At 34.1% G+C, this 72,089-nt stretch overlaps 4 protein-coding genes across 4 annotated transcripts; 1 reads left to right on the top strand and 3 right to left on the bottom strand.

Annotated features, from left to right (window-relative positions):
- The first annotated feature begins 31,310 nt into the window (after positions 1-31,310).
- On the top strand, positions 31,311-34,657 carry LOC115719041 (CRIB domain-containing protein RIC4). Its single transcript, XM_030647925.2, has 3 exons — positions 31,311-31,841; positions 32,008-32,184; positions 32,382-34,657. Exons 1-3 carry the CDS (start codon positions 31,703-31,705, stop codon positions 32,666-32,668), a joined length of 603 nt encoding a protein of 200 aa, XP_030503785.2. The 5' UTR covers positions 31,311-31,702; the 3' UTR covers positions 32,669-34,657.
- On the bottom strand, positions 33,238-34,867 carry LOC115719040 (photosystem I reaction center subunit XI, chloroplastic). The gene is made up of 2 exons (XM_030647924.2): positions 34,472-34,867; positions 33,238-33,836 (listed from the first exon to the last, which is right to left on the bottom strand). The coding sequence occupies exons 1-2, from the start codon at positions 34,625-34,627 to the stop codon at positions 33,345-33,347; spliced, it is 648 nt and encodes a 215-aa protein (XP_030503784.2). The 5' UTR covers positions 34,628-34,867; the 3' UTR covers positions 33,238-33,344.
- Positions 34,868-39,725: 4,858 nt separating this feature from the next.
- Positions 39,726-42,444, bottom strand: LOC115721353 (tyrosine-protein phosphatase DSP3). Its single transcript, XM_030650633.2, has 5 exons — positions 41,928-42,444; positions 41,459-41,552; positions 40,772-40,829; positions 40,623-40,666; positions 39,726-40,269 (listed from the first exon to the last, which is right to left on the bottom strand). The coding sequence occupies exons 1-5, from the start codon at positions 42,077-42,079 to the stop codon at positions 40,012-40,014; spliced, it is 606 nt and encodes a 201-aa protein (XP_030506493.2). The 5' UTR covers positions 42,080-42,444; the 3' UTR covers positions 39,726-40,011.
- A 769-nt stretch (positions 42,445-43,213) lies between these two features.
- Positions 43,214-44,116, bottom strand: LOC133034186 (uncharacterized). Its single transcript, XM_061109226.1, has 3 exons — positions 43,749-44,116; positions 43,389-43,675; positions 43,214-43,332 (listed from the first exon to the last, which is right to left on the bottom strand). Exons 1-3 carry the CDS (start codon positions 44,114-44,116, stop codon positions 43,214-43,216), a joined length of 774 nt encoding a protein of 257 aa, XP_060965209.1.
- Positions 44,117-72,089: the final 27,973 nt, after the last annotated feature.

Genomic DNA, 72,089 nt, shown 5'->3' with positions numbered 1-72,089 from the left:
GGTGATCTATACCATATAAAACACTTACAAACTACTTATCTTTCGAGATTAAACGGTGCGAAATTGCTAATGAACGTTCCTCCATTAGGGAGGATTACTCACTAAAACAAACGCGATGTAAAACCAACAATAGAGATCGAATATCTTAATAATAATAAAACTCATTCTTTAAAATGTATTTTCTTTATTATTCTAATAAATATATTCATTAAATTCGAATTTAGAATTAAAATTCAAAATAAGAATTTAATACAATATTTATAAAATTATACTTAGATGGTGATTTGAAATAAAATTAATTATTTCCATCTTATTTATAATCTTAAATATAAATATTAAGGAAATTAATTTAAGTTGAATTAAATTAGATTAATTAGCAACTTAAAAATTTCCTTGAGAATATATTTATTGTATTCGAAAAATAAAGTATAATAACTATACAATTTTTCGAAAATAATAAAAATTAGAAAAGAAATACTTCAAGCAAAAATATCACCTATCTAGATTTTCTTTTGACTAGTTAATATAATTTCTAATAATATATATATATTTTAAATTTCTTTTATTTTAAATTAATCAATATATGAAAAAATCATTGATTTAAGTTGGCCCAAGAATTAATTAAAATAAATAATTAATTTACAACTCAATCTATTTTTCAAGATAAAAAATTCAAAAATATTGCATAATTAAAATGCAAATTTTGAAATTGATTAATAAAATAAAGAAAAATATATATTGAAAATTATTTAAATTTAAGTTGAAAAATTAAATTTCAACCTAAAAATAATTTTCTATTTAATTAAGTGTCATGAAAAATAAATATTTAAGTATCATCATGAAAATCAACTTAGATATTTAAATTTTTCAATTTAATTAAATGTATTAAATTCAAGAAATAAATAATTAAGTGTAGAGAAGGCTTAATTATTAATTTCTAGTTTAATACTAGGAAAAAATATACTTAAATAAAATTGTACCAAAATTAATTATTTAAATAATTAATTTCACAATGTATAAAATTTTCCTATTTAAATATTAGAAATAATAAGTAGTCTAGAAATAACTATCTAGAAAATATCTTATTTGACTAAGTATCTTTTCAACAAAAATTTGAAAAATATCTAAAGTTGTATAGAAAATATCTAAAACTTAAATAATTTCAAATTTAGATTTAATTAAATATCAAAAATTGAGTTATAACCACTTAATTTGAAAATATTCCATTTTAAGTTAATATTCGAAAAGATATTAACTTAAAAAATATCTAAAATATTTCATTTTAAGTTAATATTCGAAAAGATATTAACTTAAAAAATATCTAAAATATTCTATTTTAAGTTAATATTCGAAAAGATATTAACTTAAAAAAAATATCTTAAGAATCTTTAATAACTAATGCCTAGGATTCCTCAACTTAATTTAAAATTTAAATAAAATATTCAAATTTAAGTTAGATAAGAAAAATCAGTTGATACAACTAATTTATAACTTAAATAGGAATATTTAATTAAATAAGTTCCAGAAAGAATCTAGTTAGTTAAAATTCTATATTTAATTAAATACAAGAAAAATACAAATAGTTTGTCTAGAAATAATATCTAAAACTAAAAGTGTTTTTCTTAAAATTAACTTTAAAATATTAAAATGAAAATAAATTTCATATATTTTAAAAGTTAATTATGTTGCTAATTCAATTTTATTAGGTCAAACTAATATAATTAACCCAAGATACGATTATTCAAATCAGGCAAATGGGCCTTCACAATTGGGGTAGTTCATGTGAGGGGGTGCTGGGTTCAGTATGTCGTACCCACTTCTATGGCTCCCAACTCTCACACAAGGTCCAAAAGAGAGGAATTTAAACTTAAAATAAATAACTGTTATTAATTGAATAGGTTCAGTAACTAAATGGACCTAAATAAAATCTATCATAATGTGACATTTTATTTAGCAACAACCTATATGCATATATATAATAAAATAAACACATAGGCTCACACAGGTACACACTTGGATGGATCCTATCATGTTGCTAGGTCATACACAGATGAAAGAAGATTGTAAAATTTACCTGTTACAAATTATTAACTTGACCAAGGGAGCCATGAGTTAAAATCAGATCATTGGATCTCTCAACAAGTTAACCATGGCTATTTGCAATCAAGTAATAATAGGTTTTGAAAACTTACACACAAGCTAAAACCACATACTCCTGCAACAAGGTTAGCTGGATAGTTGGAAGTAGGATTTATTTAATTTTAAATAAATTAGTTTCGAAATAAAAAAATATTTAATTTTGAAAAATAAAATAAATAATAATATTAATTTATTTTTCGAAAATAAAAAATAAAAAATAAAAAAATAAAATTTAAATTTCGAAATTATTTTAAAAAAAATATTTAAAATTAAACCTACAATTTTAAAAAATTAGGTTTTAACTAACCTAAATATCATTTCAAAATTTGCAAACTACTTTTAAAAATTAAATGTTATTTTATAAATGAAATTAAATAAAAATTAAAAAAAAATTAAATATCTTTTTCAGATTTTAAATTTAATTTAGATAAATAAAATAACAAAATTTAAAAGTTAGCAAAATATCTTACATCTATTTAAAATTACATGATTATAGTTATCTTATTTTAAATTTAAATAAGGTCAAAATATTTAAAAAAAAATTAATTTAAAAAATTTAATATCTGACCTTAAATTTAAAAAAAGATAAGATATAATCAAATTTAAAAATAAGATAGATAATTAAGCAAAAAGATAGATATTTACTAATTTCAAATTCAAATTACACAAATATCATTAATTAAAATAAAAAAAAAATATTAAAAAAATTAATTATGATAATTAGAATTGAATTAGGAATAATAAATATATAAATACAAAACTACACAAAAAATCGGAACTTAAATCCATGAAAAAGCATGAAAAAACGAAGAAAAACGAAAAATTTGGGAGCTGTACGAACAGTATGCCAAGCATACTGTTCGCGCGCGCAAGATGGGTGCTTGGGCCGAGAAACCTCGGCGGACAGGGGAGCTGGCAGCATTTGCGCGCGCGTAGGGGGGATCAGACAAGTGATCCGCACGCGCATGAGGGATTCAGACAGCAAGCTCGGTCGTTGCTGTCTGAATCCGCGCGCGCGTGAAGGTGCACATCCACCTTATCTTTTTTCGAATCTTCAAAATATCATAACTAATTCAAATTAAATCGAAATTGAGTTCTATAAAAAAGTAACTTGCTTAATTTTTTCCATACTATGCAATAAAAATAATTCTAGAAACAAAATTTCAATTATTTTTCACGAAAATTCACAAATATCAATCAATCATCATATAACACTCAATAAAACATGAAACCATCCAAATAACAAACAATCGTTTTAAAGTCCAAATTTCATGCAAGTAAATCAATTACCATGTCTATGAGACCAGTTGTTGGAATTTATTTTACCAGGATCTTAGATCTACTCACAAGTATGTTGTTAAACACCCTAAATATGAACTTTCTAAAACGATTAATTAAACACATATAAAGTTAAGAAAACCTTACATTGATGCAGCGGAATTAATGTCTCCTTCCACTCAGATCTCTAACCCTTGTATCCTTTCTGTAGCAGAGTATAATCAAGATCTGAGCCCGAATGTCCTTCTTTTTCAAGTTTGATCCTTCGCAGTCTTCCAATCTATGATTGAATTACTGCTTGCTGTGTGTGGGCACTTACTCTTTCACTAGGGTCGAAATTTAGGAAGAGAGAAAAAAGAATAGGGTTTCGGCCAGGTATAGAAACTAGAGAAGGCTCAGTTTTTCTGAAGAGAGAAATTTCTGTCAGAAGATTAATAAAAAGCATATATTTTGACTGAGCCATCACTTTCTATTTATAGGCAACTACTAGGTTTAGGTTAGGAATTATTTGGCATTAAAATAATAAAAAATTAATTTGAAATCCCACAAATAGTGGCCGGCCATGATGTAGTTTATGGGCCCCACTTGATTTTACAGTTTTAACAAATTTTATCTCTATTTTCTCAAAAACGCCAATTTTCCAATTCTAACCTTTAAATGCCAAAACTTATTATTTAATAACTAAAATAGATTATTAAATAATATTATCATTTAATTTAATTATTAACTAGACATATAAAGTCCATTAATAAATAAATAAACCTAGAATCTCTTTTCTTTACAATTTCACCCCTGCTTAGTGAAAATTCATAAAATTAGACATTGTCCAACTTTAGAATTATAATTGATCAATCACGAATCAATTAATGAGTCTTACAAGCAGAATGTTCTCAACTAGAATGGGGACCATGGATCTATATGCTGAGCTTCCAATAACTGAACCAAATTTACCAAGTAAATTCCTACTTATTAATTCTTCGTTGAATCCACTCTTAGAACTTAGAATTGCACTCTCAGACTTATATAGAGCATATTATATGTTCCACGATATCACTATGCTATCTCATTTAACCATTGTTATAATCTTATTGTGATTTAAAGATCCTCTATATAGATGATCTACATCGAGATGGGATTTCTTTACTGTTCTCACCCCTCAATGTATTTTGCTCCTTAAAACACTTAGCTACCTGTAAATGGTGTTTAGTGATCTAATAATTAGTCAGTTAAACAAGAGCTCATCCATTTACTTCTATTTGCTAAGCTCGAAGGGAATCATCACTTGACTTCTATACACCAGTAGAAGCTATAGATTCCATATTTATGTTCAGCAGTCCCACTCAATCATACTATCATGTTCCCAAAATATACGTATCACCCTGACTTAAAAGTAGGCCTAACTAATAAATCAAAGAACATGAATAGTACTCTTGAGTTGAGCCTAAGTGTTGTAGTGAGATTTCTCTCACTTAGAAACTCGAGACCAGACCCCTCTTTAAAGGACACGTGTATTCAGATTTTCAATGAAGGCTGAATGTCCATGAGAGACTTCTCGAAGTTTAGACCTCGCTCAGGATAAAAACAGCGAGATACTGTAAGTGTGACTTCAGTCGCACCGCGTAACCATAATTCTCATCATGCAGGGTAGATCCAACTCGCATATGTCAGAACATGTGCGAGTGTCCCTTCTATATCTCCGCGACAAGTATAGAGACCAATCCCCTATGGTGCAATTTGGTCCCAACGACCTAATAGCCCTGACAGACCAATATAAGTTCGCATGTCCAGAATTTACTAGCTCCAACATGCGACGTCTACAAAGGGCGATTACCTAAAGGACGCAGACGTTCCATACGTACTGGCGATCCTGCGAGCTCAACAAACGGAACATGAACGGTCAACTCGCAGATGCGGAAGACGCATACGTTGATGAATTTAGTAACTGTCACACATTTATTAATGTTAACGTTGTTTGAGTTTAGTTATTGCAATTCAATGTGTAAATAATGGATTAACAATGAATGTGATCCTCATGTAACCGATTGGACACCTACTTTGTATATAAAGGGGTGATCCACCATGAAAATGCACCGACGAATCCCTTGCTACAGTGGACTAAGCAGAACAAAATCTGACTGAACCACTATAATTCATCGTCTTGTTTACTTTTTCCAGCCTTGTTGTTTGTTCTTGCATTCCCAGTCGAGTACTCGCCATTTTAGGTTGAATACTCGCACTTGTCATTTCTCAAATAATTCTCCTTTTTATCAATTAAATTATACTTTTTGGTGTTGCGAAATTTGCTCGACAACATTTGGCGCCGTCTGTGGGAATTCGACTGTAAGATTTTATTCACTTCAAAGAACACCACTCATCATGGCTGGAAATCACGTTAACGGAGCTAACAACGGATCCATTAATATTGGAATGATGAGCGTACCATTGCCTGGAGCTGGAGTGCCACCTGTAGACGTCATCAACGACGGAGTAGGGAGGAGCAACATCAGACCTCTCAACCTATTCCCAGAAACAACTGGCCCTCAAGTCGGAGACACGTCCACACCACCAGCAACCATGCACTTTCCCCCCGTCACCCCGGCGGTAGTGTCCGAAGGAGTGGTCCAGCTCACGACCGATCAATATGCTGCAATCCAGGATCAGCTGCGAGCACTACAAGCCGAGGTAGATGGACAGAGCCGAGCTCGACGCCCTCCTCGAGTTCCTGCCATTCGCAATGAAAACCCTCAGGTAACAGTTTCCAGACGTCAAACTAACCGTGTACGCAGGGAACGAAGAACTGATCCTGAAGTTCTGGATTTAAATCACCCGACGTCAAGAGATCAATCTGCAAGGTTGCCTAACCAGAGCGCACAAATCGACGAGGATCCTGAGCGCCGCAACCCTCGCAGTCGTCCACCTCGAGATAACGACGCAGAGTCGGCCTCTTCATCCTCGCATGGCCGCACTCCGAGCAGGTATACGAGGTCTGGCTCTGTACAGACACAGCAGGGAGGACATTATCGTGTACACCGAGGTGATCTGCGTGATCACCTCAACGCAGTCTTTAGGGCACGCTCCCGCGGCCCGCATAACACTGAGACGCTCCATGATCCCCATACGGGCGATCAGGGTGTCAATACAGTTAACAACCCGCCTATCGCGCCGATCGCGACCACTGGGATTAATATCCCCTCGAACCTCGCCGCAGTGGTTGCGAGCCCCGCAGTCGTAGCGACTCCAACCCCTGCGGCAGGAGGAATCGATCAAAGCATGCTTCTGCAAGCCTTGAAGATGCTCGAGCAGCAGCGTAAGCCCATATACAAGCTGCACGGCACCTCGCCTTTTACCGCAGAAGTGCGGCAGGCCCAACTTCCAAAAGGGTTTCGTTTATCCGAATCCCTCAAATATAAAGGTACTTCTAACCCGTTAGATTACCTAGAAAAGTTTAACACTATAATGGAAGTGGACCAGGTACCGCAACTTGCGAAGTGTCGCATTCTCGCGGCCACACTCGAGGAGAATGCCCATGATTGGTTCACCCAATTACCCGAGGCATCGATATCGACGTGGGAAAACTTCGTCGATTTATTCCTCACACATTTCCAGGCCACGATGACGTATAGGCCACCCTATACGACTTTGGCCAACATCAAACAAGAGCCTGGTGAGTCTTTGCAAAATTATTTCAAGCGTTTTAACGCCGAAGTAACAAAGGTCGAGAAGGCCCCCGAGTCTTCGCTTGTTTGCATGCTAATAACAGGTATCTTGCCAAGAACCGACTTCTGGAAAGAGCTACAGGCCCGAAGGCCAGAATCCTTGGTAGAGTTCTTCGCCATGGCCGAACCTCATAAGAGAATCGAGAATTCCTTGGCAGAGTTAGAGAAGGGCAAGAACAAGCGACGATCACCCATACCGCGGTCGCGGTCTCACAGTCCGCGAGGGAAAAATTCCAGGGGTCGAAGCCCAAGAAGACGCAGTCCGTGCAGACCGCGGAGCCCGAAGTTGGCTAAGTCACCCCCAAAGAAGGAGTCCTCGCCGAAAAGGAAAGGGGGACCTCGCTTCGTCAATTATACCGAACTGGCCGTACCTCGAGACCATATCTATGCGATTGAGGAAAGGAACGGCGTCTTCAAGAAGCCGCCCCCCATCAGGGGAAATCGCGACCGAAGAGATCCCAAAAAGTTTTGTAAGTACCACAAAGACATTGGTCACACTACCCTTGAGTGTTGGGTCTTGCAGGACGAGATAGAGGAACTGATCAGAAGAGGAAAGTTCGACAAGTATAAGAGAAGCGAGGAGGGACATCCCCAAGCGGATGGCAAAGGAGATAGTCAGAACGCGAGTGGCTCGAGAGCGCCTCGCAACATCTTAACTATAATCGGAGGACCGCATATCGCAGGCGACTCTCGTAAGTCACAAGAAAGGTATGCTAGAGAAGCCAAGGAGAGGCCGTTAACCAATGTGAACAATCTTGGTGACCGGCCAGAGAAGCTCTTCAAGAAGGTATGCGAGGACATTGTCTTTATGGAGAGCGATGCGAGATGGGTCCACCACCCGCACTCTGACGCACTCGTGATAGTCGCCAATATCGGTGGAGACAACGTCCATCGCATATTGGTCGACAATGGAAGTTCGGTGAATTTACTGAACTTCCAAGCCTTCAAGCAAATGGGGTTACAAGAAAAGGATTTGCGGCCTATGACATCAAGCATCTATGGCTTCTCGGGAGATGTCATAACAATCAAAGGAATGATCAAACTCCCAATCACTTTGGGGACTGCCCCAATAACTGCCAAGTCGATGGCCGATTTCGCAGTAATCGACCAATACTCAGCATATAACGCCGTGATTGGTCGACCAATTCTGAAGGAGATGAAGATCATAACCTCGATCTATCATCTAACGATGAAGTTCCCCACTCCCTCTGGAGTAGGATCGGTGAGGGGAGTCCAATCTGACTCTCGAGAATGTTACAATGCAGCTGTCAAGCTCGCAGAAAAAAGGACAGTGAATGTTATTCACCTTTTGAATGCACCACCACCTCGCCAGGAGATCCTCAGGATCGAGGAGGTACCGCACATGGACAAACCAGACTTGGATCCAAGAATCCTTGATCACACCGCCGCAGCCCAAGCCGCGGAAGACACAATCGAGGTACCTATAGATCCTATAGATAATAACAAGGTTTTAAAGATTGGTTCTAGATTAAATATACAGTTGCGAGAACACTTGACGACTTTTCTAAAACAAAATCTTGACATTTTTGCCTGGAAACATTCAGATATGGTCGGGATATCTCCACAGGTCATGTGTCATCGCTTGAACATTGACCCAGAAGTGCGAGGTGTCCGACAAAAGCGCCGCAAAATGGACCCCGCGAGGTACCAAGCGCTGAAAGAAGAAGTTGACCGCCTCCTTGCCTGCGGCTTTATACGGGAGTCATTTTACCCCGACTGGTTAGCTAACCCAGTACTCGTGCCAAAGCCCAATGGCTCATGGCGTACATGCGTTGACTTTACAGATCTGAACAAAGCCTGTCCCAAAGACAGCTTTCCTCTTCCTAGCATTGACCAGCTTGTCGATGCCACTGCAGGTCACGCACTTTTAAGCTTCATGGATGCGTACTCGGGATACAATCAAATCCCGATGTATGAACCAGACCAAGAACATACCTCGTTCATTACTGATCGAGGATTATACTGCTACAAAGTAATGCCTTTCGGTTTGATAAACGCAGGTGCGACTTATCAAAGGCTAGTGAATATGATGTTCGCAGATCTTATTGGAAAGACAATGGAGGTATATGTTGACGATATGCTCGTAAAATCGCAACATGCGGAGGATCATATTACGCACTTACAGGCCATGTTCGACATATTGCGACGATACAAGATGCGTCTAAACCCATTAAAATGCGTCTTTGGAGTGGGTTCCGGAAAATTCCTTGGTTTTATGGTAAATCAGCGAGGAATAGAGGCCAATCCTGCGAAGATTAGAGCGTTGGTAGAAATGCCGTCACCGACTAAGCCAAAGGAGGTTCAGAGCCTCACAGGCAAAGTCGCGGCTTTAAACCGCTTCATATCCAGATCCTCTGACAAGTGTAAAGAGTTTTTCCAGACTTTGAAAGGTAACAAAAGGTTTCAATGGGATGAGAAATGCGAGCAGGCTTTTCAAGCGTTAAAAACGCATCTGGGGCAACCTCCAGTTTTATCAAAACCGTTGCCCGGAGAAGTTTTGTTTATTTATTTGAGCGAGTCCTTAGGAATACGCGATTAGTTCAGTACTAGTCCGCGAGGACCAAGGACGTCAACACCCGGTGTACTACGTCAGTAAGCGATTATTAGACGCCGAGACGCGTTATCCTCAAATGGAGAAACTGGCTTTCGCCTTGATAATATCCTCAAGAAAATTGCGACCTTATTTCCAGGCTCACAGCATTGAAGTTTTGACAAACTTCCCCTTAAGGCAGGTTTTGGCAAAGCCAGAAGCATCGGGGAGATTGTTAAAATGGGCGATGGAGTTAAGTCAGTTCGACATCAGGTATAAACCAAGAACTGCGATCAAGGGGCAAGCCTTGGCAGATTTTATACTTGAATTCCCAAGCACCGAGGTGGCAGTTGTAGAGGGTGGAAATGACATTGCCGTGGCAAGCAAAGAAGTATGGACATTGTATGTCGATGGAGCCTCAAATAATGAAGGTTCTGGCAGCGGGATCTTGTTAATCAGTCCCAATAATTTCAAGGTACACGCTGCTCTGCGTTTTGAATTCTCTGCATCTAACAATGAAGCCGAGTATGAGGCTTTAATCGCAGGTCTAAAATTGGCTCTCGAGATGAAAGTCGAGTATCTACAAGCTTTTAGCGACTCTCAAATCGTGGTATGCCAAGTGAGTGGAGAATACCTAGCAAGAGGCGGAAGATTGGTTAAATACTTAGCCATCGTTCGTGAAATAATGCAGAAGTTCAAACATGTAGTTGTGTCTCGAGTACCGCGTACTCAAAATGCCCACGCAGACGCATTGGCCCGACTGGCCTCCACCAGAGAAGCCGAATTACTCGATGTAATTCCGGTAGATGTATTGACTCATCCAACCATAGATCGAGAAACAATTATGGAGATCGATGACGTTCAGGAGATTACCTGGATGACTCCCATCCTCGCATACCTTGACTAGGGGCTCCTGCCTGATGATAAAATAGAAGCAAGGAAATTGCGACAGCGAGCAGCCCGTTATGTGATATATGACCAGAGTTTGTATCGCAGAAGTTTTAGTCAACCACTTCTCAAATGTATCAGTGGAGAAGGCTGCGGTTACATACTGCGTGAAGTGCACGAGGGAATTTGTGGCAATCATACTGGAGGTAATTCCCTTGCCTTAAAAATTATGCGGCAAGGGTATTACTGGCCAACATTGCGACAAGATGCCCTCGCATTTGCAAAAAGGTGTGATAGATGCCAGCGAATAGCCACTTACACACACCAGCCCCCGAGTAACCTCCATTCTATCACGAGTCCCTGGCCCTTTGCAATATGGGGAATTGATTTAATTGGCGAGTTACCCAAGGGAAAAGGCGGAGTCAAATATGCTGTGGTCGCGGTTGACTATTTCACGAAGTGGGCTGAAGCAAAAGCACTCGCAACCATCACTGCAACGAAGTTACGCGAGTTCGTCTACACCTCCATCATTTGTCGTTTTGGCATTCCGCATAAACTCATTTCAGACAATGGAAAACAATTTGACTGTAAAGAGATGCGACAGCTATGCGACGATTTAGGGATTAAAAAAGCTTTTTCCGCAGTCGCTTACCCGCAGAGTAATGGACAGACTGAAGCAGTCAACAAAATAATTAAGCACACCATAAAGGGAAAATTAGAAGATCGCAAAGGGGCATGGCCAGATGAATTATCGCAAGTCCTATGGTCCTATAATACGACCCCTCGATCTACAACTGGCGAAACACCCTTCTCGCTTTCTTACGGGTGCGAGGCCATGTTGCCAGTAGAAGTTGGGGCAGTTTCCCTACGCAGGGATACTTTCAATATCTCGCAGAACAACGAGAATCAGTTGTTTTGCCTTGATCTTTTGGAGGAAAAGCGTGATAAAGCGCAACTACAAAATGCGGCTTATCAACAGCGAACAGCAAGGTACTTTAACTCCAAAGTAAAGGTAAAAACCCTGCGAGTAGGAGACTTGGTCCTTAGAAGAGTAATGCCAAACACCAAAATCCCGTCGCATGGAGTTTTTGGGGATAATTGGGAAGGACCATACGTCATCGCAGATCAAATTGGTGATGCAACTTATCGACTCGCAACACTCGATGGAACCGCGATTCCACGAGCATGGAATAGCGAGAGCTTGAAATTTTATTATCAGTAATATTCGCATTATTCGATTTTGTTAATTCGAATACTTATACTTAGATATTTTTTGTTCAAAAAATCCTAAGTATAGGGGGATATATGCCCGCATGTACTACTGATTGCATGAATAAAATTACTTGCTAAGTTTTTCAAGTGATTTAAATTTAGTTTACCAACTTTGAAAACCTTCCTACTTTATTACACCAAGCTGTAATTAAAATCGCACATGTATATAAAATTGTGATTACACCGAGCTGTAATCAAAGTTAAAAATATATAAAATCGCGAGTACCCGTGTACTGCGTAAATATTAAAGTATAAGCTATCCCCGCGAGAATAGAAATTTGTCCAAAAGATAAAGTAAATTTGTTCAATTACAGAAGTGCGAGTACCCATGTACCGCATATATATAAATGAAATTAAACAACAACATAAATTGGAAGATAATCAAGCGTCTGGAGCAGCAGGAGTAGTCTCATCAGGAGCAGCCTCGTCCGCGACCTTGCTGACGACCTCATTCTCGACTTCTTCAGCCTGTACGCCCTCGACCTCGTCCAGAAGGTGGCCTCCCCCACCTTGAGTCTGGGTAGGCGACATGGCGCGAAAGGCTTCAGCCATCTCAGCAGCTTCAGCTCCAAGAAGCGAGAAGTCGAAGTCGGGGACTTTGGAAAGAGTGGTATAAATATAATCAGACACATCCTGGTCGTACTGTTTCTTCCCATTCTCTTTCTCAGCCTCCAAGTCGCGAGCCATCTCAACAATCGTTGTCCGCGACTTCTTGACCTCGAGCTCCACCTGTTCTTTTGCCCTGCTGAGTTCCTCGAGCTCCTTCTCCTTGGCCTTGTTAAGTTCCTCAATCCTCGCCACTTCCTGCTTCAGCTTCTTTATATTTTCTTGAAAATGGGCGTTCTGCCTCTTCAGCGAGTCGGCTTCCTTCGAAGGAGTAGCCGCGGCTTTTATGAACAAAGCCATGGATTGCGCGGCCAGTTCAGTAGATCGAGCAACGAGATCCTCGTAAGGGATCTCAGTCAGGAATTTTTCCTGCATGGCCAGGAAGTCGCGAGCACGAACTGGAGGGTCGATGACGACTTTCTTCCCCTTATCCTGAGTAGTCTTGGCCAACTTCTTGGAAGAGTCTGCGACAAGCGAAGTCATCACATCGCTCTTCCTCTTCTGGGCGACGACCGGCGAAGTTGCCGGTGTTCCACCCTTTTGCTTGATCTTCAGGACAGGGGCAGACTTCAAAAAAGTCATGTCTACAAGCATAAAGGACAGATAAGTAAAAAAATCACAATCCTACCCGTCAGTTTATAGCAAAAAGACGAGTTACCTGAAATTTGCCGAGGAGTTTGCTTAGAAAGACGCTTGTCTATCCGCTCTTGCTGCTTCTCAGATGGTTCTTTATATACTGGCTCCCGTTGAAGACTCGCGTTCTCGGGAATCAGCTGGTGTTCTCGCAACTTAGCAGTTGTGCACAATAATCGCCAATCGCGATCTTGTACCAGAAGACTCCCGAGAATTTCAGCTGTCTCCTTCCTAGTCGCGTCAAGAGTTGGTCGAGCTGGTCTATCTGCGATGACAACAAAAAGCGAGTTAGCAAAAGATTTCAGAAAGCAAAGTAAAAAATATATCTAAGTCAACAAATACGCGACATACTGGGTCTGCGATTAAAGTCAGTCCTAATCCCAGGAACCTTAAAAACATAAAACCACTTCGACTTCCAGTCACCCATGTTCGATACCATCCCCTCAACACCGTTTATTTCAGAAGTCGCCCATTTACTAAAGCAATAGAAGCCGTTATGGAGACCCACGCTCTTTATGTCGTAGAAGTAACTAAACTCCTCTACTGACGGAGCCCTATGGGCATACTCCATGTACATCGCGTAGAAAGCCAATACGGTGCGATAACTGTTGGGTGTCAGCTGAAAGGGCGATACGTCGTATCGCCTAAGAATGGCAGTGATGAAGGGATGAAAGGGGACCGATACACCGCATCGAAGGATGGGTATTGAGATTACCACATCCTCTGTAGGAATGATCGCAGGGTTGGTGAACGGAAGGTGCGCTCTCTGAGATGGTTTAGGACGTTGAAAAGCGAGTCGCAACAAATTCAACCTCACAAAGGTGGTGAAGTTAGATTTGGCAACCCTCGAGACTAAATCCTCGCATGAGAAGGGCTCGTTCAATTGGGAGTCGTCGACCGAATCCGTCCCACTCCCTTCCGCTTCCTCCTCTTCCCCACCTGACTCGCGAACTGGAGTAGTCCATTCCTCCTCCACCTCCTCGACCTCGATGTCGGGAGCATGCCTCGTATGTATGAGGTAGTCGCGTGCTGACACTGTGGACTCGCTGTCTCGGATATCGATTGCCCCAGGTTCAGCGAGCTCCTGTACCATCCTCTCGATGTCTACGGAAGACATCGGACCTAACTCTATTTCCGCAGCCTCCATTTCGGAGATGTCCGTAGGGAGAAAACTGTCTCTCTCCTGGTCCGACTCTCCGTCAAAGGCGTGGCCTCCTGAGCCGAGCTGCTGGCTATCCGATAGATCGCTCATCTGAAAGATAGAAGATCTTTTCAGCGTGATGGATGTGTGAAAAATAAAAGTAAGTGATCTCACCCGCAGTAGATTGTAAAGTCGCATTCGACAGAAAGGTCAGCCTCCATGCAAAAACTGACCATCCTATCAACATGCGAGAAGAAATATAGCTATCTTTGGGCAAGTAATTCACGCATCCTCGGTTGTGCGATATACCTCCAGAAACGGCTGGGCGTATCCCAGTGACTCAAGAGGTATGCACTTTCGAGCATAACCCTGAAGTTACTGGGAGACCCCCACCGTTTCGAGACTACCTATCAACCAAAGAGTGTGATCATTCGAGCATTAACGCACGTCAACAAATGGCTGGGCGTATCTCAGTATCTCAAGGGGCATATAATCGCATATATGGCCATTAGAATACTGTGACACACCCACCATTTGGAATGGCAATTAATACTCTCACCACTCAGCCCGCGACATGTAAAGATCCTAAAAGGTCTAGCTAACAATTAAGCAGAAATAAAGTCTTGGAAACATGCGATTATTCAAGCTGTTCATCTGAACACCCGCGAACATTCAATTTGTTCATCCGAATATCCGCGAGTATTCAAGACGTGAATCAGTGCCTATGAATTGTGTGCGGTTATGTCAGTTTACAGGTCCTATACTATGAATGTTACCCAGTTTCATTGACCCAAAACACATAAATACCCACTAGCATACATTCCTAAAAAGCCTTCAAGAAAATCCAAACCCAGAAAGTAAAGCACAATTTCTCTAAAAAAAAACGAAAATGCAGAAAACTAACCTTTAATTCTGATTCCTGCGAACTGCTCTCGATCACGTCTGAGATTGGAAATATTGTGGAAACTGGCAGAAAATCTGGGGATGAACTTTTTCTGAAGTGTATGAACTGGAGGGAAGTTAAGAGAAAAGAGGGAAAAATGGGAAATTTGATTCGTATCAAAGCGTTTAAATACCCATATCCCTTATTAATTGGGATTATGACACGTGGCAGCCAGAATGCCTAAGGTCGCCCAATCTAACGGCCAATTATGGCCACGCCTACACGAAAACCGAAGAGTTTTGTGACGTGGCATCCTAGAGATAATAAAAATTAATTATTACAGCCGTCATTTTTCGAAACCCTCGATGGGACAACCAAAAGGTCACCTCCTCGTGACAACCTTTCACCTGTCTCTCGAGTAATAGTTTCCCTCAGTGACCGCTCTTGTCACGTCGCGAAACTAGGGGCATGTGTTGTAGTGAGATTTCTCTCACTTAGAAACTCGAGACCAGACCCCTCTTTAAAGGACACGTGTATTCAGATTTCCAATGAAGGCTGAATGTCCATGAGAGACTTCTCGAAGTTTAGACCTCGCTCAGGATAAAAACAGCGAGATACTGTAAGTGTGACTTCAGTCGCACCGCGTAACCATAATTCTCATCATGCAGGGTAGATCCAACTCACATATGTCAGAACATGTGCGAGTGTCCCCTCTATATCTCCGCGACAAGTATAGAGACCAATCCCCTATGGTGCAGTTTGGTCCCAACGACCCAATAGCCCTGACAGACCAATATAAGTTCGCATGTCCAGACTTTACTAGCTCCAACATGCGACGTCTACAAAGGGCGATTACCTAAAGGACGCAGACGTTCCATACGTACTGGCGATCCTGCGAGCTCAACAAACGGAACATGAACGGTCAACTCGCAGATGCGGAAGACGCATACGTTGATGAATTTAGTAACTGTCACACATTTATTAATGTTAACGTTGTTTGAGTTTAGTTATTGCAATTCAATGTGTAAATAATGGATTAACAATGAATGTGATCCTCATGTAACCGATTGGACACCTACTTTGTATATAAAGGGGTGATCCACCATGAAAATGCACCGACGAATCCCTTGCTACAGTGGACTAAGCAGAACAAAATCTGACTGAACCACTATAATTCATCGTCTTGTTTACTTTTTCCAGCCTTGTTGTTTGTTCTTGCATTCCCAGTCGAGTACTCGCCATTTTAGGTTGAATACTCGCACTTGTCATTTCTCAAATAATTCTCCTTTTTATCAATTAAATTATACTTTTTGGTGTTGCGAAATTTGCTCGACAACACTAAGCATATCAGAATTTAGATTCTTTTAATCTTAAGATCAACTACTGATATTGACTTGGAAAATATATATATAACGGTAAGTTTGTAATATCTTAACTTAGTTGCAATATCGGTCCAGTCTAATGTATACTCCATACATTCGAAACTAGTATACTTTACTAATGTCCTGGAAAGAACATAACACTTACTCCAAGTGTAAGTATACATCATCGCTGATTATCACATTAGTGTAAATCCAATAACACTGATGAAACAGGGACCAAGTCTTTTGATTCATATGATCACAATCACATTCCACTGTGTTGACGATACTGTAATTGTGAATAAACATATGATCTGGATTTAACTGATTCTGTGTATAATAGTAATAAACATATTAAACCATTAGCATGTAAAATTCATGCAAACATCAATCACTTCAAATTTCTTATATTGATAACTAATCAGATTGTAAAGAGTTTTATTTAGGGCATAAAACCCAACATATATATCTGAATATCTTAATTTTTGCATTTAGATTCATTTGGAATTGATTTAGGCTGTTTTGGTCGTCAGAATTGAAAGTTCTGATTGAATTCAAGTTGGGTCCACCGTGACCTGCGTGCAAAAAAAAGGGTCAAAACGACCCGACTAGCTGAAGAAGAAGACCCAAAACGATGTGTTGTTTTTCCATGTGTGAGGCAGCCCTTAAGTTGAAAAAATGACGTGTCATTTTTGCCTCTAGCAAAAAATCACATGCCGTTTCTGGCAGTGTTTGTTCAAAAAAAAACAGAGAAAAAATTCTGAAATTTTTATAAAAAATTTATTTATTTGGAATATTAATTATTTTCCTATTTTGTGTTAATTTAGTCAATAAATTGTATTTATTCAATTTTTTTATTTTTTATTGGGATTTTTTAATAATATATTTAAAATATAAAATATTTACAAAAATACTTTAATAAATCTCAATTACAATAATACATTGCCACGTCATTAAAAAATACCTTAATTTTAAAATAATATGCTTGAAACAAAATTAATCCCAAATTGTGATTTTTTTATTATTTCTTTGGGTTTTCAAAAGTAACATTTTGATTGCTTATGAGGCTGATAAGAAACTAATTAGTTACTTTTACATAAAAAATTTTATTTTTAAATTATATAATTTGGTTGCCTCTAAACCCTTATTTGTAAACATCTAATAATCAATTAGCTATTTTTAAGTTATTTTGTGCTATCTTATTATTTAAAATACATTTGGGTAACTTTAAAGTTTATTTTCGAAACTTATGAGTTGTCATATAATATAATAAACTACTATTTTTATTTACCAATTATTTTATATACTTTTTTGTTACTTTAAAATTTATGTATTTATTTTTAAATTATATTAAATTAATTTGTTATTTTTAAATACTTTGATGTTATTTTTTTAGTTTTCCTTTTGTAAAAATATTTATGTTACTTTCAAGTCTATTTAATAAACTAATAAGTTACAATAAAGTTAAAAAAAAATTCACGTAACTTATTGGTAAAATTGATAAACATTTAAATTGCTAATTAGTTATTTTAAAATTATATTTTTAGTTACTATTTAAGTTGGCAGGTAAAAATCAATAGTTTTCATTTAGGATAACAAATAAGTATAGATACGAAATAATTTTATTTAGTATATACTTTATAGTAATATTTAAATTAATTATGATTTTAATTATATACCAATTGGTTACTTTTCATAAAATAATCCACTTTAAATAAAAATATCTCTTGTAGATAATATTCAATTTTTAAATTAGTTATTTTAAAACTATATATTCATTTTTAGTTTATATTATGTTGATTAAGATGTACTTTTATGTTATATTTTTTTTGTGTAACAATATTTATGTTACCTTCCATACTATTTAAGAATGAATGTTAATTAGGATTTAGTAAAATTATAAGACAATAACTAATCACTATATAAGTAACGAAATAGTTTATTTTCTAGAAATAGCGAAAAAATATATGCTTCTCATATTTTGAAATGTTTACATTAAAGAATAGATTACAATGGTATTTTTTTTAAGGTCTGCTGAATAATAATGTGGCCATTAATTATTTTTAAAAGGAAAAAAAAGATTGAGAAATAGAAAAGAGAGAATATAATGACTTAAAGAGAAGGAAAAAAAAAAATGTCAGGCAATAATATTTGGCCAAGTATTGAAATATGCCTACCTATTAAAAACGTTAATAATACTTAAAGAAAAACTTACATTTAATGTTAACGTTATTTTTTAAATTTAGATATATAATAAGGTGCTACATGTAAAAATTATTTTTTTATTTAATACATATATTTAGAATTCATATGTTATTTAGTATAAATTAAAAGTGTAAATTTTTTAATTTGGTAATTTGTTACATGATTTATTTAAGCATGTAATAATTATGCTAATTTTTATAATTGTGCATTTAATTTTATATTACCAAATTTATGTAATTTATTGTTTAAATTAATAAATTTTTAAAAAATCTACTATTAATTACATATTTAGCAATTTGCATTTAATTAATTATCATACAATGATTGTATCAATTTGTATTTATTTGGTAAATTTATTATTAATACAATTAATTTAGATTTGTATAATTTAAATGTTATACATAAATTCAATATATAGTGCTAGATATATTTAGAAATCTTCAAACATTAAGATAGGTTGAATATTTTATTTAGCACATTAAGTTTCATAAAACTATTCATAAAACAATCCTAAAATGAATAAAACGTAAATAATTTTGTGGTTTGACATAAGAAAATATGAACCTGGGACAAATGCTTATATCTAGAATGATTTTTAAAGATCTTCAAGCGACCACAATAGGAGCACTAATCTCAGTGACTGTCTATTATGTTAATAACGAAATTACTTTTAAGTAGAGCTCAATACTTAATGTCTAAGTGAAAATATAATTTTAAATAATTAGGGAGTAGCCACAACATCTTTAATTATATAAAACTACATATTAATTAAATTTACCTTAATGAACATAACTTGTAATTATATAGGTATAATAATTTTACCCCACAGGAATTTTATTGTATTTATATAATTAATTAGGATAATATATTAAATTAAATTCTCTTAATTTTCCCCACAAGGAATTATAAAGATTTAATTTAATAGTATTACCACAAAATTTGATAAAGATAGATTTTATTCCTCTTTTTCCTAAATTAAATTTTTTTTTTATTAAATCTATCATAAAGTTCATATAATTTTATTAGATTTAAAATTTAGCCCACAAGCAATTTTAGATTTAGTAAAATTTTTATCTTCATCATGTTTATACATTAGTAAAACATGAATTCATTAAAGCCTCAATATTTTTTTAACGTCTGAATTTGTAATCATATTCTTGCAGCTATTTCATCCACCTCTAAATATGCTGAAATCACTAGTGAAGTCCTTGATCTTAGGAGTGACAATTTCAAAATCTGGAAGGAACGAGTTCTTCTCCATCTTGCTTGCACTAACATGGCTATGCAATACGGAAAGACGAACCAACTGCTGTCACTGAAACTAGCATTGCTGTTGAGATTGCATTGCGTGAAAAGTGGGAGCAATCCAATCTTCTCTGCATCATGTCCAAAATTCCTTTGGGAATGCGTGGGTCGGTGGAGCCACCTAAAAGGCTAAAGATTTTATCAAAGTGATGGATGAGCAGTTTGACATTTCAGATAAATCTTTATTCAACAATCCCATCCCAGAGTTCTCGTCCACAAAACTCACCGGTGTTAAAGGAGTTCGAGAACACGTTTCTAAAATGAGGGACATCACTGCTCATTTGAAGAAGCTCGATGTTATCATTCCTGATATCTTCCTGGTTCATTATATCCTTCACAATCTTCCTCCAAAGTACGAGCCTTTCAAAATGTCCTACAACACACATAAGAAAAAATGGAGCATCAATGAATTAATGACCATGTGTGCTCAAGAGGAAGCCAGGCTCCTACAGGAGCAAGGAGAAAGTGCTCACCTGACCACTCAACCCAAGAAACGCAAACCATTCAAGAAGAACAAAAGGAAAAAGCCCATGACTCCCAAGGCTGCCATAAAGAAAGATTCCATCAAATGTTTCTTTTGTAAACAAAAAGGACATGCAAAAAAGGAGTACAACCAGTTCAAGAAATGGATGGACGGCAAAGGTAATCCAATTTCCTTAGTATGTTATGAATCTAATATGGTTAATGTTAATCTTAACACATGGTGGATTAATTCTGGTTTGACAATTCACATAACAAATTTCTTGCAGGATATTCAAAACCTAAGGAAGCCAGTGGCAAGTGAGCAAAGCATCTTATCTGGAAACAAGATAGGCTCAGGAGTGGAAGCTATAGAAACATGCAATTTAGTTTAAAGTAGTGGTTTTATTTTAAAGTTAGAAAAGACTTTCTATGTACCAAGTTTCTCTAGAAACTTGATTTCAGTTTCAAGACTTATACCCTTTTGTTTTTCCTCTATATTTTCAAACAAATATTTCAATTTATATAATAAATCTGAATGTGTTGGAAATGGTATTTTGTATCTTGGTCTTTACTGTATTAATGTACAAAATAATACCACTAATAATGTTATGCATGTTCACGCTGGCACTAAAGGATGTTTTATGAAAGAAGATTCCTGTACATTATGGCACTAGAGATCAGGACATATCTCCATTGATAGAATTAAAAGGTTGGTAAAAGATGGGGTACTCAATACCTTAGATTTTACTGACTTTAATACTTGTGTGGATTGCATCAAGGGAAAGCAAACCTCCAAGTCTGTCAAAACTGGTATCCATAGGAGTTCTGAAATATTAGAAATCATACATACTGATATATGTAGTCCAGACATGGACTCACATGGTCAGAAATACTTCAGCTCATTCATAGATGATTACTCACGCTACATGTATATCTACTCACTTCACAATAAAGTGAAGCATTAGATGTCTTTAAGATATTTAAAGCTGAAGTAGAGAAACAATGCAACAAGCAAATTAAGATAGTGAGATCAAATAGAGGAGGTGAGTATTATGGTAGATACATAGAAGATGGACAAGCACCTGGTCCATTTGTGAAGTTTCTTGAAGAAAATGGGATTGTTGCCTGTTACACCTTGCCCGGTACACCCGAGAAAAATGGTGTTAGCGAAAGGAAAACCCAAACATTAATAGACATGGTGCGGAGCATGCTTGGTAGCAACTCTAATCTTCCTAAATCCTTGTGGAGTAAAGCTTTAAAGACATCTGTGTACATATTAAACCGAGTCCCAACAAAGGAAGTCTCAAAAACTCCTTTTGAATTATGGAAAGGTTGGAAACCAAGTTTAAACCATGTACACATTTGGGGATGTCCATATGAAGTTAGAATATATAATCCACAAGAGAAGAAATTAGACTCGAGGACCATAAGCGGATTCTTTATAAGGTACGCTGAAAAGTCTAAAGGTTACAAGTTTTATTGTCCATCTCATAGCACAAGAATTGTGGAATCAAGGAATGCAAAATTTCTTAAAAATGCCTTGCTCAGTGGGAGTGATCAATTAAAGGACTTAGGTCCCGAGAAAGATCCTTTAGAACCTTCCACCTCAAGAGCGAGATTGATAATGGTCAACACCCCTGTAGTTCAAACAGATGTTGAATAGCCATTACCAATCATTGAATATCCACAAGGTGATAATGATAATATAGTGGATCAAGATGTTCAAGAGTTGCCTGCAACTGTTGAACAACTTGCTGAACATGTTGAACCAGCTGCTCCTCCTCAAGAGCCTGTTGGTGAAGTCTTAATAAGATCTACTAGACTTGTTAAACAAAAGATTTACAAAGGCTATGTTGTGTATTTATTAGAATCCTATATTGGAATTGGAAATGATCCAGAAACATTTTTATAAGCTATGAACAGTAGAGAATCAAAACTGTGGTACAATGCCATGGATGATGAAATGAATTCTATGAAGTGCAACAAAGTCTGGGAACTTGTAAAGTTGCCTAATGGGGCGAGAGCCACTGGATGTAAATGGGTCTATAAAACTAAAAAAGACTCATTAGGTAACACTGAGAGATACAAAGAGAGACTTGTTCCTAAAGGATTCACTCAAGAAGAAGGAATTGACTATACAAAGACCTTTTCTCTTGTATCAAAGAAAGATTCCCTCAGAGTCATCCTTGCATTAGTTGCTCATTTTGATTTAGAGTTGGAGCAGATGGATGTAAAAAGTACTTTTCTGAATGGTAATCTGGAGGAGGAGGTATACATGAAAAAACCAGAAGGATTCTCCTCTAGTGAAGGTCAAGATTTGGTGTGCAAGCTTAAGAAGTCCATCTATTGATTAAAACAAGCATCCCGCCAATAGTATTTAAAATTTCATGATATCATCTCTACCTTTGGATTTGAAGAGAATGTCATGGATCAATGCTTATACCTGAAGGAAAGTGGGAATAAGATTTGTTTTCTTGTTTTATATGTGGATGATATTCTTTTTGCATCCAATGATAAAGGGTTGCTACGTGAAGTAAAACAATTTCTTTCAAAGAACTTTGAGATGAAAGACATGGGTGAAGCATCCTATGTCATAGGCATTAAGATTTATAGAGATAGATACCGAGGTATCTTAGGTTTATCTCAAGAAGCCTACATCAACAGAGTTTTAGAAAGATTTCGAATGAAATGTTGTTCACCGAGCATTGCTCCAATTGTGAAGGGTGATAAATTGAATTTAAGCCAGTGTCCAAAGAATTATTTTGAAAGAGAAGAAATGAAGAACATTCTTTATGCTTCTGCTGTCAGAAGCTTAATGTATGCTCAAGTGTGCACAAGACCTGACATTTCTGTCAGATTGTTAAGAAGATTTCAGAGTAACCTGGGGATAGACCACTGGAAAGCTGCGAAGAAAGTAATGAGGTATCTTTAGGGTACTAAGGATTACAAACTGATGTTCTAACAAACCGACAATCTAAAAGTAGTTGGCTACTCATATTCAGATTTCAAAGATTGTACAAATTCATGTAAATCAACATCTGGTTACGTGTTTGTGTTTGCTGGTGGAGCTGTGTCCTAGAGGAGTAACAAACAAACTTTGACTGCTACTTCTACTATGGAGGTCGAGTTCGTTTCTTGTTTTGAGGCTACATCACATGGTGTATGGCTAAAGAGTTTCGTTTCAGGCCTTAGAGTTTTTGATTCCATAGCAAGGTCGTTAAAAATATTCTGTGACAATTCATGTGCTGTTTTGATGGCTAAGAAAAACAAAAATTGAAGTCGAAGCAAGCACATCGACATTAAGTACTTAGCTATTAGAGAACGTGTTAAAGAAAATAAAGTGTTCATTCAACACATTAGCACTGCATTGATGATTGCCGATCCTATGACAAAAGGCTTGCCACCTCATAAATTCAAGGATCTCGTAGAGAATATGGGACTTGGTTCCCTTATGTAATTTGTACAAAAAAAGTTATTATTTATGAAACTCTTATTTTGATATTTTCTCATATTTATGCGCATCTTAATTTTACATTTGAGAAAATTTTAGAGGACCTGAATAAACATAAGGTTTAAGATTTATTCGCTTAAGTACATTATCTCATAAAGTACATTGTTATATAGTAAATATATTAGAATACATGGAAGATAATACTCGACTCATAATGAGGACATATCGCTATGATTCATATGTTTATTATATAATGAGGAACGTTGGATTTGAATGTTTTAGTCTAAATAATGACTAAGTGGGAGAATATTAGAATATTTATAATTAAGGAATAAAATAAAGAATTGATTTTGTAATAAATAAATATTTATATTCATTGAATCAAGATTAAATTAATTATGTAATATTCTATATATGGTCAGATTTTGATATTCATTACCCGATTTGATTTCCTAAATTATTTGTCAAAATATTCTGATAATTAATGTGGCGTAGATACTGATAGAGTATCTCACTTATAAATATAGAGCCTCGGTCCTCGATCAACAACAATAAAAACAACAATAACAATAATTTATCTCTACTGCTCTTGGTCAAAAACCAATCTCTGTTGCTCTCTTCGTGTAGGCATTCTCTCCGAGAATTAGATTATCTCACCACATTTCGGTTCAATGTGAAAAATATATATTTTTTATAAATACATAAATATTTATATTATAAATACATAGACAACATAGAAAGATGATCGAAGATCTCGTGTGGGATGAAGAAAATGATTGGAGCTCCTCCACATGCGCGACAATGAAGATGACTGGAGCTCCTCCACATGTGCGACAAAGAAGACGACCAGACCTGTAAAAATGCAATGAAACAAAGTTAGTACGAGGCTGCAACTCCCATTGCGAACCATTAACAACATCAAAATACCACTTGTGAGCCCACCCAAACTAAAGTAGAGGAGAAGAAATGGAAGAGAATTGTTGGTGATCTTCTCTGGTTTAAACCATTAATATTTTGTCTTCTCTGGTGATAAAGAGAGAGAGAGAGAGAGAGAGAGAGAGAGAGAGAGAGAGAGAGAGAGAGAGAGAGAGAGAGAGAGAGAATGATGAAGAGGGACGACAGTTGGGCTTTTGTAATATTTACAAATATAATATATATGTAACCCTAAATAATATATATTTGTAATATTTATAAAATAGGCAGTTGGGCTTCTAAATGGGCTTTGTTTTGTTAAATTTGTTTTACCGAAAATTTTAAAGTGTGGGCATTAGTATAGCCAACGATTTTAAACTGTCGGCATACTAAAGTCCATTATTTAAAACTAACGGGTTTAAACTGTCGAGGATACCTTCTTAAAATTCAAAATTGTCAGGGATACCTAATTTTTCCCAACGGTTTTAAATGCTCACATAATGTTTTTAGCAGCGATCCCCCCCCCCCCCCAAAAAAAAATCATTCTTAGGACCGACAAGAATAGTGGTTTTAGTAGTAGTGTGAGTAACCGTAGAGAGACAATCGTAAAGATGATTTGAGCAACAAGCCTTATAAAATAGCGCCTTTGTGATACCAAAGTAACCTTTTTGTGGCATCCCAGTAAACTATAGTGAGAGCATGAATGAATTGACTTAGTTTGTTGATGATATAGGCAATGTTAGGTCTTGTAAGTATGAGATACTATAAGGCTCCAACAATACTTCTATATAAATTGATGTCTTCAAGTGGTTCCCAAGATGACAAACTGAGTTTGTGAGCTGAACTTGTAGGACTAGAGCAGGGTTTGTCTCCTTCTAGATGAAGTTTGAGTAGAAGATCAATTATGTACTTAGTTTAGGAAAGGTACATACATATCTACTTTCTACAAACTTCAATGCCCAAGGAAATAGTGAATGTCACCACGATCTTTTAGGGAGAAATCTGAGTTCAGGTTAGATATTAGTCTTTGAATTAGGTTGGAGTTTTGCCCAGTGATGAGGAAATCGTCAACATAAACTAGAAGCAATATAAGGTTTGTCCCAGTGCCAAAAATAAATATGGATGTATCAGGTTTTGATTGTTGAAAATCCCATTGAAACAATGTGTGCTTGAGGGATCCACAAACCCTATTGTTTGTTGCATGTATACCACTTCATTTAGGATGTCATTGAGAAAGGCATTACTAGCATTTAGTTTCTTTACAACCTAATCATGTGAGATAAAAATGCAAAGAACTATTATGACAATAGAAGGCGCAGGCTTGACTACTGGACTAAATATTTCTGCAAAGTCAATCTTTGGTTTTTGGAGGAACCCCCTAGCAACTAGTCTAGATTCGCACCTATCTAGAGTACCATATTTTGACTTAACCACGTGGACCCATTTATTTGTAATGACTTACATATTAAGTGAGTAGGGTACCAAAGTCCATGTCTTTCTTTTTCAAAGAAGCAAACTCATCCTACATTAACCATACCACCTAGGATCCTTTAAAGCAACCTTTGTAGTGATAGGTTCAATGGGAAGTAGTGCTTCAGGCAATGGATGTTTAGTGGACATATAGACCTTAGTTTTGAAAATTCCTCTTTGTGATAGAGTTGTCATAGAATTAGTTCTAACAACAGTAGTTTTAGTGGGAACAATTAATGTTTATGGTTCATTTGGCACAGGGGAGCACAAATTTGCATCTATAGATTTTGATAGAGGTGAACCAATGTCATGAACTACAGTGGAACAAAGCTCAGTAGTGGAAGGGAGAGGTTGGTCATCTTCCACAGGTGGAGTTGGATTAGTAGCAGTTGAGGTACCAACTGAATTGTTTAAAATTGAGCTTAAGACAAAGCACTGGTGTGTTGGGGAGAATCCTGAACAGGTTGCATAACTGTAGGAAATGAGAATTTTATCTCATTAAAGACCATATTTCGAGCAATATATATTCTGCCATTTTTAATTTGACAAATGTATCCTTTATGATTAAGAGATTAGCCCAAAAATATGTAAGGTTGAGACCTAATATCCAACTTGTGAGAATTACATGGCTTCAAGTGAGGATAGCAAATACAACAAAAGGCTTTAAAGGTGCATAGTCTAGTTGTTTTTCCAAATAAGCATTATAGACTAATATTGTCAAGAATCCTAATTGGAAGTCTGTTTAGGGAGTACATTAAAAAGCATGCTACCAATAAGATAAGTCCAAACTAGAATGTGCAAGAAGTTAAACCAGTTTATGTTATGTGCCTGTATTTTCTATCAGTCCTTCCATTTTCTCATGAGAGTGAGGGAAAGAATGTTGGAACTGAATACCTTGACCTTTCAAAAAATGATCAAACACTATATACTCTCCTCCCCAATCAAATTGCAAAATTTCATAGGTAAAGGAAATTATTTCTCAACTAGGCACTTGAATTTTAAAAACACATAATAAGATTCAAACTTGAGGTGTGAAGGAAAAATCCAAGAGAACATACTAAAGTCATCTACAAAATGAATGTGGTACCTAAAGCCATCTATGGAAGGTGTATGAGAAGGTCCCCACACACTATGTGATGGAGTTTTAAGGGTTGAATAGCATGATCGTTTGAGAGAGGAAAATATTGTTTATGGCTTTTCTCTTTTTGGCAAGTACAACAAAATTTTAATTGCTTTAGAGAACATGGAATAGATAGGGAGGAGAGTGTTTTCTGAAGAATTTGATTCAAGACTGGAAGTAATATCAGACACAACTGGATCACATTTAGATCCAAGTCCATTCAACAGTTGTAATTCCATATCTTGATCACTGATGATACATCTAGCTACAACAAGATTATCACAGAGATATTTTATTTTATCAACATAATTTGAAATGGACACGTTACCTTTTTGGATGTTGGTGAGTTGACTCTTCAATTGAAGAATCCTTGCCTTTGATTGCCTTGCGAATTTTCATTCAAGATCTCTCCAAACATCATAGGAACTAGAATATGCAACAACAGAACCAAGAATTCCTTCAATCATGGATGATCGAAGCTAAGACAAAAGGAGTTGATGATCATAACGTTTCCATTGTGAGAAGAGAGGATTAATCTGACCATTGATTAATTTTTTAAGAGGAGATACTTTGCTAAACAAGATCTCATCGAGATCATGCCCAGTTATAATCAAAACAACTTGGGATTTCTAGGAAGTTTACTCGATCGAGTTCGATAGCTAAAGATTAAGTGAGAGATTTAGAGAAGGGATTCCATAGCTAATTTTTGCTGGTTGTCGGAGGGGCAGGAGCCTCTACTAGAGCTACAGTTGTTGGTGGATTAGAAGAAAACAAGTCCATTGGCATGGTCAAAATGGCTTTGATACCATGAAGAATTATACAGTTTCAAGAAATCTTAAAGAAAACGTCATTGAATTGGTAGTGAAAAACTTGACCAGAATGTGTATCAAGATATTTATTTATAGAGTATGATCGGTATAAAGGTTAATAGAAATTCAAAAATTGAAACTAACTGCTAACCTAACAAACTAAATTAACAAATAAAATAAGTTAACTAACTCAAATAGAAAACTAATCCAAATAGTAGAAAACTAATTAGAACAATTTAACTAACTAGACAAAGTTAGTTATTAACAAATATGTATTACAAATTCTAACAATTTTTTCTTATGAATTAGTGATATTAATGATAATTTTTTTTTTAAAATAAATCAATTACAGTATAGTATTGTAGATAGTAAATAATGATATTGTAAAATATGAAAATTAATAAAATAAATCAAACAAAAATAAGATTGGAAGATCATTAATAATATATTAATTGTACTAAAAAAATTGGTTGTGATCTAATTTTCAGCTATATTATATAAAGTTACAAACTAAAATAAGATTGTGGGGTAATATTATATTCTTGGACTATAAATTACATTAACTCGTTATTAATAGTAGAAATTACACAATATATGGAAAAATTATAAGAGTTTACTTTTTTATGGTATAAATAAATAATACCATGAGGTTATGGGTTTTTTTTTTTTATTTTTCATTTACATTTATATGAGCCTTTTTATGCCATATTTTTGTTAAAAAAAAGATAGAAATCTCATATTTTTAAAGCAATAATTAATGTTATCGAAAAAGTCACCGGCACCAGAAAAACCACTGGAAAAATCGCCGAAAAAATTAGTGTCGTCGAAAAAGTCGTTGTTGCCGGAAAAGTTACCGTTGTCGGGGAAAAGTCACCGGAAAATTCACCAGAAGTAGATGTCTCAGATATAAATGAAAATAGAACTGATTCTATAACATAATGAATAAAAGTAAATAATACAAAATAACTAAAATCAGTTATAATTGAAATATTACCGGTTCTGTAACATAATAAATAAAAATAAATAATACAAAATAACTCAAACTAATTATAATTAAAATAAAATCAATTTTATAACACTGTTATACTGAATAAAAATAAATAACACAAAATAACTCAAGCCGATTATAACTAAAATGGAACTGGTTATATAACATAATGAATGAGTATTTTGGGGTAGATATGGTATGAGTGTAATTATTTGGTGGGTTGGAGCATGTTGAATGGATGTTTTTGTTTGAGTTATTTTATTTAAGTAGTTTTTGTGTGTGAGTTTTTATCTTAGTTGCTTTACGGAACCAATTTTTTGTCTCAAAATTTTAACTAGTTGATAAATATAACCGGTTTCTTTATATCATATTTGAGTTATTGTGTGTTATTATTTATGTTTATTTATTTTATTATGGAAATGGTTCTTTTTATATTTATGTCTCAATATTTTATTTGAAATTGATCTCTATTTTTTTAAAAAATAAATTATAATCAGTTTTATGAGATATTATGTGTTATGAGATATTTTGTTATGAAACTAGTTTTGTTTTTAATTTATGTTTCAGTGTTTTAGGAACTGATTTCCTCTATATTTTTTAATTATAATCGGTTTGACTTATTGCGTGTTACTTGTTTGTATTCATTATGTTATATAACCAGTTCTATTTTAGTTATAACCGGTTTGAGTTATTTCATGTTATTTGTTTTTATTCATTATAACACTGTTATATAGAACGAGTTTATTTTAATTATAACTGATTTGAGTTATTTCGTGTTATTTGTTTTTATTTTATTATGTTACAGAACAAGTTATATTTCAATTATAACTTGTTTGAATTATATGTTTTTATTCATTATATTATAGAATTGGTTCTATTTTTTGTTTATATTTGAGACATTTACTTTTGGTGACTTTTTCAGTGACTTTTTTCGGCGACAATTACTTTTTCAGTGACTTTTTCGACGATGGTGATTTATCCGGTAACTTTCCCGGTGACTTTTCCAGTGACACTAACTTTTTTAGCGATTTTTCTGTCACCGACGACTTTTTCAGCAACTAAAAAAAAATTTCCGAAAATTTTTTTCTGTACCCCACTAACTTTTTATTTATTATTTTTTCCCCATATTTTAAAATATAATTATTTTTTAATCCCATATTTTTTTTGTATTATTTATTTATGCCATATAAAAGTAAGGGAAATTACCTCATACATTATTTTTTATTTTTTTTTCAAATTTACGGTTTGGGTTTCTAAGGTGGTTTCTCCGGTGGTTTATATGTGGGTTTCTATACAGATTTTTGTTGCGATTTAGATTGCTCCATTAGTTGCAATAGGAGTTTCTATGTAGAATTCCGTAAAAATATAAACAAAATTGTTTTGAAGTGTAAAAATGAAAAAACCCCTAAAAATAAACTCTACTACATTTTTCCATATTTATGAAAAAACCCCTAATTATTATTAAGTCACTTATTATGAATTAACCACATAATTTTTTATTTTTATTTTTATTACTAATTTTTTTTTTTTTTTGGAGGTTGTTGGGGATTTGTTCTAATAACACATGAACATATGAAGAGAATATAAGGTAGTGGGGTACCAATATTATTATCCGTTTAATTTATGTGTTTTGGGGGTTATAAATAAATAATATTCGTAGCTAGTGGCAGTGGGTACTATTATTCTACCTGTAATGTAATGTAAGCTATATAGCTGCCTCAACAAAATAATAATAATATATAATTGTACAATCATTTTCTATTCCTTCAACTCATCATCCTCATCATATCCTCTCCTTCTTTGAATTGAAGAAATACCCAATTCAGTCTACAATGCCATGAGAGCTCAAAGTAATTTTAAAACACCCAACAAAATATTTCAAGATAGCTTAGCATATACTTCTTCAATGTTGTTCGTGTGTTGAGTTCAAACTAAGTAAACAAAAAACAACAAAATTTTAAATTAAGAGATATTGGCTTTCTATACAAGAGAAGTAAGTGAAGTAGTGACCCCACCGTATAGAGAAAACTTAAGTGAACTCAAAGTAGCAGTGGATTTTTATTAACTAATTATCATACTTATATTATATTCTTTATGTCATTTTATGTACGTTCAATGTAGACACGTGGGTTTGGAATTTGATGATTGCATGTTAGGTTAAACTTCATTATACAAAGACATGTATATATATATAATATATTCTACGTCCGAACATACCCTTTAGTTAGTTGTGTTTTTGTGTTATCTCTATCTTCCACCTAACTAGCTTGTGTTTGTAGCTTGACTTTTTATACGTAAAATTATTGTAACTTGATATCAAAGCCATATATGAGTTATGTACCTTATATATTATAACAAACCAATTCCCACTTCTGAGTTTGCGTTTCATCAACCAAAACACCGTATATTTTTCTTCTTTCTTTTCTCTTTCTGTCTGAGCCTAACTGATCATCTTCTGATCTGCCTCTTTCTCTTTCATTCTCTTTGATTATATATCTTAGAAAGAACAAAAATGAGAGAGAGAATGGAAAGACTTGTACTTCTTCCATTTTCTATTGGTTGTGTCTCTGAATCAAGCGTGGCTGTTGGTGTACATCAACCAAGAAGATCGTCGTCATCCAAGACTTACACAAACCCTTCTTATCCCATAAGTCTCTCTCTCTCTCTCTCTCTCTCTCTCTCTCTCTCTCTCTCTCTCTCTCTCTCTCTCTCTCTCTCTCTATATATAAATATATATATATATATCTCTGTATTTCTAGGTTGGCTATATTTGACACAAACCCATCTCACATGTTCATGTATGTTATGTTTATTAAGGGCCTAAAGAATTGGATCAAGAATATGATCACAATCATGAGGACGATGAGGATGATGATGAGAGCTTATCATCAGGTGGTGAAAGTACAAAGAGCTCATTTAGGTCTCTAAAGCCAAACATATCAACCGGAATCAATAGGCTGTTCAAGGGTTTCAAGAACATCTCTCAAATATTTGGTAAGCGATTTCGACATAACTAAATTTATCAAGATTGTATGAATATAGGATACGAACTTTGACTAAATTTATCAAGATTCTACTATCATATATTATATATATATATATAGGTTAAAATTATAAATTTAGTCCGAATTTGTGATTGAATGCATTCATATATTGAGATTAAATATTTGATATATGCATGCACGTGACAGTTTACAAGGAAGAAATGGAAGAACTGGAGATGGATATGGAAATAGGAGGACCAACTGATGTAAAGCACGTGACACACATAGGTTGGGACGGTTCTACAACACATAACGACGCCGTTAAAGGTTGGGAGAATCTTATTTCTCCTGATTTGCTCAATAATGACATTGATGTTGTTCCTTGGACATCATCCTTTCAGTTCCCATCCATGGCTACTACACATCCTCATAATAATAATAATAATAATAATAATAATCAACCACCTCTTGTTATTAAGGGCTCTGCCTCTTAATAATAAGAAACATCAATCCATCACCACCATATATTTAAAATTGTATCTAAGATCATTCAGGACTAATACATATACTTAAGTCATATTGAAGTACTCCAAAATTCTCTCTCTTTTCTTTTGTACTATTTTTGGGGTGAATATGTTTGAACCTTTCATTTATATATATGTTGTGAATTGTGATATATATTTGTGATTATTATTATAGTGCCTATGCGTAATTATATAAATTTGTAGATTATTACATCACCTTTCTCTCTATGTATATACATAGATATGTCATATTGTTTGGCATTTTCACTACACAAAGTATAATTGGTTAAAATGTACCTTTCTTTATAATAATTAATGATTAATTCTTTCTAAGATGGAGCTACCTTTTCTATTTAATTTTTTTTTTTTTTTTGAAAAATGATATACAGAAATATATTGTAATTAATTCCAAAAGAAGTTTTAAAAGATGTCTAAGTGTTAGATATATACATCAAACATTTTAGAAAGTGGCGAGTGTGTACTCATATATACAAAGAATTGAAAGAGAAACTTGAAAATTAAAGTAGGGGGCAAAGTAGTAGAAAGTCAAATATACAAATGTTTTTCCATTTCCTTCATTAAAACATTAATACATGATAAAGTGGTCATTTTTTTCAAAGGAAAATAAATACGAAGTAGAGTGTCTCTATTTAAAGTAGTAGGGAAGATCAAGGACATAGAGGAGGAAGAAAGCCCAAGTAACACCCGAAATTCCACCGAAGAAGAATCCACCGGTGAACTTGGCCCATCCCTCGGCTGTTTGGAGCTGATCAGGCTCCTTCTTCCTCCCAGTTAGGGTCAAAGAAGGAGCAATGGATGGCTCACCTTCCTTGAATGAAGCAACTCCATACATTGTCAAGCAAATGCTTAGGATCACAACAAGTCCAGCTGCAGCCAATGACCCAGCTCCACCTGCATAGGGTGTGTTCCTCAAAGGCCCAGCTTTCACAAATGGGCCCACCAGGAGAAACCCATGGGCCAAGCCCACCTCAATTCCCCTCAGAAGTGGGTTCACTGCGGTCCGGTATGCTGGGAGGTTGGATAGGTACCATGCCACCAATGGGCTGGATGTTACTGGAGTCTCTAAGCTTCCAATGAAAGGGTCACCATTGATGGGTTGAATCACTTGGAATGGTGCCTACGAAAACACAACATTATTCATTGTTATTACATATTACCAAATATACTTAATAATATAGTATTTGTCACGAGTTGTTGTGACCAAACCAAACGCTAGCTACTTTAGCCAAATGAATTTCAATCAATTACTCACAACTTATTGGCCGGTTTTCTTATGTTATTTCTAACTTACAAAAATATTTCATTTAAATAATAACATTTGCATAATTTAATCCTAATAAGATATAATCTCAATTTAAATAATAAAAAAAAATCTCTATTATACTATTATATGCTTAAAATTTGGAGCACAGACTAGAGTGTTTTTCGTCTGCAACTAGTCAAGTATCAAAATCAACAAGCTTTTATAAAATATTTGCTTAAAGTTACTTACAAAACAAATCATGAATTAAGAGCGTGATTTAATTTTTTTCTTTTTGTTTTTGTTTTTTTTTAACTTACTTCAAATTATAATTTCACATGCAACAAAATAAATTATTATTTATTTATTTATTTTGAATGTATAAATTAGATTATTTTAGATAAAAAATATAATAAATGGTGACCAAAGCAAACACTATTAGTTACAACAATGGCAAGTGTGTAAACAATTAAGTAACATTATAGTTTATATTTGATAGATGTATGATTTACCTTTTCGGATTGAACAGCTTTTACAGAGAAGGATCTTCTGGTAGGGAAAAGCCTAAGAGGAGAAGAAGAAAGGCCTTTGGGGGATAGGAGAGCTCTTGAGAGTGGGGAAGAAGTGAAGTTGGATTTGAGCATTGGTGAAGAAGTTGCTGAGGCCATGATTATGCCTTTTGCTCCTCTCACTTACACTTTCACTTACACAACCAAAAAAAAAAAATAAGAAAACTGTCCAAGTCTCAATGAGGAGTTGCAGAGACCCTAACATAAAAACACTTTATTTGATTACATAGATCTTCCATGGAAATTGTGGCTCTCTCTCATTCTTGGATTTCATTAGATGATGTGTGGACCAGAAACCTTATCCCCTTATCCAACTCTTCACTCTTTTGCAATTTCATCACTTTGAGATTTCTTGGGCTGGACCTGGATAGCTTATGGACCTACCTACTTTTGCGTCATGTGGATATTTACTCTTTTGGGTCCATCACTCTTCTGGTTTCGACCTAGCCCAAGGTAAAATAGGATAGTACCTAGCCAGCCATGCATAGTAGTAATGGGCTAGTTTGTCTTTTGTATTTTTTGTTTTTTTATATATTTAAAATTAAAAATATAATATTTATTTAAATATATAAACATAAAAAGTAGAAATTTTTTCAATAATACTTGAAATATAAATTATTTATAAAAATACTTTAATAAATCTCAATTACAATAATACCACGTCATTAAAATATACTGTAATTCTAAAATAATATGCCTGAAACGAAATTAATTCAAAACTATATATATTTTTAATTATTTTCCTAATTTTTTAAAAGTAACTTTTTGGTTACTGATAATGCTGATAAGAGACTAATTAGTTATTTTTACGTAAAAAACTTTATTTTTAAATTATATAATTTGAAATATAATTTAGTTACATCTAAAACTAATTTGTAAACATCTTAATAATGTATTAGCTATTTTTAAGATATCATGCTATCATATTATTTAAAATATATTTGAGTAACTTTAAAGTTTATTTTTGAAATTAATGAGTTGTCATATAATATAATAAGCTATTATTTTTATTTACCAATTACTTTATACACTTGTGTTACTTTAAAATTTATGTGTTTATTTTTAAATTATATTGATTAATTTGTTATTTTAAACACTTTTACTTTACCTTTTTTTATTTTGCTTTTATAAAAATATTTATGTTATTTTAAAGTCTATTTAAAAAATTAATAAGTTATAATAAATTTTTTTAAAAAAAAACTTACATAACTTATTGGTAAAATTCATAAGCATTTAAATTGCTAATTAATTATTTCAAAGTTATATATTTAGTCATGTTTAAGTTTACAAGATCTAATTAATTTTCATATAGTATAACATATATGCATAGATGAAATAGTTTTATTTACTACACTTCATAGTAATATTTAAATAAAACTCTATAACATATATTTAATCTATGATATTTTTTATTATATATATTGATTAATATATATAAAACAAAAGTAAAATTTACAAGTTACTTTTAAATCAAACAAATAATACACATTTTTTAAAAAAAAAAATAATAAGATAAAATAAATGTAACTATAAAATTATTTCAATACATAATACAATTTAGTTAACTGAATTTTAAAAATAAACTTAACTTGCTAACTAAATAAAAGAGGAACTTACAAAAATATTGAATTTTGGGATAGTTTTATATTTTATACTGACACATGGAAATTTTTACAAAATTAGTGTCCCCACCTTAATTTTTTTCTTTTATAATATACACATCCCCAAAATACATACGAAGCCTCCATTTTCAACACCTTCGATCCGAACCACCAGAGAAATACCAAAACGGTCAGAAAATAACTATTATTCTAATCAGAACGTAAGTATTTCAGATTCCAATCTTATAACATAACATAAAAAATCAACTAAAATAACTGTAAAACAACAGTAAAACTATAAAATAAAATAACCAAATAAAATCACAAAAGAAAAATACTATACCTCAATAATTCTTTTGCTAGTAGAGACTTTCATAACATCACGAGAATGAATTTTCACCTTGAAAAATTTCTCATTACCCTAAATGCAAATAAAAATAATGCAGAACAACTAAAAAATAACTGTTAAAAAACATAAAAATCAAGATATAATACTGAAAATCGAATAGCACGTACAAACAACAACACATAAAATGTAACAAAATCGGAGAGTGATGAGCAAAATCCCAAATCGATATCTGAGACTGAACATGCATAAACAAAAAATAAAAAAATAAAAACTGAAAAAGAAGCTTAAGAAATTGAAAATTATTTTGAAGATGATGGAGATGAAAAAGCAAAAAAAAGTAATGGTAACCATAATTGAAAAAGCGTGGATCAATCTTTCAAACAAATGAAGAAGAAAAACAACTAAAAAAAAAGCTTGAAAAGAAGATTTTTTTTTTTTTTTTGAAAATGATGGAGATGAGAATATCAATAAATAATGAGTTTGGGGTAACGTATATTCAGTTTTTTTTTTTAAAAAAAAAAAATAACTCAAAAGAAGAAGCCATATAACGACAAAACTGTTAAAAAGCATTAAAAATATGCATATAATAAGAAATAAAAAATACTAAATGCATAATAGCAATAAATAAATTAAAATGAACAAAAGACATAGATCAGAGAACAAAAAACCTAGAACATCTACAGCAAAAAAAGGAAAAAAAAACCTAAAATAACATAAAATCAACATAAATACTTTCGACACTTTGGGTATCTCAAAATTTTTATCATTAAGTTCGAAGTCAGAATCTAAATCTCTTCAATGATCGGTTTCAAACGTTTTAATTTTCTCTTTTCTAGAGAATGAACAAATAATTTTCTTTTCGAAACTATAGAAAATGTAGGGTTATGGAATTTTTCTTTGAATTATTTCTTAAAGAAGAAGAAACTGAAACAAAAATAGAAAATACAAAGAAAAAAAAAGCAAAAACAAACACTAGAAAGAAAGATGTGTGAATTTTTAAACACAAAATATATATATATATAAAAAAAAAAGGAAAAAAAGAAGAAGAAGATGAATAAGAAAAAATAAAAATTTAGAATGAAAAAAAATACTAATATAACCACACATATATAACCCAAAATGTACAAGGGAGGGAAACAACAACTTTAATCATTATTTTTAGAGTAATTTGCAGTATAAATACTAAGTTTAACTCCCAATTGTAAAAAAATACTTAAGTTTAATTTTTTTGTAGTAATAATACTTAAGTTATAATTTTGTAGTTAAATAAATTGCCACGTGACAATTCTTAATTGGTCCAAATCATTAAATTTTTATTATTTAAAAAAATTAGTTCAAATATACCAATAAAAAATTGACATGTGGATATAATGGCTTAACATACAGAGTGACACTTAAACTTAAGTATTTATGCCGCAAAGTACTCTTATTTTTATTAATTATAATAACTAAAAAGAAAATCTATTGTGATATTACCCATTACCTCAACCAATTTTACACTTTTTTATATAATAAAAATGAATAAAAATCTCCCTTAAAGAAATCTCTAGCAACAAAATTGACAAAATAAAAGTTAAAAAAAAAAGTCGGTATAAAATATTTGAAAAGCAGTAAAATTGTAAATTATTTTGTGGCATAATAAAACATAATAAAATTAAAAAAGTCGGTATACAATATAAAGTTATAAACTCTCTAGATAAAATTCATTTGAGTATCCAGTTTATTTTTAAATTATTGACTTATAATGAGACTATTAAATTGTAATGTAGATTAAATTTTTTATTAATTATATTTTCTATAATAATCTTTTATTATTAGTTTTATAATAATAAATGTTATATTAGAGTTACAACACATATCTTTAATAATAATAATAATAATAATAACAACAAATAAAGAAGAATTATACAGTAATTTTTTTTAAGATAATTATACAGTAATTATTAACCATAAATATTATGATTTAGATATTTAACGTTATTATAAAAAATAAAATTAAAAAAAAAAAAGGATTTTTGATATAAATTCACAATGGATAGTAAATCCATAAAAGTGTTGTTCTTTTTTTTTTTTTTTTTTTTGAAACAGCATTAAAGTGTTGTTCTAGTCCCTATAATCGTGTATGTATAATTATTTATGGGAATTTTGATTTTATATGCTTAAATAATTAAAAAATTTAATTATTATACCAAAAACTTAAACCATAAAAAAACTATACTTTTTTTTCAAAACTCCAAAAATACCCCCCTCACAATTCTCTCTCTCTGCATCATCTCTCTCTCTATCTCTCTCAGCCAACTCTCTCTCTCTCAACTCACGGACCCAAACGCCACCCACGAACCCAAACCCCATCGGACCCAAACGCCACCCACTCTCGGACCCAAATGCCACCCACGCGACCATCGAGTTTGTGGGACTTTTTTTTTTTTTTTTATTTTCGGATTTCGAGAGAGAGGAAGAGAGAGGTCCGATGGTCGGACCTTGGGATCCGATGGGTCCGATTGGTCGGACCCCATCGGACCCCAAGGTCCGACCATCGGCCGTAGGACTTTTTTTTTTTTTTTGCGATAGGAAGAGAGAGTGGGTTTCGGTCCGAGAGTGGGTGGCGTTTGGGTCCGAGAGTGGGTGGCGTTTGGGTCCGATGGGGTTTGGGTTCGTGGGTGGCGTTTGGGTCCGACTGTGAGTTGAGAGAGAGAGAGTTGGCTGAGAGAGATAGAGAGAGAGATGATGCAGAGAGAGAGAATTGTGAGGGGGTATTTTTGGGATTTTGAAAAAAAAAGTATAATTTTTTTATGGTTTAAGTTTTTGGTATAATAATAAGATTTTTTAATTATTTAAGCATATAAAATCAAAATTCCCTTAATTAATGTAGAAGAGATGTCTCCCCGCAAAAAATAAATAAATAAATAAATAAACCCAGTAACATACTCTCTCACCTGTACTTAATGAAGATTCGAATTTAGAAAATCTGCATTATAAATTGTACATGATAATGATGTATCACTTGAAAGTTGAAACTTACTATTTGGCTTTATTTGTCATTATCAAAGCATTAACTTTTTTTTTCCTAAGATAACTTGCTTGAAAGTTGATTCCAATATCTTTAGTTTAGTTCGCAATCACGTTTTACTTTATTAAGACAAACCATATATACAAAATGAAAGACCAAATTCATATGACGAGAAAAGTTTGTCTTCAAAGATCAAACCCTCAAAACCGAGAAGATAAACAAATACAGGGCAGTCAGTTAATGGAAAACAAACACTAAAATAAAATCTGAGGAAAGTAATCACAAAATCTAAAGATGATGAAATTTCCGTACTAATTGGCTCGTTCCTATGTAAAAAAAAAAAAATCAACACTCGAGGTTGAAAATGAAGTATACAATGGTTGATTTAATCCAAAGAACCTAATGTGAAAATGAAAATAAAAGAAAAAACTAATAGTGGGGAATCACCATATATATGTATCATATATGCAAACATAAAGAAAGAACTTAATTAGAAAATAGAACTAAACTATGGAGTCGTTGGCTAAACTGAAGTCATCTGGGGCTTCTGAACATTATCTTCTTTGTAGAGAAGCCTTCTCTTTTTGGAACCATAGCCATGGTAGCGGTAGATGATGCTGTAAAGACAATGCCTCAAGGAGAGCACATCAAATGACTCAATAAACTTCTTGTCTGTTTCCCTAGATTTCACACCAGCAAACCGCTGGTACTCTTCAAACACAGAAGCCAAGCACCAATTCTGCAGTTTTCTCAGGCAACCAACAAGACAACCAGTCCTATGCTGCAGAAACGAAAATGGTAATATGGTTAGTTGATATATCAAATATGACAAGTTTCCAACTCAATTACTAACTAATAAGAGCACATGTAAGTGATGATAAAGAATTGGTCACCAAAACTATGACCTAGAACAAGATAGCAATGGTTGTTTGGTTCATGCAGACACATGTTACTAGCTACACTATCAAATAGTGGAGTACACGTTGTCCATTAACTATAGAAACTAGAAAAGTGGAGCACATAGTATTTTATTAACTACACACCTAGTACCAAGTGGAAAACACACAGACAATCCTAATAAAAAAAAGTGATATTGAAAAGCTAATTGGCTATAACGCATGAATGAACTTATACCTTTCCACGCTTGCAATGGATCAAAACTGGATGGTTTCGCACGTCTGCAAACACCAAGAAGTAGAATTTAGAAAGTACTCAAAACTTAATTAAGAGATTAATAAACTAAATAAACTACGGAAATGATTTTCTTCTGATTATTTAAGTACCGACTAAGATCTTCAGAGCATCCATGATAGCATCCTTGAGAAGAGAAACAGTGGGCTCCTGTAGATTATTGACACGTCATTAACAATAATTTCAGAAACTGAATTCAACTATATTCTGACAACTAAATAATTCTCCTTAAACAACAATGGCAGGCACCACACACATATTAAGATATTCAATTTTCAAAACAATACATAGCAAATAAGTACATTGCATGCTATGTTAGCTCTTTACAGTTGTCACTAATTATATTTTAATCTACAAGCCCACAGATTCCCAATCTTGACATAAAACCATAATTGAAATACAATAATGCTTTAGTTTACTTTAGCACCTTAAGAGAACTGTTTCTTTCAAAGCAAGAATTCAATCAACCAACTTTATAAAAAAAAAATAAATAAAGTGATCCGGGGGAAAAAAATAGTTTATTATTGTTCACCTAAATTATGAAGGAATACTTTCAACAAAAACGCACATAGGGAATTGGGAACTTGAAATAAGAGCATTAAAATAACGTATACAAACAAATGCCTTATCATTGCAAAACAACAAGCAATGAAAGACATTTGATTACACCCATTCAAAGACCTTGTATTGAAAAGTAGAAAGGGAATGTTTTGATACAGAAAAACAATGAAAAAGACAGGAAATTCGTAGAGAGAGAGAGAGAGAGAGAGAGATCATACCGTTTTGCCCTCTATTCCAAATTGAAAGAGCCTAATATTGTTAGCCTCAAGAAACTTCAAATTCTCTTCTGGGTATGGTTCCGGACACAAATATCTGGAACATTACACAAAATTTAGTCAAATTCAAAGGGAAATTCAGCCAAATAAATCAGTCAAAAGAATATATTAGTCTTCTCTTAACAGTACCAATCTTTCTAATTCTAAAATTTGTATCAAAGGATTAATCGAATAAATCAGAAAAGTGTAAGAGAATATTATTAATTGAAAAGAATAACTCAAAAATAATTAAGCACAACAAAACCCCAATTTTCTACTTTTTATATAAAAAAAAATAAAATAAAAAAATTCTCTCTATTCTGTCACTTTCTTTGTTTTCTTTTCCCAAACATATACGAGGTTACGAATATATATGTATATATATAAATATACACACAGAACATGCACTCGTGTGTATTTAAAGAAGACTTACATGATGCAACGAAGATTTAGGGTTTTGAGAAAAGAGAAATTAGAGGGTTGAGGTAAGCCAGATCTATAAATGCCATCTTCCACCATTGAGAAATTCACCGGCGGCATTAAAATGTCGTCGTCCGCCGTTTTCTCCTTCAGTATAATCGCCATCTTCGCCTCTGCAACTAATCTAGTATTATCTACGGTTTGCGATTTCGGCGAAACCAACAAAAAATTCAGGAAAGCCGAAACCAAAAAGAAAAAATCAAAAGAATGAATTCCAAAACAAAAAGGGATTTCGGTGTGTCACAAAATAAAAGCTGGTAATGAATTCGTGTATATATCAATGGCGGAAGAATCAGAGGCGCTCATGGTTTTGTTTTTCCAAAGAATGGTTTTTTGGGGGACTTTGAGGGATTTTGGGGATTGAAAAGATTTTGATTCAATTTGTTTTGGCGTTCTGAGAAACTTTGTTTCGGTATTTATATATGTAATTTTAACATGAGCGGTGTGCTTATTCTTGCTTTTTTTATTATTAAATATTTTAAATAGATATAATTGGATTCCTTCAAAAAAAAAAAAAATAGATATAATTGGATTTTCCATATTTAAATAATTTTATTGTTATTAAAATTTCCTAAATTTGTAGGGTTTTCTTTTCATTGAAACTAATTTTGTCATTTTATAGGGAAAACATATAATATTTAAAAAAAGAAAGAGTGAAAGTGATTGAGGTGTGTGGTGTTTTCTAACTGGATTTGGATTAACTTTGTTGAATGAGTCTTTAGATTCAAATTTCAATTTTAGTGGACTAGTCCAGTGCCCGCTGGTGCCCCTCCTTTTTAGAATCTTATTCCTTTATTTTTAATTTAATTTGCAATTTTTTTTATTTTTATTGTTGAAATATTATTCTTATGACTTTTTTTTTTAAAAAAAAAAAAAGAAATATTATCTTTTTTTTTTTTATAAAACAAAATAAGAAATATTATCTTATCGCTGGTAAAGAAACTAACAACCAAATTTTATGGTGGGATTGATATTTTTAATTACCACTAATAAAAGATTTTGATTTTGAAAGTTATTATCATTTTGATTTTGAATTTTTACCAATAATATCCCACCAGCATTCCGTTTCCATTATCTTCGTATAAACCACATTCTAATAGTTTACAAATTTTGTTCAAAATAAATAAATAAATAAAAGTAAGTAAGAAATAGTTTACAAATTTGTATACCTATGTAATTTTTAAGGAAATGCGATGTATGAAATTGTATTTATTTTTTTTAATTGAAAATTCATCTTTATTAACCATTAAACTCCGTTACCAACATAGGTAACAAATCAGTTGGAACAGACTCCAAACTGAAACGACTATCAGAGTATAAAATAGCGGCTCTGGCAAAGCTATAAACAACCCTATTTGCTGATCATTTAACAAATAAACAGAAACATTAGACAATTCACTTAATAAAGCTTTACCGTCATTAACAATACTACCAAACAAAGAAATCATATTAGTAGCACTCCGTAAAGCTTGAATCACCATGAGACAATCAGACTCCACATGCACTCCTATCCACCCTTTCTCTTTGATCCAACTAAGGGCCTCCTTAACCCCTAAAGCCTCAGCAACAAAAGGTTGAATGACACCCCGTTTGAGCAAAGAAACGCCCTCCAAGAGAAGAACTTTATCATCCCTGGCAACCCTACCAATTCTAAAACTACGACTTTCTTCAAAAATTGATGCATCCACATTGACCTTGATTCTATTAACCAGTGGAACTGTCCAACACTCAGCACCGTCACTAGTCTGTAAACCAGACACGAGGCAACTCTAACCTGCAGTTACGAGCATTTCTCCATTGATCAAGGTAACCTTTTGCGTAAGCAACAATATTGTCAGCCGAAAAATTCTTACCATTCCAAACCAGATCATTCCGTGCTCCCCAAATCGCCCAACAAAGAGTGACCAATAAACATTTTTGCTCAACATTTAACACCTTAAAGCAATCCATACACCAATTGAGAAAAGATGTACCTATTGTGTGAATCGTTCCAATACCCACTCTGTTCCATACCAGCTGGACCATTTGACAGGTAACTAAACAATGCACAATAGTCTCATCTGTTCCTAGACAAAGTGGACAAAGAGAGGAGAAATCCACATGCTTTGTTCTCAACTGTGTCAACGTTCGAAGACATGCCATACCAGCCCTCCAGAGTAAATTCTTAACTTTCGGAGGAACTTTTAAACTCCAAAGTTTCTTCCAAAACAAAGAAACTTCTGAATCATCCCACTCCCCACGCTGTTGTTGAAGAAGATTTTAGGCACTTTTGACACTATACATACTTGAGACCTCACAAGACCAAACAAGGTGATAAGTTGTTTGAGTAAGACCGGTCGGAATGCTGAGTATCAAATCACGATCACGCTCCTCGAATAAGTCATTGAGAATTTCCACATCCCAACCGGATCCATCACAACTCATCAAGCTACTGACCGTGGCCGTTTGAAGGGCCGAATGTGAAGAATTCACAAAAGGATGAACCGGATCGGGAAGCCATGGTTGAGATAATACATTTATAAGACTCACATCCCCAACACACCACCAAACCCCCTTTTTAACAAGGTGTTGAGCTTCCAAAATACTTCTCTAAATAAAATTAGGATTGTTACCTAGCAAGGCATCCAGAAAAGAACCACGGGGGTAGTATCTTGCTTTAAAGACACGGCCAGCAAGAGAATTACCCCAAGTTAAGAGCCTCCAACCTTGTTTACCCAAAAGAGCTAAGTTGAAATCCCTTAAGTTTCAAAAACTCATACCTCCACTACGCTTGGAACGACTTAATCTATCCCAAGACATCCAATGAATGCCTTTACTTGTTTTGTTAGAGGATTGCCACCAGAAACTTGTCATCAACTGCTCAATGTCACGAGAGATCTCTAAAGGAAGTAAAAACACACTCATGGCATAACTAGGAAGAGATTGAGCCACCGACTTAATAAGAATTTCCTTACCCGCTCTTGAAATTGTATATATTAAAAAATATTATTATTGGGTATTAGTGGTGCACTTTCTAGACGTACCATCTTGCAATTAATTAACCATACTCCACTTAGAAGGGTGCTAAGCACCAATAATACCCTTTAGTATTTCTCTTTATTAAATTGTGTTTGGCTAGACGTAAAATAAATATAAATTATTAAAAATAAAGAGAATCTTAATCTTAAAATTTAATAGGAGTAAAAAAATTAACATATAATTATTGATGTTGTTTACAAAAAATAACCAATTGTGGATAGATATCGATACAACTAATATAAGTAAGAGTTTTTTTTTTTAAAAAAAAAAAAATTAAAACTGTAACTTCATTAAAAATATTAAGTACAAATTACAAAATACATAAAATACATTAATTTGGAAGACAACTATTCCAAACAACCTCTTGAATTTGTTAGAGAATTTATAACAATGGAAGATAATCAAGATATTACAACTCTATTGCAATATAATACAAGGACCAACAAAGAGATTAAATAAAGGTTACAACACATAATATATATACACTATATATATATTATATATAAGAAAGGTAGAAGAAATGAAAAGATTACACAATATTATAACAGACATATATAATATGAAGAAATATATATATAAACACTCACTCACAACCTTGAGTGTAGAATAGTGAGGATTACCATGACTTGAACAAAGTATTACACATTTGTCCAAAAGCTTATTTCCCTTATCTCTAAGCACTAAGGGAACTCTCTAGGAAATAGCTTTGGGAATTATCAAGCCTTAAGATTTTCTAGCAATGTGCTTTCTTGATAGAAAATTTTTTCACCCAAATGAGCACATTAGACTCCTTTATATAGTGTTTAGGCTATCATCATTTGAAATTCAAATTCATAAGTCATAACCTCCATGGATGTTATGGACTCAATAACGAGATGTAACTCATGCACACCATAACTCCTATAGAGTTAAAAATTTCAATATAAGATGTGTAACACCTTTTACACTCTTAATGTTGGTGATAATGGTGGAGGTTACTCATAGTCACAATTGTCATATGTTACATATTAATTTGTTACACATATTTAATCTACACATTATAATAGTGATAAATAATATAACAATCCCCCACTAGATTAAATATTATCTCTTTAGTAACAAATTTGTAACTTTTGTAACATTTATTTAATCAATCAAAAATATTATATCAAAATATAACATTCCCCCACTTTTATTGACTAAATACACACTTTTAAGAAGTCTTGCTTAGGTGCATTAGATAAAATGTCTTTCGACTTGAATGTATCTTAGTGTAATTACCACAAAGTTTGATGAAATTTTGGTTGCCGTAGCATTGAACTACTATTCTTTTAGTACAAATCGGTGATAACACACACACCCTCGCTAAGGCTCACTTGAGACTGCATGTCTTGCTCTTGCAAAGTTAATGGCCATGTGCAAAATTCCAATTCATGAACTCTCTAGGCTATATAGGTGGAGTTTTAGTGTCGCACCACTCTTTAGACACTTCTTAAGCTTAAGTGAGTTTTCTTAAGCTTAAGCTCCATTAAAAAACCTTTCGGCTTTAACCCTCAATTTTCACCACATGTACTCATCCATAGATGGGACAATTGAGTACCAAATTCACTCCATTGACTTGTTATAACCTATTGAACTTAAGACTAAATTTTTACTAGTGTTAAGATAGGTTAGGTTTTATGACCTAAATAAAACTCCATTTCAATGTAATCTATTTTATTCAACATCAATAAAGAAACAGAAGTATTTTTCATTCATTTGTGTATGTTTTGGTTCACTTTATCAATTGCTTGTCTATTTGATTTATAAATTCATCTTAAACCCTTTTCACATACTTGATCATGTTTATTGTGCTGTCATCACATTGGAAAGTAAACATGACTATGCGAATAAAGTTTCCTAGATTTATCAGACACAGGGTTTTACTGATATGATAATCTACAACAAGAGTTTACTTGTATTTGGAGAAATACTATGTTCTTTCCAGAACATTGGTTAAAGTAAAGCTCAGGTTGGATGCATGGAGTATGCATCGGAAGGGACCGATATTGAACTTTGACTTAGATTTAATTAAACTTACCGTAAAATCTATTCAAGTCAATATCGCCAAGTTGATCCTAGATCAAATGATCTTAAAATTCCTGTTATGATTAGGCTCAATCTCAAGAGGCTATTCGTGTTCTTTGATTTGTTAGTTAAGCCTACTTTTAGGTTAGGGTGATACGTACATTTTGGGAACACGGTAGTGCAATTGAGTGGGAGCGCTAGCATAAACATGGAATATAGCTTCTATCTGGCGAATAGTAAGCAAAGGATGATCTCCTTCGAGCTTGACCAAACGAAAATAAATGGTGGAGATCTCATTTCACATAAGCTGAAATATCATTTATACGGGGTCAAGTGTTTTAAGGATAAAATACATAGTAGGGTGTTACGGTAATCTAATCCCTTTACAGTGTAGATCATTCACATAGAGGATCATTGATCACATTAGGATTATAACAATGGATAACTAATGATGTGTCTATATGGTGGAACATATAGAGCATTCTATATACTGAGAGTGCAATTCTAAGTTCTATGCGTGGATTCAACGAAGAATTAATAAGTTAGTGAATTTTAGTGCTAAATTCTTGATCTACTTATTGGAAGCTCGGTTATATAGACCCATGGTCCCCCCACTAGTTGAGATAATATTGTTTGTAAGACTCATGTAATTGGTTTTGATTAATCAATTATAATTCACAAGTTAGACTATGTCTATTTGTGAAATTTTCACTAAGTAAGGACGAAATTGTAAAGAAAGAGTTAATAGGGGCATATTTGTTAATTATGATACTTTGTATGGTTCAATTAATAAATATGATAAATGACAATATTATTTAATAATTATTTATAATTATTAAATAGTTAGAATTGGCATTTAATTGGTTGAATTAGGAAATTGGCATTTTTGAGAAAATCAGATACAAAAGGTGTTAAAATTGCAAAATTGCAAAAAGCAAGGCCCAATCCACTAAGCCATGGCCGGCCACCTTTGTAGGCTTTTTAAGTTGATATTTTAATTATTTTAATGCCAAATAATTCAAACCTAACCCTAGTGGAATGCTATAAATAGATAGTGAAGGCTTCAGGAAAATTACACACTTTCTGAATCAGAAAAACCTGAGCCTCCTCTCTCTTCTCTAGCCGCCACTCTCTCTCTCTCTCTCTCTCTATTCTTCCTTCATATTTCGAACCTATCCTAGTGATTAGAGTAGTGCCCACACACATCAAGCAATACCTCAATCATAGTGAGGAAGATCGTGAAGAAAGATCATCAGCAAAGAGATTCAGCATCAAGGATTCAGCAAAGAGATCCAGGTTCAGATCTTGATAATACTCTGCTACAGAAAGGATACAAGGGTTAGAGATCTGAACGGAAGGAGTCATTTAATTCCGCTGCACCCAATGTAAGGTTTCTTAAACTTTATATGTGTTTAATTTATCGTTTTAGAAAATTCTTATTTAGGATGTTAATGAACATACTTGTGAGTAGATCTAAGATCCTAGTAAAATAATTTCCAACAACTGGCCTCAGAGCCATGGTAATTGATTTACTTGCAAGAAATTTGGACTTTAAAACGATTGTTTGTATGTTTTTGGATGGTATCATGTTGTATTGAGTGTTATTTGATGATTGATTGATGTTTGTGAATTTTCGTTAAGAATAATTGCGATTCTGTCTCTGAAATTATTTTTATTAGATAGTATGGAAAAAATTAAGCAAGTTACTTTTTTACAGAACTCAATTTCGATTTAATTTGAATTAGTTATGAATTTTTCAAGATTTGAAAAAATCGAGGCTGTGCTGAAATTTTCCTGCGATCGCGAAAACTGTCCGTACAGCTCACAATTTTTTCGTTTTTCTTCGATTTTTCATGCTTTTTCATGGAATTAACTTCCGATTTTTTGTGTAGTTCTATATTTATACTATTACTATTCCTAATTCAATTCTAATTATCATTTTGAATTAATTTAATTTTTTTTTAAATTTAATTCAAGATATTAGTGTAATTTGAATTTGAATAGAATTAGTATCTATCTTCTTGCTTAAAAATCTATCTTATTTTAAAATTTGATTATATCTTATCCTATTTTAAATTTAAAATAAGATAACTATAATCATGTAATTTTTAAATGATATAAGATATTTTGCTAATTTTTGAAATTTTGTTATTTTATTTATTTAAATTACATTTAAAATTTGAAAAAGATATTCATTTATCTTTTCTAATTTTTAATTTAATTTTTATTCATAAAATAACATATAAAATTTAAAAGTAGTTAGCAAATTTTTGAAATGATATTTAGGTTGGTTGAAACCTAATTTTTCAAAAATTGTAGGTTTAATTTTAAATTTAAATATTTAATTAAATTTCGAATTTTTTTTTAATTTTTCAATTTTTTTTAAATTTTTCGAAATTTTTTTTATTTAATTAATTATTTTCGAAATTAATTATTTAATTTAAAATTAAATAAATCCTACATCCAACTATCCAACTAACGTTATTGCAGGAGTATGTGTTTTAGCTTATGTGTAAGTTTTCAAAACCTATTATTACTTGATTGCAAATAGCCATGGTTACTTTTTGCCAGATCTAATGATCTGATGGCTCCCTTGGTCAAGATAATAATTTGTAACAGGTATATTTACAATCTTCTTTCATCTGTGTATGACCTAGCAACATGATAGGACCCATCCAAAGTGTGTCTGTGTGAGCCTATGTGTTTAATTTTATTATAGATGCATATAGGTTGTTGTTGCTAAAATAAATTATCATAGTTCTTGATAGAATTTATTTAGGCCCATTTAGTTTTTGGGCCTATTCAATTAATAACAGTTGTTCTTATTAAGGTTAATGTAACGCCCTAATGCTAAGGCACGCTACAATGTTTTTTCAATTATTGTGCAATCTTTGCTAATCAAAGAAATTTCTCGAAAAACGTGTCAAATTAAAACTTTTGCTTTAAATATTAAACTTTGTAATATAATATAATATTTACAAATCCCGGGATCCCGATTTCAAACTTTTAAAAATTTACTGTTTAAACTTTACATTTCAAAATACATAACTTCCAGGTCGCACAACGACTTTCAAAATATAACTCCCAGATGTCCCGAGACCGAACACTCCAGGTCGCGCCGCTTGACATGTACAATCTCACCCGAGCTCAGGTTCATTCCTGTTCAGCCTTCGCCTTTCCTTTACCTACACATGGAAGCAGAAACTGTGAGTCAACAGACTCAGTAAGAAATGCATATAACATACCATATAATTTCCGACCTGTAAATAGGCGCCCATACACCTATTTACAGAGCTTAACAGATGCGTATGAACGTTCAATACCAGGGTACAACCACTATACCACATACACATCGTACCTCACTGTACGAGTGTTGGTAGGGTTTATCCCGATCACTGAGTAACACTGAGTGATGTACCACACACCTTAGCATTTTCCCATGCTTGTGTTGGTATCACTGTATCGTACTCACAATCACAACAATCACTGTACCAATACACTCTATAACTTATTCATACAAGTGTTGGTAGTGTTTAACATAATTCAAGCATGCATATATAAACCCATATACACACATTCAGATAATCACATCGTATATTATACACAGTTCTTACCTATTTTCTGAATTCAAGTGTGCTGGCCGACCTGAACGGAATTCACGTGCTAGATGGATGCCCTAATCACAATAATAGTAATACAGATGAGTGACTCGCTAAATCACTTTTCGGGACTTTAAAATTGAAACTAAAAGTTTCCCTATCGATAAACCTCATGGCAATACCCTAAATATCTCAAAATTGGCCAAAACTAGGGTTCTGGAAATTCCCCAACAGTAGACGGTTCCCAACCGGCATCCCGGTTCTGGGTCACCACCGGTCGACCGGTTGGTATTGGCCTCCCAGAACCGGAATTCCGGTTCTACTGCTGGGAACCAAAAATCATCCCCCTTAATTCAAATCAATCCCAAACCTTACCAAACTCTCCAGTATACCTATACAATGCATAAACATCCATTTCCAACCAACAAATCACAGAACAAACCAATAATTCAATTTATGCCATTAAAGCTCAAAGCTTGAGTTTCAAAACTCAAGCTTGCTTAAAACCATTCTCAAGCATCAAAACAATAGCTAGGGACTCAAATCAACTCAACCTAACCCCAGAATTCAAACCCTAAGCAATTCAAAACCCAACAGCCACTAAACCTAAAAATTCATAGTGAAACTAAACTAAAATTTCAAAAACTTAAGGGGAGAAGAACTAGGGTTACCTTGCCTTGATTCCTCTTGAATCCTTTGCTGAAAACACAAGAATTCAGCTCCCAAAAACCCCTTGCCCTTGCTGCCTTCGAAGAGAGAAAGAGAGAAGAAAGAACTTCTCACTACTTTTGGTTTTTCTTTGTTTTTTTCCTCAAATGAAAATGATTTTTCCCCTTAATTAATTCTTGCTGAAAAACAAAGTGCTAGGTGTCACACACTCATGGCAGCCACCTAATCCACCATTAAACAAAATGTCTAAAATGCCCTTAGACTTAAAACTAGGGTATTTCTAAAGCTAGGGGTAAAATGGTCAATTTCCATAACCCCGCTCAATCCCAATAATTTATTTTCTCTAAATTATTTCCCACTATGAAATAGGGTTCTAAACTTACCCATGTGATCAATCTAGCCATCCATCGCATTTTCCGTTGTCGCCGAGCAAAAATTACAAAATTAACATATTTCACATATAAACTAAATAATACCCCTAGAGTTTAATAAAATCTCCGGAATTGAGAAATTATAACTCTAATATTTATTTCTAAATATTGGGGTCCACATTTAAAATTAATTCACAAATAATAATAAAATAAATAAAATTAGTGCTAATTGCCTTCTCTAATCCACATTACTAGAGCGGTCATTACAATTATCCCCCCGTTAATAGGATTTCGTCCCCGAAATCTAACCTGAACAGCTCTGGATGTTGAGTCCTCATATCTGACTCCAATTCCCAGGTGGCTTCTTCCACCTTACTGTTCCTCCAGAGCACTTTAACTAGTGCAATAGTCTTGTTGCGAAGAACTTTTTCTTTTCTATCCAAAATCTGAACAGGTTGCTCTTCATAGGATAAGTCTGGTTGTAGTTCAAGGGCTTCATAACTCAAGACATGAGTCGTGTCTGACACGTATTTCCTTAACATAGAGATGTGAAATACGTCATGAACAGCTGATAATGCTGGTGGTAAGGCTAGCCGATATGCTACATGCCCGACCTTCTCGAGTATCTGAAATGGCCCAATGAACCTAGGGCTTAACTTACCCTTCTTCCCGAAGCGCCTAATAGCCTTCATTGGTGAAACCCGCAGGAAAACATGTTCCCCTGCCTGAAATATAACATCTCTGCGCTTCGGATCAGCATAACTTTTCTGCCTGCTTTGAGAAGCAAGCATCTGAGCCTTGATCTTATCAATAGCTTCATTGGTCCTTTGCACTAACTCTGGACCCAGGTACTTCCTTTCTCCTGTCTCGTCCCAATGAATAGGAGAACGACATTTTCTACCATATAACATCTCATAGGGAGCCATCCCTATTGTACTTTGGTAGCTGTTGTTGTAGGAGAATTCAATTAAAGGCAAGTACTTACTCCATGAACCCTCAAAGTCCATGACACAGGCTCGCAGTAGGTCTTCCAAAATCTGGATAGTTCTTTCTGACTGACCATCAGTCTGAGGGTGAAAGGCTGTACTAAACTTTAACTTGGTACCCATAGCCTTCTGAAGACTCACCCAAAACTTCGATGTGAACTTTGGATCACATACGATACAATAGATTTAGGGGCTCCATGGAGACGAACTATCTCCTTCACATACAATTCAGCATACTGATCCACTGAATAGGTAAATTTCACTGGTAGAAAGTGAGCCGACTTTGTAAATCTATCCACAATGACCCATACAGAATCATACATCCCTGTAGTTCTAGGTAAACCAGTTACAAAGTCCATTGCGATGTCCTCCCACTTCCATTCTGGAAGGACTAAAGGTTGCAATAACCCTGCCGGCCTCTGATGTTCAGCCTTAATCTGCTGGCAGGTTAAACACTTGGACACATAGTCCACCACGTCTCTTTTCATCTCATACCACCAGAAGTAGGGTTTCAAATCCTGATACATCTTGGTGGTTCCCGGATGCAACGAATAAGGCGTGGTGTGAGCTTCATCAAGTATCTCTTTCTTAAGCTCATCAACACTAGGAACACAAACTCGAGCTTTATATAACAACATTCCACTGCTCGAGACTGAAAAACCTCTAGGCCGACCTGCCACTACTTCATCTCGAACTTTAACTAGCTCGGGATCTTTTAGTTGTGCCTTTCTGATTCTCTCCAACAGATCAGATTGGAAGGTTAAATTATGTAATTTTCCGACCACGAACTCAATTCCTGCACTAACCATTTCCGAGGCTAGTTGAGGAGCTATCATAACCGTAGTACACACTTGACCGGGACCTTTTCTGCTTAGAGCATCGGCCACAACATTGGCTTTCCCGGGGTGATACAGTATTTCACAATCGTAGTCTTTAACTAACTCCAACCACCTTCTCTGCCTCATATTCAAATCTTTTTGGGTGAAAAAGTATTTAAGACTTTTATGATCAGTATAAATTTCACACTTTTCACCGTAAAGATAATGTCGCCATATCTTTAAAGCAAAAACCACAGCAGCGAGCTCTAAATCATGAGTTGGGTAACGCTGCTCATAATCCTTCAGTTGACGAGAGGCATAAGCTATGACTCTGTCAGCTTGCATCAGAACACATCCCAGACCCTGTCTGGATGCATCACAATAAACAACAAATTTCTCTTGATCTGATGGCAAAGCTAACACCGGAGCTGTTATCAAACGCTGCTTCAATTCCTGAAAGCTTGATTCACACTTATCTGACCACACAAATCTCTGATTTTTCTTGGTCAATTCGGTTAGGGGCATAGAAAGTTTAGAAAATCCTTCGACGAAACGTCGATAATACCCTGCTAACCCGAAAAAACTTCGAACTTCTGTCACAGACTTGGGCCTCGGCCAATTCTTCACTGATTCTATCTTGTTTGGATCGACCATAATTCCATTTTTCCCAACAATATGACCCAGAAAGGACACCTCGGACAACCAGAATTCACACTTTTTGAACTTGGCATACAGCTTGTGATCCCTAAGTCGCTGTAACACCATTCGAAGATGATGCTCGTGCTCCTCTTCTGACTGAGAGTATACAAGAATGTCATCGATAAACACTATAACGCAGTTATCGAGGAAATCCTTGAACACCCTATTCATGAGATCCATAAAGGCCGCAGGAGCATTAGTCAATCCAAATGACATTACCAGAAACTCATAGTGCCCATATCTGGTTCTAAAAGCAGTTTTCGGTATGTCCTCCTCCCGAATTCTGAGTTGATGATAACCCGACCGTAAATCAATCTTTGAAAACACTGTCTTTCCCTGAAGCTGATCGAACAGATCATCGATCCTGGGCAACGGGTACTTATTCTTAATCGTCAGCTTGTTTAGTTCCCGATAATCAATACACATTCTGAGGGAACCATCTTTCTTTTCACAAAAAGAACCGGAGCTCCCCAGGGCGATACACTAGGTCGAATAAACCCAATATCAAGCATCCCCTGAAGTTGTAACTTAAGCTCCTTGAGTTCTGCTGGAGCCATCCTATATGGAGCTTTAGAAACAGGTTCGACTCCAGGTGCCAAATCAATTACAAAGTCAATCTCTCGCTGTGGCGGCAATCCCGGCAACTCCTCGGGAAACACATCAAGAAAATCTTTTACCACCCGGACTACCTCAGGCCCAAATGTTTCAGGTCTGCTGGAGTCAAATACTACCGCTAGAAATCCTACACAACCATTGCATAGTAAATCCCTAGCTCTCAACACAGAAATAACCGGGATCCGAGACCCCTGAACCGATCCAACATAAACAAATGGATCTTCACCTTCCGGCTGAAAAGTCACCATTTTACGCCTACAATCTATACTGGTCGAATACTTGGATAGAAAATCCATTCCCAGTATAATATCAAACTCAGTTAATTTCAATTCTATGAGGTCAGTACTCAATTCCCTATCTTCGATCCTAATCGGCATAGACCTAATGCGCCTATTAGAGATAACCAATTCCCCGCTAGGCATTATGGTTCCAAACCCTCTTTCTAAAATATCATAAGGCCTACCCAAAAGATCAATCACTCTTGTAGCCACATATGAACGTGTAGCTCCCGAGTCAAATAATACTGTAAATAACAAGTTGTTGACGGGAAGCTGACCTGTCACATGAAGGACCGGGCCGCACATCGGCTTGGGTAATGGCAAACACACGAGCAGGAACCGGTTTCACCTCAGCTCTCGACTCCTCTTTCTTTGCCTGGGGGCAATCTTTCTTGAAATGCCCCACCATGCCACACAGGAAGCATGTCTTCCGGTTACACTCTCCCGGATGATGTTTCTTGCACCTTGGACACTCAGGATAAGAGTAACCCTGGCGTCCTCCTCTGCCTTGGTTCCCACGGAACCGCTTGCTTTGCCCCGAGCCACCAGAAGCTGGAACAACTTTTCTTTTCTGCTCAGTGGTGGAGTCACCACCATCCCTACCATAAACAGGAGTAGGAACAGTGGGGGTTCCACCAACACTCGGAGTCACCCGGGGCTCCTGAAGAAATTTTACTGCACCCTCGGCTCTCAAAGCCTTCTCAACCATATCTGCATACGTGGTTGCTTCAGTAGTGGTAATAACCAGATCATGCCGGATCTTTGCACTCAAACCCGCTAAATATTTTTCTTTCTTACTGAAGTCAGTGGGCACAATTCCTGCTGCCAACTTAGCCAACCGATCAAACTTCGTTGTGTACTCAGTGACTGACATTCCCTCAGTCTGAACTAGATCAGTGAACTCTTTCCGCTTTGCACTGCGGACCGCTTCGTTGTAATACTTGGAGTTAAATAACTCCTTAAATTCTTCCCAGGTCATCAGCGTGACGTCCCGAGTGAGGGTTATCAACTCCCACCACACGAGAGAATCTTCCTGAAACTGGAAAGTGGCGCAGGTCACCCGGTCATTTCCAACCACTCCCATAAAATTAAGGATGCGTTCAATCATTGAAAGCCACTACTCGGCCTTCATCACATCAGGGCCTCCCAGAAACACTGGAGGTGCCTGTTTTCGAAATCTTTCGTACAACGGTTCCATACGGTTGCCAACAACAGGTTGTTCTGCTGGCACCGCAGGAACTGCAACGGCCTGAACCACTTGAGGAGGCACGGCAGGAGGACCCTGCTGCCTCAACCTTTGGATCTCTTCATCTTGCTGGCGGATTCTATCTTGCATCTCAGCAAATCTTTGCTCCCAATCAGGAGGAGCTTGAGGTGGATTTACAGGGCGACCACCCTGAGCTCTGCCACGGCCACGACCGTGACCACGAGGATTTTGAGGATTCCCCTGACCGCCTCCGATCTCAACCATGCCACCCTGACTTCTTGTATTTCGCGGGGCGTCCATTTAATAGGACTTAGCCTGCGAATCCATAAGCCAGGCAGGTTAGACAGCGATCAAAATTAACACCGCTCTTAATAATAATAACTTAAAGGCAACACACTTTCTTCTTTTTTTTTTAAAGGAATATATTTAATTTAAATCTAATATGCTTCCTAACATGCTTTCACATCACATTTATTTAAAATACTAAACAAGTACGGGCTTACTGAACCGTGAACCGAGCTTTCTCTGATGAAGATTGTACATGTCATAGCAAGCTTCGGTAGACAAACTTGGCGGCTCTGATACCAAAATTGTAACGCCCTAATGCTAAGGCACGCTACAGTGCTTTTTCAATTATTGTGCAATCTTTGCTAATCAAAGAAATTTCTCGAAAAACGTGTCAAATTAAAACTTTTGCTTTAAATATTAAACTTTGTAATATAATATAATATTTACAAATCCCGGGATCTCGATTTCAAACTTTTAAAAATTTACTCTTTAAACTTTACATTTCAAAATACATAACTTCCAGGTCGCACAGCGACTTTCAAAATATAACTCCCAGATGTCCCGAGACCGAACACTCCAGGTCGCGCCGCTTGACATGTACAATCTCACCCGAGCTCAGGTTCATTCCTGTTCAGCCTTCGCCTTTCCTTTACCTACACATGGAAGCAGAAACTGTGAGTCAACAGACTCAGTAAGAAATGCATATAACATACCATATAATTTCCGACCTGTAAATAGGCGCCCATACACCTATTTACAGAGCTTAACAAATGCGTATGAACGTTCAATACTAGGGTACAACCACTATACCACATACACATCGTACCTCACTGTACGAGTGTTGGTAGGGTTTATCCCGATCACTGAGTAACACTGAGTGATGTACCACACACCTTAGCATTTTCCCATGCTTGTGTTGGTATCACTGTATCGTACTCACAATCACAACAATCACTGTACCAATACACTCTATAACTTATTCATACAAGTGTTGGTAGTGTTTAACATAATTCAAGCATGCATATATAAACCCATATACACACATTCAGATAATCACATCATACATTATACACAGTTCTTACCTGTTTTCAGAATTCAAGTGTGCTGGCCGACCTGAACGGAATTCACGTGCTAGATGGATGCCCTAATCACAATAATAGTAATACAGATGAGTGACTCGCTAAATCACTTTTCGGGACTTTAAACTTGAAACTAAAAGTTTCCGTATCGATAAACCTCATGGCAATACCCTAAATATCTCAAAATTGGCCAAAACTAGGGTTCTGGAAATTCCCCCAACAGGCAGACCGGTTCCCAACCGGCATCCCGGTTCTGGGTCACCAACCGGTCGACCGGTTGGTATTGGCCTCCCAGAACCGGAATTCCGGTTCTACTGCTGGGAACCAAAAATCATCCCCCTTAATTCAAATCAATCCCAAACCTTACCAAACTCTCCAGTATACCTATACAATGCATAAACATCCATTTCCAACCAACAAATCACAGAACAAACCAATAATTCAATTTATGCCATTAAAGCTCAAAGCTTGAGTTTCAAAACTCAAGCTTGCTTAAAACCATTCTCAAGCATCAAAACAATAGCTAGGGACTCAAATCAACTCAACCTAACCCCAGAATTCAAACCCTAAGCAATTCAAAACCCAACAGCCACTAAACCTAAAAATTCATAGTGAAACTAAACTAAAATTTCAAAAACTTAAGGGGAGAAGAACTAGGGTTACCTTGCCTTGATTCCTCTTGAATCCTTTGCTGAAAACACAAGAATTCAGCTCCCAAAAATCCCTTGCCCTTGCTGCCTTCGAAGAGAGAAAGAGAGAAGAAAGAACTTCTCACTACTTTTGGTTTTTCTTTGTTTTTTTCCTCAAATGAAAATGATTTTTCCCCTTAATTAATTCTTGCTGAAAAACAAAGTGCTAGGTGTCACACACTCATGGCAGCCACCTAATCCACCATTAAACAAAATGTCTAAAATGCCCTTAGACTTAAAACTAGGGTATTTCTAAAGCTAGGGGTAAAATGGTCAATTTCCATAACCCCGTTCAATCCTGATAATTTATTTTCTCTAAATTATTTCCCACTATGAAATAGGGTTCTAAACTTACCCATGTGATCAATCTAGCCATCCATCGCATTTTCCGTTGTCGCCGAGCAAAAATTACAAAATTAACATATTTCACATATAAACTAAATAATACCCCTAGAGTTTAATAAAATCTCCGGAATTGAGAAATTATAACTCTAATATTTATTTCTAAATATTGGGGTCCACATTTAAAATTAATTCACAAATAATAATAAAATAAATAAAATTAGTGCTAATTGCCTTCTCTAATCCACATTACTAGAGCGGTCATTACAGTTAAATTCTTCTCTTTTGGGCCTTGTGTGAGAGTTGGGAGCCATAGAAGTGGGTACGACATACTGAACCCGGCACCGCCTCACATGAACTACCCCAATTGTGAAGGCCCATTTGCCTGATTTGAATGACTGTACTAGGTTAATTACACTAGTTTAACCTAATTAAAATTGATTAGCAACATAATTAATTTCATTTATTTTGAAATTAATTTAAGAAAATCATAGTTTAAAGAATTTTATATTCTAAGCTAAACTATATGTATTTTCTTGTGTTTAATTAAATATAGAATTATAACCGTCTAGATTCTTTCTGAAGCTTAATTTAAATTTTTCATTAAATATTCCTATTTAAGTTGATATTTAGTTATTTACAACTAACCAACTTAAATCTGAATATCTTTTGGATTTAAAATTTCAAAATTAAGTTGAGGAATTTTAGGCATTGGTTATTAAGATTCTTCAGATATTTTTTAAGTTAATATCTTTTCGAATATCAACTTAAAATGGAATATTCTAGATATTTTTTAGGTTAATATCTTTTCGAATATTAACTTAAAATGGAATATCTTCAAATTAAGTGGTTACAACTTAATTTTAAATTTAATTAAATCTAATTTGAAAGATATTTAAGTTGATTTTTTAGATTCTTCTAAAACAACTTAAGTGAGATATTTTCAAATTTGTTCCATTTAAATATTCGAATTTATTTTTCGAATTTAAATAATAATTGAAAATTAATTAAAGTTGATTTTTTATTTAAACCAACTTTGATTTGTAATTTTTCATTATTATTTTATGGAACTTGTTCCATTTATTATTCGAATTTATTTTTCGAATTTAATTAATAATTGAAAATTAATTAAAGTTGATTTTTTATTTAAATCAACTTTGATTTGTAATTTTTCATTATTATATTATGGAACTTGTTCGATATTTATTTGAATTTATTTTTCAAATTAAATAATAATTGAAAATTAATTAAAGTTGATTTTTTTTATTTAAACCAACTTTAATTTGTAATTTTTCATTATTATAATATCGAATATTATGATTATACAAAATACATATATATTTTTTTTAAATAATGAGCTTTTAATCAAAAGATATTCGATCTCCATTGTTGGTCTTACAATAGTTAAACTTTTTCAATATAACCTCGAGACGCTAGACTTCGTCCCCCTATGGATGGTTATTCGTTGAACACTTTTAACACCGTAAGATTTCATTTGATAAGTGTTTTGTGAGTTTTCGTCTCTATTTAGACTCTCCCCTACGGTGACTACTTAGAGATAAACTCATAAAACACGAAACAATGGTGGAAGCTCATAAAATGAGAATAACCTTGACTCTCGCCTACCGGGACAACGTTGGATTCTCATTTTGATCGAATAAAAGGTTACTAAAATGTTTAATTTTAGATGAGCTGACAACTCTATTCAACTAATGTTATCTTTGACTCTCGCCTACCGGGACACTGTATTTCATTATGTTGGAAACCTTGGAAAATAAACTATGTTAGATTTAGTATTTCTATAACATATGCATGACTTGTTATTTTCTGAACTTGTGTATGAATTTTGAACCAAAACCTTACTTCTGTTTTATTGATGTGTTGTAGTGTCTATAATCCCCTTCTCATTCCACTCCTAGTTAATATCTTAGCAATTGAACTTGAAGTTATAAACTCCTTGTCAGAGTAATACTTCACATATGCTCATGATGGACTTTAAATTCCAGAAAGCGAGAGTAAGTCGGGAATTGTTCACTCTGAAGAGCAAATAGTTCATAACTCCATAAATCCTACTACTTCAAGCTTAGTTGAGAAGATAAGAGAAAGTGATTCTACTTCCTCAAGTTATACTTCACAACAAAATGAACTAGCAAGAACAACAATTAACAAACGAATAAGCAGTAATGCTTTAGTCTTCGAATCATGTGTGTTAGAGAATGATAAATCCATTTGGATTCTTGATTCTGGGTCTACAAACCATGTAAGTTGTTCATTGCAATTGCTTGAGAATTGGAATTATTTGAAATCCGGAGAGTTGAAACTTAAAGTTGGTAATGGCGAAATGGTTTCGGTTAGAGCTAGAGGAAAAGCCAAACTCAAGTTTCAAAACAGAATTTTGGAATTAGACAATGTCTTTTACATTCCAAATTTCAGTAGAAACTTGGTTTCTGTTTCATGCTTACAATTGCAACAATACAAATTAGATTTTTTGGATTCTGGTTCTACCATTTCTCGAAATGACATTCAGATTTGTGTTGCATCCATGGAACAGGGGCTTTATGTTCTTAGACCAGAAACACCATTTGCCCTACATAACGAACTTTTTAAAGTAGCTAAACCTAGAAACCACAAAAAGCAAAAGATCGTTGATGATAATGAAACATATCTATGGCATTTACGTTTAGGTCATATAGGCTTTGATAGACTCAATAGGCTAACCAAAGATGGTCCATTGAAAAATGTCGTCTTAGGTGAATTGCCAGTATGCGAGTCCTGCCTGGAAGGAAAAATGACTAAACGTTATTTCTCTGCAAAGGGAGAGCGTGGCAAAATCCCTCTAGGGTTAGTGCATTCCGATGTCTGCGGACCTTTGAATGTCAAAGCCCGAGGTGGTTATGAGTACTTTGTCACTTTCATTGACGATTACTGTAGATATGGACATATTTACCTTATGCATAAGAAATCTGAAACATTTGCAAAGTTTCAAGAATTTCATGCTTTGGCCCAAAACCAAAGGTAAATCATTAAAGATCTTGCGAACTGAAAGGGGTGGAGAATATATGGATATGCAGTTCAAAGATCATTTAATTGAACTTGGAATTGAATCCCAATTAACCGCCCCTAGCACTCCACAGCAAAATGGAGTTGCAGAAAGACGGAATCGCACGCTTTTGGAAATGGTTAGGTCTATGCTTAGTTTTTCAACTCTACCTACGTCCTTCTGGGGATATGCAATTCAGATGGCAACTGACATTCTAAATGTTGTTCCATCTAAATCAATCCCTAAGACACCTTTAGAACTTTGGAATGGTCGTACACCTAGTTTACGCCATTACAGAATCTGGGGGTTCCCTGCTCATGTCTTAAGAAAGAAAGATGGCAAACTTGAGTCACGAACTGAAGTTTGCATGTTTGTCGGTAATTCTAAAGAGACTAGGGGTGGACTATTTTATAGTCGCAAGGATGATAAAGTGTTTGTTTCTACAAATGCCACTTTCCTTGAAGATGACTATATTAAGAATTTCAAATCACAAAGTAAAGTAGTGTTGGAGGAAATGCTTTCAGATATAAGTCCTTCCAATGTTCCGTTCTCTTCCACACGTGAAGAGGACAATCCCACTCCCTCAGTTGAACAAGGCGAAATCTACTACTAAAGTTTCTGTTCAGAAGACAACCGTACCTCGTCGTAGTGGGAGGGTTTCAACAAAACCTGCTCGTTATGGCTTGAATGGTGAAATCAATATGGTCGTAGGTGACGGTATTGATGACGATCCATTAACCTATAAACAGACAATGGCTAGTCCGCAACGGAAACGATGGTCAGCCGACATGGATTCAGAAATGGATTCCATGAAAAAGAACAAAGTCTGGGAATATGTAGACGCACCTGACGACTATCATCCGATAGGATGCAAGTGGGTTTACAAGAAGAAAAGAGGAGCTGGAGGCGAAGTCGAAACTTTTAAAGCTAGACTTGTAGCCAAGGGTTATACCCAAAGAGAAGGCGTGGACTATGAGGAAACTTTTAGTCCTGTTGCCATGCTCAAATCCATCCGAATTCTTCTCTCCATAGCTGCTGCTTTCGATTATGAAATCTGGCAAATGGATGTCAAGACTGCCTTCCTTAATGGGGTACTTGAAGAAACCATCTATATGGAGCAACCAGAAGGTTATGTTCTTCCTGGGCAGGAAAAGAAAGTTTGCAAATTAAATAGGTCTATCTATGGACTTAAGCAAACTTCTCGCTCATGGAACAAGAGGTTTGATGAAATCATCAAGACCTACGGCTTTCTTCAGAATGAAGATGAACCTTGTGTTTACCAACTCAAGGAAGACCAAATAGTAGTATTCCTGGTCCTTTATGTTGATGACATTTTGATCATTGGAAACAATGTCAAGAAAATGACTCACATCAAGGAATGGCTCAACACTCAATTCGATATGAAAGATTTGGGTGAAGCAGCCTATGTTCTTGGTATTCAGATTATCAGAAACCGGAAGAACAGATCTCTTGCTCTCTCTCAAACAACCTACATAGACAAAGTCTTAGAGAGATTCTCCATGAACAACACCAATGGGGCAAACATGCCTTCTAGATATGGTATTCGTCTATCTAAGGAACAGTCACCGACTGATCCTCAAGAGATAGAGGACATGGCGAGAATTCCCTATGCCTCTGCAGTTGGAAGTCTAATGTATGCAATGTTATGCACTAGACCTGACATTTGTTATGCTGTTGGAATCGTGAGTAGGTATCAGTCTAATCCAGAACAAGAACATTGGAATGCAGTTAAGTATATTCTGAAATACTTAAAGAGTACAAGGAATCTTGTGTTAGTCTACAAGGGTGGTGCTTTAAATCCCATAGGCTACAACGATTGATTTCAGTGCAAGTCTTGAAGACAGGAAATCTACATACGGGATGGTGTTTACTCTTGGGGTGGAGCGATGGTTTGGAGAAGTGCTAAACAAACCGCGATATCGAGACTCAACTATGGAAGCTAAATACATAGCGACGGCCAGAAGGCCGCTAAAGAACTTGTACGGCTAAGAAAGTTCTTCACCAGCATAGGTGTTGTTCCTGGAATGGAAAAGCCTCTGGTACTACTCTGTGATAACAATGGAGCAATAGCAAACAGTAAAGAACCTCGAAGCCACAAGAGAAGCAAACACATTGAAAGGAAGTATCACATTATCAGAGAATACTTGGCAAGAGGGGATGTACTAGTTGAGAAACTTGACACAGAGGACAACCTAGCTGATCCATTTACCAAAGTCCTGGCCGTAACAGCCTTTGAAAAGCACCGTCAGAATTTAGGATTAATTAATATGTACTAATTAGTTTTATATTAGTGCAAGTGGGAGTTTGTTAGGTTTTATGCCCTAAATAAAACTCCATTTCAATGTAATCTATTTTATTCAACATCAATAAAGAAACATAAGTATTTTTCATTCATTTGTGTATATTTTGGTTCACTTTATCAATTGCTTGTCTATTTGATTTATAAATTCATCTTAAACCCTTTTCACATACTTGATCATGTTTATTGTGCTGTCATCACATTGGAAAGTAAACATGACTATGTGAATAAAGTTTCCTAGATTTATCAGACACAGGGTTTTACTGATATGATAATCTACAACAAGAGTTTACTTATATTTGGAGAAATACTATGTTCTTTTTAGAACATTGGTTAAAGTAAAGCTCAGGTTGGATGCATGGAGTATGCATCAGAAGGGACCGATATTGAACTTTGACTTAGATTTAATTAAACTTACCGTAAAATCTATTCAAGTCAATATCGCCAAGTTGATCCTAGATCAAATGATCTTAATCCTGTTATGATTAGGCTCAATCTCAAGAGGCTATTCGTGTTCTTTGATTTGTTAGTTAAGCGTACTTTTAGGTCAGGGTGATACGTACATTTTGGGAACACGGTAGTGCAATTGAGTGGGAGCGCTAGCATAAACATGGAATCTATAGCTTCTATCTGGCGAATAGTAAGCAAAGGATGATCTCCTTCGAGCTTGACCAAACGAAAATAAATGGTGGAGATCTCATTTCACATAAGCTGAAATATCATTTATACGGGGTCAAGTGTTTTCAGGATAAAATACATAGTAGGGTGTTACGGTAATCTAATCCCTTTACAGTGTAGATCATTCATATAGAGGATCATTGATCACATTAGGATTATAACAATGGATAACTAATGATGTGTCTATATGGTGGAACATATAGAGCATTCTATATACTGAGAGTGCAATTTTAAGTTCTATGCGTGGATTCAACGAAGAATTAATAAGTTAGTGAATTTTAGTGCTAAATTCTTGATCTACTTATTAGAAGCTCGGTTATATAGACCCATGGTCCCCCCACTAGTTGAGATAATATTGTTTGTAAGACTCATGTAATTGGTTTTGATTAATCAATTATAATTCACAAGTTAGACTATGTCTATTTGTGAAATTTTCACTAAGTAAGGGCGACATTGTAAAGAAAGAGTTAATAGGGGCATATTTGTTAATTATGATACTTTGTATGGTTCCATTAATAAATATGATAAATGACAATATTATTTAATAATTATTTATAATTATTAAATAGTTAGAATTGACATTTAAATGGTTGAATTAGGAAATTGGCATTTTTGAGAAAATCAGATACAAAAGGTGTTAAAATTGCAAAATTGCAAAAAGCAAGGCCCAATCCACTAAGCCATGGCCGGCCACCTTTGTAGGCTTTTTAAGTTGATATTTTCATTATTTTAATGCCAAATAATTCAAACCTAACCCTAGTGGAATGCTATAAATAGATAGTGAAGGCTTCAGGAAAATTACACACTTTCTGAATCAGAAAAACCTGAGCCTCCTCTCTCTTCTCTAGCCGCCACTCTCTCTCTCTCTCTATTCTTCCTTCATATTTCGAACCTATCCTAGTGATTAGAGTAGTGCCCACACACATCAAGCAATACCTCAATCATAGTGAGGAAGATCGTGAAGAAAGATCATTAGCAAAGAGATTCAGCATCAAGGATTCAGAGAAAGAGATCCAGGTTCAGATCTTGATAATACTCTGCTACAGAAAGGATACAAGGGTTAGAGATCTGAACGGAAGGAGTCACTTAATTCCGCTGCACCCAATGTAAGGTTTCTTAAACTTTATATGTGTTTAATTTATCGTTTTAGAAAGTTCTTATTTAGGATGTTAATAAACATACTTGTGAGTAGATCTAAGATCCTGGTAAAATAATTTCCAACAACCATCAATGAGAGAAACATTAAGGGAGTTTAGGTCTCATCCCTCGAAAATTCATGCTTTAATCTTGTACGGAGATTAAGCGGTTTGTTATAACCTCTCACTATTGATTCCATGTGAATCATGCATGCCAAAATATAGTGTTCACTTTGTGACCACTTTTCTCCTTAAGTACTTAAGCTTTGAAAATCCAACCACAATAGATTAATTTTCACACAACTCAAATTCTCAATAATTTTGATAACAAGCATATCAAAATTAAACACTAATTTAGACACCAAACATGTCTAACTTCTCATATTTCAATTTTAGACACCAAGTATGTCCAAACTTTCTCATATTGGAGTATACACCTCCACACTTTCACATTTTATTATCAAGACAATATCTTGATTTTAAAATATAGAAGACCACTTTATCTCTATAATTTTTCTTAAATTTAATTTCCTTCTTGAAATTATTTTTACCAAAATTTGGCACCAAATATGTCAACATTTTCACGTATGCACATAGCCAACTTGATTTAGAATTTGAATTCAAAATCAAATAAATTAATCAACAATGTCTCAACACATTTTGATTAAATTTGTGGTTCACCCCCACATTTCTAGCATAAAGTGTATATAAAATATCACTTTTGTGTATTTTCTCTTGAAATGACTTTTTAAGGTCACTTTTAAAATACCATTTGACATTTTAGTTTTCTCAACAAAACTAAAATATCAAACTTACATCACCAATTTGATTATTTAAGATTCAAAATTGCTTCTTCAATTTTATTATCTTTTCACAATTTTTGAATCAATATTGATTCATTTACTTTGAATCTAAAATTGCTCTTCCAATTTATGGCTCATTTCACAAGTTTGGATCCACTTTTGATCTATTTGTTCTTACCATGACAAGACAATTCTCATAAGTGTAACTCTCATAGTTCACTTTTTTTTTATCTCATAAAATGAGATAATTATCACTTTAAATTCTCAAAGAAAACTTCTCACAAGTTACAATTTCTTTTCTCAAAATCACTATTGAAAAAGAATTTCAAATTCTCTTTATTCACAATATATATGATGATAATCTCCACATCAATAGTAATAAACACTATTATATTACTATCAATATTATTACATATACGTTATATAATTTATATATTAATTAAAATTAATTTATAACTCCCATGCATGAATAATAACTCTCAAATAATAATTCTATGCCAACTAATATAATATGTATGTTACTAATATTCAACATCTAATATGTACATACACATAATATTAATATTAAATTCATATGTTACATATCTCATATACATGCAACATATATACATATATATCATATATCATATACACATAATATACATATTTATTACACAATTATATATGCTACATACCTAGGGGCGGAGCCAGGACTTGAATGCAAGGGGGGCCAAATTTTAAATTTTAATATCAAATAAAAATTTTATAGCACATACTTATATTCAATATTAAAATTTAAAACAGTTTCTTTTGTATGTCAAAAATTATCTATAATGAAATGTTAAAATAAAACAAAAAGTACTTATTTAAATTTCTATGTAATCTAAATTGTGAATATTAATACACTTCAAATCAGAGCAAATATTAAATTTTAAATTTCGTTAATATATTATAAAACAAAAAACTTTATATGAATAAAATAATTTTTATATTTAACAAAATTTTACACTTAACTAGAGGAGATCATAAATTCTAACTTCTACTTTAGTGATGAAAGTTATCAATTAGTGAGTGATTTTGAGCCAAATGTGTAAAAAAATATAATGAGAATAAGTGTACTAACTTATTGGTAAAAGAAAAGAAAGAAATAGTAGAAAAAAAAAGTAAGAAGCAATTGTCTTATTTTATTTATTTTATACTCATATAAATTTAATTTGAAAAGTCAATTCATTTCTAAAAAAACCAGTTTCTATTTTATTTTTATTAAAATTTAATATATATATTATTTTTAGTAAATTAAATACTGAATGAATACTATATATATATATATTAGTTATTAATAGATATTCTAAATGTTTATTTATTATTATTTTTTTTATTTATATCTGTATTTTAGTTTATAAATATACTGGTATTTATATATATATATATGTAGAAGGGAGTCTTGAAATGTTTGGGGGGCCATGACCACCCTTGAGTTGGCAGTAGCTCCGCCCCTGTACATACCCACACATGTATCACATTTATATACACTTTAATATACATGCATGATATATAATATATACTATATATGCATGTCTCATAAAAATACATAGAAAGTAATTATTTCTACATGTTTAATCTCATAATATATATGTATATTATATTATATCTCATCATATATACAATACACATAACTAATATTTGTATGTTATATATTATATATCTCATATATATACATATAAACATGTTATAAATTTAAATATCATATTCTATATCACTATATATAACAATATGATATAAACTCATGATCACATATGATTGTTAGACATTTTATAACAATGGAAGATAATAAAGATATTACAACTCTATTGCAATATAATACAAGGACCAACAAAGAGATTAAGTAAATGTTACAACACATAATATATAATATATATATACACTATATATATATATTATATACATAAGAAAGGTAGAAGATATGAAAAGATTACACAATATTATAACACACATATATAATTTGAAGAAATATATGTATAAACACTCACTCACAACCTTGAGTGTAGAATAGTGGGGATCACCATGACTTGAACAAAGTATTACACCTTTGTCCAAAAGCTTATTTCTCCCTATCTCTAAGCACTAAGGGAACTCTCTAGGAAATAGCTTTGGGAATTATCAAGCCTTAGGGTTTTTTAGTAATGTGCTTTCTTGATAGAAAACTTTTTCACCCAAATGAGCACATTAGACTCCTTTATATAGTGTTTAGGCTATCATCATTTGAAATTTAAATTCATAAGTCATAACCTCCATGGATGTTATGGACTCAATAAAGAGATGTAACTCATGCACACCATAACTCTTATGGAGGTTACTCATAAGATGTGTAACACCTTTTTACACTCTTAATGTTGGTGATAATGGTAGAGGTTACTCATAGTAATAAGTAACTCCCCAAAATATTACAAAAAGATGACAATTGTCATATGTTACATATTAATTTGTTACACATATTTAATCTACACATTATATTATTGATAAATAATATAACAGAATCTAGTCCTCGTGTTCTCCTAAAAATATAATGGGCTAATACATTCAAATTTCTAAGAATATAACAAAAACTAACATTAGAAAATATTAATAAAGATGGAATAATCTTTTGCTCCAAATATGATAATGAAGGCCTATCTTTTTATTTATGTCTCACTTTAGTGGTTAAAACATGGCAATCTGACTCACCATAACAATGGAAAACTCCACCAAAGAGCACTAATTCAAAGCTTTGTATAAAGCTTCAGCCTCTGCAAATTAAAGTTAGAGACAACCCACTAGGAATAGAAGAGTAACAACCAGCACTACAACCAACAACTGCTTCTCCTTTACAATTTCTCACAACTGCTCCAAAACCTATTCGCATGTTCTTTTCATCAACAGAGACATCAACATTCAATTTTCACTTGTGTGATGGAGGTAACTTGTCATCCTGGCTAATAGTCCCTCTGCAATGATCAAACAGACTTTGTGGAACACAATTGGCACTGATGTTCATGCTATTCATGCAGTTGTCTTGTGCCATTTATTAAACAAAATATTATGACGGTTGTTCCAAACTGCCCAAGCAATACCAAAAAACAAAGGGACTTCATCTTTTCTTAGATTATCCGAACCTCTCAATAAAAATTCTTTAATATCACAATTCTTGATAGTATTATAAAACTGATTAAATAAAGTACCCCTCCATTTAGATTTAGTTTTGGAAAACTTAAGGGCATGAGTAACTCCACTTTACAAGAACACAATGAACAAAAGGGGTTAGGAATGATATTTTTCTTGAAGAGATTTAAAGTAGAAGGGAGAATGTTATTAAAGACCTTCTAAATAAAATGTTTAATTTTATGAAGTATTTTAAGAGTCCAAACAACTTTTTATTATGATAAGAAGGGTTAGAAGAAGGAAAATAAGAAGATAATTTAGCCAAATGGTGACAGTTTAACATTAAGACACCTAGAGGAATGATGCCCATAAATGAGACAGCATCCATAGAAGGATGAATAGGAACCTGAAGAGTAGAACTAACCAAATTATCATCAAAATAACCACTTAATTTTTTTAAATCCCAACAACCACTATCATTGATAAAGTAAGAAATAATATCATCTGGAGGAGGAAGATTCTGCTTATACTTGAGGAATCTAATAGCAAGAATCTAATAAGAGCTAAGGGTAGAGATAGATTACCATATCCCACCTTCCAAAGAAGCTTTTGCTTAAGTAAATATTTTCCCCATAATAGACTTCTCGAAGTTAAAGAAGAACAGTAAGTAGTGACCCTTAGAAGCATGAAGAAAAGTATTATTCTTAAAGTATTCAGCCTTAAGCAACCTAGAAAGAAGAGAGTCACGATTAGTGAAAATCCTCTAAGCCTGCTTAGTAAGCATAGCTTGATTGTGATGAATAATAGATCTGAAACCCAAACTTCCAAAAAACTTAGAATCACAGAGTTTAGACCGTTTTTTCAATGATTTTTTTATTACCTATAGACCCCCACAAAAATTTAGTCATAAGACTATCAATATTTTTATAAATAGACATAGTGAGCCTGAAACAAGATATAGCATAAGAAGGAATAGTTTGGACAATAACCTTAAGAAGGACTTCTTTTACTCCTCTAGAAAATAACTTGCTACTCCAAACATTAATCTTAGACTTGATATTTGAAGAAGATAGAATGAAGATTTCTTTGACGTACTAAAGTATTTAGGGACACTTAAATATTTGGTAATAAAAGTCTTATTATCAATACCTAGATTATTATTGAAAAAATCAACATCTTGAGAATTAGTATTAGGAAAGAGCAGAACATAAGATTTGGCGATATTAACATATGAACAGTGACCTTATTATAAAGAGTGAGAATATCCTTGATAGCTACACACAATTGGGGAGTAACAGTGATAAACAAAAGACTATCATCAACAAAGAATAAATGAGAAATAACAGGAGAAGACCTAAAAATTGGAATGCCTTTTAACTGGTTAGCTTGTTCCTGAATTCTAATAGTAGTGGAAAGGCTTTTAGCCACAAGAAGAAAACTATAAGGAGATAAAGGATCATCTTGTCTAATTGTTGAGAATATTTTACCAGGATCTAGATTTACTAACAAGTATGTTGAATGAACATCCTAAATATGAATATCTATAAAACAATGAAATTAAACACATATGAGTTTAGAAAACCTTACATTGGTTGCAGCGGAATATAATAATTCCTTCCGCTCAGATCTCTAACCCTTATTCCTTTTGTTGTAGAGTATTATCAAGATCTGAGCCTGGATCTCTTTCTCTCCTTCGGGTTTGGTTACCACCGTCTTACTCACTATGATTGAGTACTTGACTTGCTATGTGTGGGCATGACACTCATTCACTAAGGGTTCGAATATGGTGAAGAACAATGAAGGAGGTGAAATCACTATGGAAGGAAGTCTCTCATCTGCTAATTGTCTGACATAGAAAACTGTTGGGAATATTTTACCATGATCTAGATTTACTAACAAGTATGTTGAATTAACATCCTAAATATGAATTCTCTAAAACAATGAAATAAACACATAAGGGTTAAGAAAACCATACATTGATTGCAACGAAATATAATGGCTCCTTCTGTTCAAGATCTCTAGCCCTTGATTCCTTTCTATCGCAGAGCATTATCAAGATCTGAACCTGGATCTCTTTCTCTCATTCGGGTTTGGTTACCACCGTCTTACTCACTATGATTGAGTACTTAACTTGCTATGTGTGGGCATGGCACTCTTTCACTATGGGTTTCGAATTGTGGAAGAACAATTAAGGAGGTTGAAATCACTAAGGAAGGAACTCTCTCATCTAGGTTGGTTGAATAGCGAAGTTGACAAAATTTGGATGAGCGAGAGCATCATGTTCCTTTTATAATGTTTCAACTAGGGTTTAGGGCTG

The sequence above is a fragment of the Cannabis sativa genome, chromosome 2 (genome assembly GCF_029168945.1).
Source record: "Cannabis sativa cultivar Pink pepper isolate KNU-18-1 chromosome 2, ASM2916894v1, whole genome shotgun sequence".
NCBI lineage: Eukaryota > Viridiplantae > Streptophyta > Magnoliopsida > Rosales > Cannabaceae > Cannabis > Cannabis sativa.
The sequence above is the reverse complement of the archived record's forward strand: the minus strand, read 5'-3'. Positions and strand labels throughout refer to the sequence as shown.

What these genes read in the sequence shown, in the direction of transcription:
- LOC133034186 (XM_061109226.1), bottom strand. Translation starts at nt 44,116, where the DNA reads ATGGCATGTCTTCGAACGTTGACACAGTTGAGAACAAAGCATGTGGAT. An exon ending in AGAAATGCTCGTAACTGCAG is followed by an intron (nt 43,676 to 43,748) that starts GTTAGAGTTGCC and finishes ACTGGTTAATAG; the next exon opens with AATCAAGGTCAATGTGGATG. An exon ending in TGGTAGTATTGTTAATGACG is followed by an intron (nt 43,333 to 43,388) that starts GTAAAGCTTTAT and finishes TTAAATGATCAG; the next exon opens with CAAATAGGGTTGTTTATAGC.
- LOC115719041 (XM_030647925.2), top strand. Translation starts at nt 31,703, where the DNA reads ATGAGAGAGAGAATGGAAAGACTTGTACTTCTTCCATTTTCTATTGGT. An exon ending in AAACCCTTCTTATCCCATAA is followed by an intron (nt 31,842 to 32,007) that starts GTCTCTCTCTCT and finishes ATGTTTATTAAG; the next exon opens with GGCCTAAAGAATTGGATCAA. An exon ending in GAACATCTCTCAAATATTTG is followed by an intron (nt 32,185 to 32,381) that starts GTAAGCGATTTC and finishes TGCACGTGACAG; the next exon opens with TTTACAAGGAAGAAATGGAA.
- LOC115721353 (XM_030650633.2), bottom strand. Translation starts at nt 42,079, where the DNA reads ATGGCGATTATACTGAAGGAGAAAACGGCGGACGACGACATTTTAATG. An exon ending in TTGGAATAGAGGGCAAAACG is followed by an intron (nt 40,830 to 41,458) that starts GTATGATCTCTC and finishes AATAATCTACAG; the next exon opens with GAGCCCACTGTTTCTCTTCT. An exon ending in TCCATTGCAAGCGTGGAAAG is followed by an intron (nt 40,270 to 40,622) that starts GTATAAGTTCAT and finishes TCGTTTCTGCAG; the next exon opens with CATAGGACTGGTTGTCTTGT.
- LOC115719040 (XM_030647924.2), bottom strand. Translation starts at nt 34,627, where the DNA reads ATGGCCTCAGCAACTTCTTCACCAATGCTCAAATCCAACTTCACTTCT. An exon ending in AAGCTGTTCAATCCGAAAAG is followed by an intron (nt 33,837 to 34,471) that starts GTAAATCATACA and finishes GTGTTTTCGTAG; the next exon opens with GCACCATTCCAAGTGATTCA.